This window comes from Adiantum capillus-veneris, chromosome 25 (assembly GCF_014529385.1).
Source record: "Adiantum capillus-veneris isolate H3 chromosome 25, ASM1452938v2, whole genome shotgun sequence".
NCBI classification, from domain to species: Eukaryota; Viridiplantae; Streptophyta; class Polypodiopsida; order Polypodiales; family Pteridaceae; genus Adiantum; species Adiantum capillus-veneris.
The window spans coordinates 55,678,637-55,750,725 of record NC_140955.1 but is presented as its reverse complement, the minus strand read 5'-3'; the positions used below and the strand labels follow the sequence as shown (position 1 = coordinate 55,750,725).

Genomic DNA, 72,089 nt, shown 5'->3' with positions numbered 1-72,089 from the left:
ATTAGAGTTCGATTTTAGATGTGTATTTAGTAACTAGTTCTGTTTGGGTTTGCAGATCTGAAGAAGATGGTGAAAGGATACGAGTGGAACTACGTAGATGAATTGGTCAGTGGGAAGAATACATCAAAGCTGAGGTGTAAAACCTGCGGCCATAATTTTAGTGGAAATGCTCACAGGATAAAAGAACATGTTTTCAAAATTCCTGGAAACGTGACAGCTTTCAAATACCCCCCAAGAGGTATTGTTGAAAAATTTCCTGAGTGGGCGCTCAAGGCAAAGAGAATTCTTGAGGGCAAAAAAAGGGAGGTCCCAAAATGATGGCTCCATCTATGTCTAGGGACATCGATATGACACTCGAAAAAGATCAAAACCCTCACTCGACCCCTACTACAAGTCAAGGAACAGGTCAAGGAGGGTGTCATTCATCCTTTGCTAGGAATTATAGCTCTAATCCTACCGGAAGCTCTACTGCTAACATAATCCGGAGTGAAGCATGGACTGGAGGAGAATTTGCACCAAGTGATCCTACTTTGCAACAACAGGCATTTGGGAAACAATGGCTACTTGAACTCCATCTTAAGTGGACTTAAGCATTTGTTGCATGTGGAATTCCTTTTAATGTCATTCGAAATCCTATCTTCAAAGATGCTTTAATGAGCACGACGAAGAAGGGTTTTGTGGTTCCTGATTATAATAAGATGCGTACAAAATATTTAGATAAAGTAAAAACAACATCAAAGAATATTTTACAATGCACAACTCTTGATTTTGTGCCGGCGTATGGATGCACAATTTCTCTAGATGGTTGGACAAATTGCCAGAAGAAACCATTGATTAATGTGATGTTGATTTGTCCAAGAGGTGCCATCTTTCTTGAAGCGATCGATACATCATTGTTAGAAAAAAACTAGTGGATATCTTGTTGGCATTTATGAGCGTTCGATTAGAAGAACAGGGGGACCTAAATATGTGATAGCCATTGTCACAGATAATGCATCTAACTACAAAGCAGCTGGAAAATCAATTGAAGCAAAGTTTCCAGAGATTACATGGGTTCCATGTGCTACTCACACTTTGAATTTTCTCTTAAAGGACTTTGGAAAATTTCCTTCTATTAAGAAATCTCTTTTAGATGCAAACCACTTGGTGAAGTTTATAAGAGAGCATTCATTTTCTTACGCTTTGTTTAGAACAAAGTCCCCAACAAAAAAATTACGGATTTTTTGTGTGACCCGCTTTGCGACAGCATATTACGTTCTCTCCACATTGCAGCAGGTAAAAGTAGCCCTTGTTGAAACAGTGGCAGATAGAAGATGGGACATTTGTCTTGATAAATATCCCAAGTATGAACCTGCTGCTTCCAAATGCTATCAACTTATAAACTCTCCTGTTTTTTGGAGAAATGTAGACAAAATAGTTACTGTCATAGAACCTTTCACTCATCTGATACCAAAAAGAGGTTTTAATTACTAATCTTGAGATTTAAGATACAAAAAGAGCTATGTATTGTTTGGGATATTTAATTTAAATCATGGGCTTGTTCTCCAAAGAGATCAGATACACAAAATTCTAAATTTCCAACTGAATCACTTGGGCCGGCATTGCCCATCTCTTCTTCGTTAAGGCCCATACCGTGCCTCGTACCATGCCAACTTTCTTTCTAGCTCTGCTATACGAGCGTGCAACATGGGTGGGGTCTCTCCTTGACTTGCCAAATCTACGCCTTGGGTTGCAAGCTGCTCAATAACTGCGCTTTCTTCGGGAAAATATGTGTAATCTCTCTTGCGAGGAGGGTCTTCTTGATTAGCTTCCCGTGCATGAATCTTCTCAGCTAGGCGCCCTTTCTAAACACCTCCTGTAGTGGGATGATCATTCCAATCAACGTTGAGTTGCAATACATAGTAGCAATAACATTGTTGCACAAAGTAAATTGCCACTTGATTATTATTTGGTGGCGATCTGTACACTTGGATAAATCTTGCAAGGATATTTTGTGTGAGGACAATGTGTTGCAGATTTGAAACCTTCAAGGGAGCAGAAGCCTTAGCATTTCCACTGACTCAAAATAATGTGTTGCGTACGAAGTGATTCGGGCATAACTGTCTGCATTGCCTGTAATTCAGTGGCTCCCCTTGAAGTTCTGATTCGTCTTGTTGGGTTGTAGCCAAGCCAAAGCACTCACATCTCCTTGAGCCACCCGAATCTCTTCCTCTTTGTAAATTTGTTGAGCCAATGCATGATTAAGAAAAGGACCATTAGACTGTTGTGCGTTCTGGTCGGGAGCAATATCTTCCATAACTGAAATGCAAAATAATAAACTTTAGTGAGACAAGTCTTAGCACTTGAAAAAGAGAGATGGTTTAGAGAATTGAGTAATCTAACTTGATATACTTTGAAACTTCAACTTGAAGAACTTTAAAAACATTGCACACGTGACACCACACATTGCACACATGACACCATTAATGCCACAAAAGTTGATTATTACTGGTTTAATCGTCGATAGGTCTCAAGCCAGATTCGGTTACAATCTGATAGCCAACATTATGGCTTCCATTCAAACAAAGGCCTAAATCCCATATCTTAGGTCTATCTAAGGGTTTGGGAGATTTTCCACTAGCAAGATGTTTGTTTACTTTGCGCAAAAAATTGCGCTTGAGAATCTCGGTGGGCTCTGGAATACATGCAAGCAAGCACCTAAGAATATACGCGAGACTATATATATCAGATGCCTTGGTGAATGGAGGAGGATTGATGCTGATATTTTTAGGGACAGTTCAAACACAGATTCTTTTATACAGCCCTTCAAACAATACCAAAACAATTCAAACAAGGACTAATGACGATAGCGCTATAAATCAATAACTTTTTCAATTTCTCATGAGTTGTCACTACCCACGGACTTCCTCTGTCTAACCAACAGAGCCTTTGCAAAGGATTTATTTGCTAACCGTGAATTGCGCAACCTTCCCATCTCGCAAATCGCGAGGCATCTTGCTATCCGTGAGACATCTTGCTAACCGCCAGGCATCCCGCTACCCGCGAGGCATCCTCCTAACCGCGAGGCATCTTGCTAATATCCGGGCATCTCGCTACCCACAAGGCATCCCGCTAATCGCAAGGAACAAAAGAGAGCCAATAACCTCAACTTAATCCCTGCTAACCGCGAAATCATCTCACCACTCGCAAGGAACAAAAGATATTTTTTCAACAATTCTTCTCTTTAAATGATTCTTTAAACATGATCAACCAATTCTTCATATCAATGAGTGACAACTTATCAAACAAAAAAGCAATAACCATTCAACAAACAGTGAAAATTTATCAAATAGTTCTTTCACTAATCTGTGAAAACATATGCTTGTCTCTTGTGATAGAATCTTAGTTCTTGGACAGTTTAAGGGGCTCCCTATGCTTAGCTTCCCAATTCAACATGAATAACAATGCAGAATTATAAATTTGTCTTATCGGGTTAGTGATATGTTTGATTACCTCCCGTGTTTGAGGTTGGACGACTTCGACTTCTTCAGCCAACCAATACCTTCGCTTGAGAAATGTTTGGAGTACTTGATGCCTTCCTCTGCACCTTCCTTGGAGATGGAGCGGCATGAGCGTCCTTTGAGCTTCGAGTCACTCACTTCGAGACCATCGTATCGATGTAGAGAAGAGGGAAAGAGAGAAAGAGACCTCAAGAATTCCAAGGGCAACACGACGATGGTAGAGAAAGACTTGGAGATGGAGATGGTTTGAAGGTAAGAGTTCGAGGGAGAGAGGTTGAGGGAGAGAAGGTAACTCCGACGTCAAGGCAAGAGAGCTTCCGCTTCTGAGAGTGTGTGTTTTTCCCCTTAAAGTGAAGGGAGAGGAGTCTTTATATAGGCTCTCAAGGCCAACTAAGAATAGAGGGAAGCAAGGAGAGATAAGTTCGCGCACGTTCGCGGCGTCTAAATTTTTATTATTATTATTATTTATTTTATTTTTTTGGGACAAGGATTCCAATGTGCGAATTCGATTCTCTAATCTTAGAAGAAGCTTGGCTTCCAAGGCAAGAACTTAGAAGAAACTTAACTCCCTCCTCTTTCTTTCCTAAAAATACTCCTCCTTTCCTAAAATTGCTCCCTCTTTCTTAAAGGGTCAACTCTTATCATTAGATACAATCTTGAGGCTTAAGTTTTCCATCAACCTATAGTTTTCAAGTGAATAAGGGTCATAATTCATAGTTTAAGAGTTCAATTTTCAATCCGATCGTTCTGTCGGAACGCTTTAAGACTTAACAAAATGCGAACCTTAAATATTTGCAAAGTAAATGAAATACTTTTATTGAAAAATGTTGGGTGCATTACACTTTTGTACACAAATAGCGAAAGACTGTGGTTAGACAGGTGAAGTGTCACCACTTTTTCTCTAAAACATCCTTCTTTGTTACATGTTTCATGTAGGTGCTTCAAATCCATGCTTATTAGAGGTGGGTAATCTTATCCTAATGTATATTTTAGTATTATTGGATGGAAATACTTGCAAATTTGTACAGCATATACTTAACAAATGTCTTTATTATACAGCTTGCAAATGTTGAATTCATTTATGTTTTTGTTTGAAGAATATGTCTCTAACGCGTCATGCTACAAAGTGACCTCTTACTATGCTAGTTGAGTGGCGTTGTTTGCAAGAATGGCTTAAGGAACTGGCATAACATAAAGCTTTTGCGATGGCACAAAGCTCTCCTCAAGCAATGTGGCTCCCACTACACCAAAAATCATTATGCTAACATGGAGAGATCCCTAGTAGGACAATACAACAAATTTTCATCAGCAACACACCCTTTCCTAACATGAGGGCACCCCCTCCCACCAAAGATATTTTTATGTGATAGGTCACCCCATGAGCATACCATGTCATGGAATGGATGTAAAAACTATGATCACACTAGCCCTTGGAAGTTGTTCACAAATGTATGTTTATCAAAGTTAATGAGAAGAAACTTTCGACTTGTTTTTTGTTGATGTGTAAGAGCACTCTAGGTCTACCATATTTTAGATTGTTTGATAAGCTAAATAAGATTTCTAGTCATCTAAAGTGTAAATTTGTTTTTGTTTGGTAAGATTGTACATGAGAAGACATGATAAAGTTCAAGAGATCTTGACGGAATAAACCTCGATGAGATTCTTACCATGCACTTGTGACACCATACCTCTCCTTGAACCCTTTGATTTCTATCGTTGTGGGAAGTCCAAGGGAAGCCTATTTTCAAATTTTTAGTAAACTTTTTTTTGAAGGAAATTCTGGTTATTTTAAATTTTGTACACAGTCTACGAGTTCATTTTGATTGTCTTCCTTCAGTTTTAAATTTTGACCGAGGGCACTCCTTGGAAGCCACTTTTGAAGGTGTTAGGGTGAGATTTTGGGAAAGTTTTGTATGTGGGAAATACAGTTCTTAACACAATAAAAAACATTAGTTCTTTGAGTATTTTTAGATTCCATGGTTTTAATGCTCGTTGGAGCCATAGATTAAGGAAAAAGTAAGAAATGACCGTTTTACATCATTTTTTTAGAAATTGTCAACTTGCACATTGATTTTTGGAGAATCCGAGCAAGATATGATTTTTTTGCATCACACAATAGTCAAAGACCACGACGAGATGAACAAATTCATTCGAGACAAGTCCGAACATTTTCGAAGCCGATTGGAAGCTAGAAGCTGTTGAAAACAGCCTAAAAGTTCAACACAATAATTTTACAGTTTTTTTCCATGTAAAGGCTCCCAGGACCCTCAGCAAGACAGGCCACAAAGATGCGCAAAATGTCCATCCAAAGTCTCGGATGGGTATTTTGCGCGTCCTTGTGGCCAGTCTTGCTGAGGGTCGTGGGGGCCTTTACATGGGAAAAACTGCAAAATTATTGTGTATAAAAATGATATAAAGATGTAATGTTAGATGTACAGAGAGCAAGAGCTCCCCCCCCTCCCCCCCCCTTCCAATGGCAAATACCTAAACCTTGTATCATGCTCATCAACCATTTTTTGCTTCCTTGTGTCCATTGCCCCTGTTCTTGGTCTGTGTTTGTCATTATAAGGCCCCAGGGACCCTGAAAAAGAGGAGCCACAAGGGCGCGTAGAATGCCCATCCAGGGTCCCTAGATGGCCGTTCTGCGTGCCCTTGTGGCCCCTCTTTTTTAGGGTCCCTGGGGCCTTATAATGACAAATAGGGGCTTTTTTTAGTACATGGCCATGAGATAGAGGTGTAGTGTTTGATGTAATCAGAGCAACCCCCCCCCCCCTTTAGTCTGTGCTCAAAGGTCCGGAACATTCACTATGTAAAATTTTCCTATATCATGTACATTCACCAGAATGGATTAAAAGTACCGCTTATAGGCCTTATCTACACATGTTTCTGTAACTTTACAAGAATATAAAATCCCTCTTCTGTTGAGCACATGTGCTATGTTACATATACTTTAGTGAACTCTCCAGGTCAAAGGCCTCACAAATCCTGTGCACTAAACATTCAGCACTAGAAATCGACCAAACAAGGAGCCAATTTCTACTTCCTTGTGTCCACCTCGTGTTCTTGGGAATGTTTTGGTTAAGACATTTCTTTGGTATTTGAAACCACATGTGACTCCTATTGTTATAGTATCCAACCAAAGGTTTCTTGATCAGAAATTTACATAGGCTCGAGTCGTACATATCTTCTATGTTAACAATGCATGTATCTATAGTTTATGTTTACGTTTTCTCTGTCCAAATGAGCTACATAGTAAAATCAAATCTGAAATTTAACAGTTAAGTTCACAAGGTAATGGCTATCGGTATCATCTTTATACCAAAGAAATAACTACCAATAGCTCACAAATAGGGATATTTAAGAAGATTTGATACCAAAAACTTGTCAACGCTACTCAAAAAGGTGGAAACTCAAAGGCTTTACAATATATGTATGATGAAACATGAATCAATTATAAGTCACCCCTATACATCGACACCTCCATCTCAAGTTGTCAGTTCTCTAAGTCAAACTTGGCATAGGCATAGTATGGAAACAACTACATGTTGAAAAGCAAGAATTTAGCTTTCTCAATTTGTGAAACATTGCTAATGATATATATTCAACATCCCCAAATGAGGACATCTTGACAAAGGTTATGATCCACTTTAACAAGAATAACCATTAATGATTATACTGAAATCAAAATATTGCTTGAATTTCTTCATGGTGGAGTGATTAAGACTTGAGACTTGAAACATCTTACAGGAAAACCAATACATCCATAAATGTCAACAATATTTCTCAAATCTGTATGAAACTCCAGTAATCTAAATTAAATACTCTCACTCAATGCGACACCATTTAACAAAAAAACATACTTACATTGCATTTATAGAGGAATCCAGCCTCATGAAAATAATTACAAACGGACACAATGTTGTTGTTGTTAGGCTTCTCCTACAAGTATTTGTCTTCCTCATCTAGAGATTCATATATACTTGAGTATTTGTCTGTCTATGATACTAGGAAAGATAGTAGTACTATATGGATGGCTTTTCTAAGAGATCCTAGAGAGTACCTATTGGTTCAAGATTCTACAAAAATTCTACTATTCTTATCAAAATCCTTTAACATGGTAGTGAAAGGCTCCTCAATGAACAAAAATATAGTGATCACTATACAAAGAATAAATTATTAAAAAAATCTATCATGATTCTCCATAGATAACACAATGTACTTGCATTGTAAGACTCAATCACATGCTACACAACTATACATGGCACACCAAATCCATCAAAAAAATAGCACCACCTAGTGTTATGAGGTGTGAACCCTAAACATTGAAAGTCATAAAGAGGTTTGTTCTCTCCAGCATGATAAACTTAAAGATGGAGATGATGTTAAGCTTTGAATGTAAGCTACAAGGGTAGTTTTCTTATCATTGTATCTTTATGTTGGAGATGAACCCTTGCAATGCCCACACACTATTCACACCTCCTGTTGTTGTGGTATGCAAGTCATGTGAGCTTATACTTTTGCCATCTTCGGGAGTAGAGTTTTCCATGTAGTGTGAGTGAATGAAAGTAGAAGGAGTAGAATCTTGCTTCATGTTGTAATGGAGGTGAGAGAAGGGAGAGGAGCTAGCTTGGTGTGAAACTATGTGGTGTGGGCAAGAGGAGGAGATGGGGGAGGAGTTTACTTGGTGGTACAATGGAGGTGGAGAAAAGCTAGCATAGAGATAATGTTGGACTATAGAGGGTGCATGTGATTCTTATAGCAATGGAGAGCTTGGAAAAGGGTATGTAAAGAGAGAAAATCACTTTTTAGCTATAGAATAGGTTTGGAAAGACTTTGGAGGGTGTAAAATGATGTTTTGAATTTTTTTGGATTTTTTAGTGCAAGTTTTGACTTTTGGAGGTCAAAAATACTTTTTTGACCATGAAATAGGTTTGGAGACCTTTTAAGGAGGGAAAACTTGAAATTTGAATTTTTAAGTGTATTTTTAAATCTGGACCAAAAAGTGGGGGAAAAGAGGTCAAAGTGGTCCCCCCCCCCCCCCTTCTCTTTCTCCTAGCCGCCTCCCTTACCTTCTCACTAGGTAAGAGGCCATTAAGAGGTGTAAGGCTACCTTGTCCCCCTAATTTTTTGAGGGTATAGAGTGTGTCCACCACCCACTTCCTATTGGATGGCCTCTAATTAACCATAATCCCAAAGGGCCCCTAGAGGTCCATATTTTTCCTAATGAATCTTCCGCATTGCGAAGCTCCACACATCCACATCTCTTTAGGCTTATCCAAAGTTTTTGTTACAGTAGAGAAATCAAACTCCTCCATAGGTGTTCTTGTCACATCCCTGTAACTATGATCCTTCAAATTTATCCTTGTCGTGGTTTTCATATGTCTCAGGTAGATATAGTCATAACCCCAATCTTGGACCATTTTCAGTTGTCTCATGAATTGTCTTCTTGGAATGATGTCATAGTTGTTCTTCTTGCCAAAGTCAACAATAGCAAAGGTTTGCTCCTATTCAATTCCACAAGAAGTAACAACTGCTTTTTCTAACAGGCATATGGGCCTTTCCATATATCCGTCTGCAACATGTAGCTTCATCCTAGTAGCCCTTTCTTTCCATTTTTTCTAGACCTCTTTCGTTGTGATGGCAACACCAACTCCACTGTCAAGGATTGCTATGGTTTTTACACCTTGGAATTCCACAGGAAAAGTGGTGCTCCCATCTTCTCCCTCATAATACTCTCCAACCTTGCTTAATGGCACTGGTCTAGTGTTGAGCTGAGGCATTTCCAGCTCTTTGATCCCTTCCTTGATTTGAGTCATTGTTTTTGTTGGTTTTTTGACACCAAATTTCTCTAGGAATTTTTCCATAGTAGCCCACATGTGTGGTCTTATTCTGAGCAATTCGGCTAAAGTTATTGTATAGCTGACTGGTGTTCCTTTTGAATCGACTATTGGTGGAAGAGACACTCTAGGAATTTTTCCATAGTAGCCCACATGTGTGGTCTTATTCTGAGCAATTCGGCTAAAGTTATTGTATAGCTGACTGGTGTTCCTTTTGAATCGACTATTGGTGGAAGAGACACTCCCCTTCCATCACCCGTTTGGTTTACTCGTCTTCTTATCTCACTTCTTCATTGGCCTCTCTTACTTCTTTCCACAATTCATCAAGACCGTTTATTTCTTTAGAACTCTCAGATAATGCTATCTGAAATCCCTCAGAAGAGTTATCCATGGTATTCAGCACTATCCTTGGATCTAAGCCGGGTCCTTGAGCTAGACGAAGAGACTGGAATCTAGCTTTTTTGTCTCTTGGTTTGGTGGGATTATTGGTGTAGGTGGGACAAGGATCACACCCTCAGGTTTTCCAACTTGTGATTCTTATAAAGCCTTGGTTATTTGAATCATTTTCTCACACATTTCAAGCCTGTCCTTTTCTAGTTCTACATATGGATATGTGATCCAGATATGTTCTTGGGTTTGGTTGTTTTCTAGCCTTGTTTCATAGGCTTTTTGGAGGGTGTTTAATGACTCATTAACCTTTTTGACCAACACTAATCCTCCTGAACTAGCACTTCTCGGTTTCTCATCTATGGATGGTTCTTTTGGAGGTTGAGACATCTGTGTAAGAGAAAATACAACCATTTTATCATGTTATCTTATCTTCTCTTCAACTTGGGTAAGCTTCTCAGTTAGATATTTCTTCTCTCGTTCCCTACGTGATTTCATCCTAGCCTTTCTAGCTTTCCAACTATTCTGTTTGCTCTTGGTTTTTTTACTAGGTGTGTCAGTCTTTGGCTCACCCGTTTCTACACTTGCGTCAGTTTCTGTTTTGTCTATCCTAGGTTCTCAGCAGCTTCCTTTTGAGCTTGCACTCTCGTAACTACCTGGACTAGTATGATGTTTTCATTTTTTGAGCTACTGAGGAGCTACTGGGTAGCTGAACAATTCTTGAGACATTTGTTGTGATCTTAATGAGTCGGTTTGGGTTTTTTGGACAACCGGGGATCAAGTGAATGACACCACAATCAAGATAATAGGCATTTTCTTTTGTGATATTTGTTTAAGGACATTGTTTGACCAAGTGGTTGTTATGGATCTTGTGACAATCTATCTTTGGTTGAGCAGCTTCTTCTTGAAATTCCTCTTGGCTGTAAATAGGCTTTGACCTTGCTAAGCCTCTATTAGCACAATGAACCGCAATGTCCTTTCGTCCATCTCATACCTTCTTTCTTCAGGTCAAAACTTAGGAGGTGGAGGTTGTACCGTCCTCACCATTCCATGTGTTTCTCTCATCTTTTGTCAGTTCAAAGGGCAGTACTCGCTTTGGTTATTATACTACATTAGAGCTGGTACTAGTGCTTGTTTGTTAGTTGGCTCCATCATCCGCATGTATCTCATGTCTACATGCATTCTCACACCTGGCAGTGTAGGTTGTTGTCCTATGATAGGTGGTGGCCTTGCAACTCGTACTAGACTTGGTGCATTACTCGTAACATATCTAGGTGGGGTAGGTTGCTTGTTTGTTAGTTGGCTCCATCATCCGCATGTATCTCATGTCTACATGCATTCTCACACCTGGCAGTGTAGGTTGTTGTCCTATGATAGGTGGTGTCCTTGCAACTCGTACTAGACCTGGTGCATTACTCGTAACATATCTAGGTGGGGTAGGTGCTACTGAAATAGGTTGTACACACCTCTCCCTAGAATATTACATTCCATATTAACACTCTTTCCTCGTATGGTTTGTCCATTTTCTCTCAATTTTGCACCATAGAGGTTCTTGGAGGTTAAATTTAACTAGAGGAGCAAGTCTCTGAGCTAATCCTTCTATAAGCTTCATTTTCTCACCAGATACTTCTGGCTTTATTGTGGGTTGGGTTCTTGGGGAATCACTCCTCTCAGAAGATGTGTCACTCTCACTCTTAGTATCATGTCTTCTCAAGGTTCTGCTCTAAATTGGGTAGGAGTAAGTTACAAGGGGTGGTGATGGTGCATATGGTCTTGTTCTGACCCTATTTCACCTCTATAAAATTCATATTCTATGGTTGCATCTGGGTACAGCCATGGTGGCAATGTAGCACTTGTGTCTGTGCGCTCCTTGCCGCACTGTCGAAGCAAGGGACTTGCCGATACACCGCGTGCGAGCCACAAACGGCTCCAAGCACACAACAAGCCTAAACTAGCAAGCTCAAGAAAACAAAGGGTGTGTCACTCACCGCTCTACGCTCGCCTTCGTGGTGGATTCCTCGCCGCGATGAAGAAGAATCTGTAGTTGTGCCGCGCTCAACCGCTTCGCCGCCGTCGTGCCTTCGTAATGCTCGATCGCACACACACTCTCCCTCTCTCTCTCTCTCTCTCTCTCACACACACACACACACACACACACAAGGAGGTGAAGAAGAAGAAGATGGAGATGGAGCAAGAGCACTCTTCAATTGCACAAATGAGAGAATGAGTAAAAATTAGGTTTAGTTGGCTATTATAGGAGCTCACCCCATTCACACTTGGGCGCCCATGCTTAACCAACTAATCCCTTGAATGTCCAAGTTAAAGTGCGCCTCTCATCGGCGAATCACTCTTACCCTTTTCCTATTGGTCCAACAAGCCCGGTACCTGACTCTAAATAATACAACGTTTATAGATCATAGGGTGTCCGTGTGCCGTGAGGGTTAACATGCCCCCCTTCCTGATGTAGATTCCGTCCTCGGAAGCTATTGAGTTGAAGCTGGTTCGTCGAGGTGGAAGAGCATTTGAGATGAATGTCCTTAGCCTTCTTCAGTCACTGCAAAATCAAACAACATTGGCACAGTAATTGCATTCTCTTAAAAAGCATATGCAGTTTTAGGTAGACAAATTGATTGGTCAAAGAATTTCAAACCATTTGGTAGCAATGAACATTAAATTGCAATGTAATCAAATGCATAAACAGATGTAAAGGTAGAAAATTAAACAAGTCTGGGGTCGCTAATTTGACGGTCGAAAGGCACTAGAGATCGAATATTAATACCATGGGTAAGCTTCTTAATTATCTGTGGTCAATTAAGTTGTTTAATCGCGAGAGCCAAGTATTCATGTTCGAGGGCTGACTAGAGGCTATATCTAGAAAACCTTGTAGTTAAGCTACCATAAAAGGAATTTCTCATGAAATCATCGCCTGACTGATTACTTTTTCTTTGACCCCCCAAAGTCTTTTCACATTGATTCAATTTGATGTATGTGCTTATTTTGTATGCCTTGGGTTTTTTCCTTTTCAAGGAAAAGCGCCCACACCGGGAACCTCTAGGGCTCTAGTACCATAGGCGATACATGTGAGTGAAGTACCAATTTAAGCTGAGATTTCTCTTCCAGCTTAAAATTTTACATTGTGGCACTTTGATTTTTTGTTTGTTCATTTTCAACATTTAAATTTTGTAACTTTGGGGGGTCATATAACACTGTTACCCTCCCCAGGCTCATCACATTAGTAAACTCCCTTTATAATACTTAAGCTAAAGGTCACTAGTGTTAAGCCCACTAGAAATCCCTAGTACATTTCATACAATGCTGCCTAAATCGGATTAAGAACCTAAGTAACCATTGCTTATTAGGAAGGCATTCCCCATGGTATTAAGAGAAGATCTCTAACACCTAACTTGGTCAAACTAGCTTAGTCGGAATGCTTGATTTTTAAACCTAGACAAGTGATTATGACAAAACATTACATTGAATTAAATGTTTGATACTAAGCAAATGCACTGAATATTATGCTACCAATCACAATCAAAGCAGACAATCATAGATGCAAAAAGATAAAGGCAATGCTAATGGACAAGAAACACCTGTTTGTGTCGATGGTCGCGCTTGATTTGAAGTGTGAACGAGAGAAAGGTTCCATGAAGGTCCAAATCCTATCAATAGCAACACGCTCCTGTACACACTAGGAAACAAAAGGAATACCTCCAGGAGGCACATTAGTGGGAAAAGAGAACTTCGCTAATCTCTCAACTCTAAAACAGAAACACTCCTATCGTACCAATCTTACCTACCCTCCATCACTCAAGTGATGAGGATCGAAGGTGTTTCATGGCATAGGTTTCTGTTTCACTGTACCAGATGTGACATGTGTAGGTCTGAGTCAATGTTTTGACTTTTATTGTGCATACTCGTTTGCTAATTGCTCTTGCTCTTTTTTTTTTTTGTCAGTATAAAGCTTTATATGTACATTCCCTAAGATTAGAATTGAGAGGTCAGGGAAAAAGGTTGAGAGGGAAACAAGTGAATGATGGATGTCCACAAACACTCCCCCCTTCCTTGGGTAGATCATACCGTTTGAAATGAGCTTGTCACCCTTTGAAACCAATTGTTCCAGTTGGTAATAGGTGAGGATTTAAGCCAGTAGTTTTCTATTACCCTAGGTGCCTCATCAAGTTGCAACGGTGGTAAGGTACTCTCCCAGGATCGAGCTTGAAGTGGTTCATTAGGTGATTCTTGAACACTGGGAGATGTGGATTCTTTTGTAGCTTCATTGAGGTCCACTACTATAGATGGAGGCGGTGTAGAAGCTTTTACCTCTATGGATGTATTACATGAGGAGCTAGAATCTTCATGGGACTCCCCCCTTCCTGAGCTAGGTGGAACAAATCGTTCTTTCTTTGGTACCCAAACTAGCTCGGGAGCGGGTGTGTAGCATTCTGTGATTTTTTCCTTTCCACGATCATTGATTCGTTTTGGAGCTACGGGATTGGGCTCACTTGGGTCAGGTGATAGGTAAGAGCACAATCTACGTTTTGGCACCCAGATTTGATCATTTCCTTGATAGTAGCCTTGGGCTTCCAATAGTCGTTTAGGGATCCATCGCAACATTTTCTTACTTTTCTTGGAGCGAGTGGTACGTTTTTTACAAGGCTTCTGTTTTTTAGCACTAGCTATGGTCACTAAAGAAGCTTTAGGGACCCACTTGTATGTTTTCTTCGTTACATTAGGATGAGTCTTGTCGGAAGCGATATGCATTGCTTGTAGCATATTTAAGGGTATAGGCATTTCATCCCCCTCAGGTGTTACCTAGGTCGTCCCCCTATTTCCCCAAGTGTCTATGGTTGATGCTAGGTGGACCCAATCCACATTGTCTGATTCCGTCATACCCGGTAACACATCCATGTAAGGAGAATCTTGGCCAATGTCTGTATCCTTCTTACAAGTGTAACAATATTGTAGTGGGGCCGAGTGAACTGTGGTGTCAGAGCGATGATCAATAATGGTTTTACTCCCTAAGGGGTGTACCTTACCAGTCACCAAATCCACTCTAAGGACAGAGTCTTGGAATTGCAAATAGACATGATTTTTAGACCAATCGTGAACCATTTGTTCTTCCCTCATGAATGGTCGTCCTAAAATCATTTCATATGACATAAGGTGTTTAGAGAAATCCATTACAATGAACGTATGTCGTACCTTGTGTCCTAGAACTTTGATCTTAAGATTCTTGAGCATCCCCATAGGTTTGGCTATGGTACCATTTGCCATCTTTACCACAATGTTAGTAACACTGAGGCGGGGTTTTCCCATGGATTCCCAACAATCTTTTGTAACGATGCTAACTCCCGCACCACCATCAAGAATTCCCTTTATAGTTAATCCCTTGGTAGTGATGGGTAAGGTCGCATTAGACTCGTCGCCTTCAAAATACTGCCCTAATTCATTAATGGGTACCTCAATCACAGACTCGTGTCCATCTAAGTCAAGTGATTGCACATGATTTTCCTCATCAATCATAATCGAGTCAGGCCTATTTGGTTGCGCAAACTGCGGTAATCCCGTTCGTAGCTCTCCGTTAGGGAATGCTCGAAGTGCAAGGAATAACTCAGGATCTCCATACAGCTTTGCTATGATCGTGGTTCGGACCTCAGAAGACATGAAGTCCACTAGTTTGGCAACATTCATTGGCGTTTTGCAGGGTGTAGGTCCTTGACTAGGAACTGGTGAGGATGGAATCTCATATTCCTCAATGGGATCAGGTATTCCTTCGTTAAACATCCTTTCCAACAAGAAGGGTGTATGCTCACTTTCTGATGTCCCGTCCTCACTCCCTTCTTGGATGATACTAGATATGGCTAACGGTCTATGGTTCATGTGGAGTGGATGAACTTGCGTGGGAAACACTGTGTCATGAATTTTGACCTGCATGGGTTCTGGTTCTAGTTTCCTTTGAGTCTCCTCCACTAAACCTCTTAGATGTTTCACCTGCTCAATCTCGTCTACTGGGTTTGGGTACGTCCCAATCTTCTTTTTACGATTCTTCCCTTTTTGCCCCTGCGGTTTATCTTGGGGGTCTTGGATTGGATTTGGAAACACTTGTGGTGTTTTCAGAGGCTCTTTATGGTTTTCTCTTATTCGGTTTTCATTTGGTTCCATGTTACGGTTTTCTTTGTCGGTCTTTCCCTTTGTGGTATTGGTTCTAGTCTCCATTGTCTCGACTGAATCTGAATCATCCTCGAGGTCATTCATATACACGGGGTCATCTCCTGTTCCTATGTTTGTTTTGGAACTTGGCTTTGAATTTTCCGTATTCTGCGACTTCTTCCTTCGTGTCTTCTTTTTCTTTTCTTGGATAACTGACGCGGTATCTCTCTCTTCGAGGATATGGCCTGGCCCTTGAAGCATGGACCGTGTAATCGCATAAGCGGGTGCGACGGGTGGTATTGGCGACATCACACTAGCAATTTCGACCAAATTCAGGGGTGTGATTTTAGGCGCATTTGGGTTATAGGGGCATTGGGCAATCAAGTGATCTATGCCACAACGATTACATGTGAGTATTGGCATTGCAGACGTGCTCCCTTGATTCATTTGCATCTGTGCAGCATTCTTTTGCAGCCTAATAGGGCACTCCGCTGCTCGATGTGGTCCACCACACTCGTAGCATTGAAGAGGTGGCCTCCTAGCCTGGGTGTTGATATTTTGACCTCTGGATGCGAGAGCAGCAGCTTGATAAACCGGCTTGACTTGCCCCCAACAATCTTCCATGTAGTATATAGGACACTCTTCCAATGTATCAAGTCCGTAGGCAATACTAGTGTCTATTTCCTCCTCACAACCATCTGCATAAGCATTAGATGGCTAGCAACCCACTTGGTTCATAGGGGCGACTCTTGGATGCGGGGGCTGCGGTCCTAGCACAGGAGGTGGTAGCGGTGTAGCTTGTACAACATTTTGAGGTCTAGGGACCATGTGTTGCGGTAGTTGCTCAACAGGTGGAGCAGGCATCAATACAGGAGCTCGAGGAGCATCCGTCCAGGCTACAGGTGGTCTATTTTCCATAATGCGTTTGATCATTAAACAATCCTTAGCTTGGTGACCATACCTACCACATGCGTTGCAAGTTCCATTAAATTTTACTCTAAACGTAGGGCACTCACTAGTGCTATGTGGACCTAAGCAAATGGAACACCATTGTTGCTCCCTTCTTGGATACATGTGACTATTTTGAGGGGGTCGATTATCCTTAAGAGACTCTTGGATTGCCTTGGTGAGGTCTGTCAAGAATGTCTCAAATACCTTTGGCTCATTGGCAATGGGCTTTGCAGTCATGGGTTCATACTCAATGGCTTGTGAGCTAGTGGATCTCGTGTCAGTAGACACCCTCATGCCTGCTATCATCAAGTTGTCCTCTAATTGGATTGCATTGGCAGTGACATCTTCCCAGGTTGTGATACCTCTAATCACTAGTCCATTATAGATTCCTTCATTCCTCAACCCTCGAATGAATCGATCGAGCAGTTGGTTATTGTTGAAGCGCTCATTTACAGGGCAGCGAGAGTTTAAGTGCTTTAGACGACTAATGAAGTCCCTTACTGACTCTCCTTCCTTACGTTCGGCCTTCTGTAGCTGAGATGCTACACCCCAAAGCACACCTTCTCGTATGTACTCCTTTAGAAACAACCTTCGAAGGGTAGGGTAGATTGTTTTCTCGTCCACCCTTAGGGTCCTATACCAATCTCCAGCCTTCCCACTTAATGTCAAGCTTAAGGAATTGCACTTATGTAGTTCGTTGCGTTCCCCTAAGGAATCACATACTTGTTCAAACACTTCAATGTGTTTCCTAGCATCTTCGTCCCCATTGAATTTTTGCGTGAGTTTGGCAATTTGTACTGCCTTACTTCTAGGCTCTCTATCAGATGCGTGACGCATATTTTCCGCGATAGATCGACCTATGGTTTGAGCAAACGCTGCCAAGTCACCTATGTGACGAGGTAGGGCCGGTGGAGGTACTCTTGGAATCATATGTGGGAGAGGGACGGGTGCCGGTCTTGGCATATGTGTGGATGATGCAGGATATGGAACATAACCGGGCATAGGTCCACTCGGATAAGAGCTAGGGAGCGGCACTCGAGGAGCATAAGCAAGTGGTACAATTGGAGGTGTGGGGTCCATGTGTGCATAAGGGGCTAGAGGCACATACGGTCGAGGCCCCATATTAGGTACTACAACACTAGGTAGTGGCACTGCGCTAACCGTAGATGTCATCGGTACATTCTCTGTTAGGCTTATCCCTGGAGTGAGCACTGTGTTTTCCTTGATAGAGGGTTGAGCCAAGTTAGGGAAGCTAAAGTTTTCGCTCGGAGGCTCAGATTGCATAGAGACCCCAGGTGAAATGACGTAAGATGGGTCCATGGGGCTCATTAGAGGAGTCTCCATTTGTGATAGAGTAGGCTGTTGAGCCTTGCTCGTATCCAGAAATCTCATGGGGCCAGTTGAGAGTATATTTACCCCTCGGTTTTGCCTTTCTGATTGAATAATGCCATGGATAACATTACAGATCATTTTCTGTTGATCTTCGATGCTCGTGGCACTAGAGGTGGATTGTACAATCTCTATCCATCCTACATGGTAGGCGTGGCCAGAGTGTAGATCCGTCAACACCTCAGTGTGGAGGTCGTATGTCCAATGATCATTAATGAACAATCCTTCTAGAGTCGACGTGTTAACGGTTTCTTGTGAGGTAGAAGCAATGTTGCTCCCCGTGGTTTTACTTGTCACCAACGGTACTCTAGAGGGAACTTCTGAAGGAGGCAGCTCAACAGGGCCTTCTTGGTAAGAAGTTGGTAGGATATCCACATGGACACTCTTTGGGGGTGTGGGGTCCACGTGCGATGTGAAAGGAGATTCCACTTCCCCACCCCCTTCGTGTGCTTCATTTGCATCAGGTTCCGAGCGAGTAGCTCTACCTAATGTTTCCATGAAACGGCTAAACATACTAGTACTAGGCTGTGGAGCTTCGGGAGGTGCATGGCCTTCTCTCTCAGTGTTTTGGGTAGGGTATGCTTCCATGATTTCTGAGTCGGAGGAGGAATCACTAGCGGCTATTTTAGGGTCTTGGGTGGTGCTACCTTGTGTCCCCGCTGAGGGTCTAGAGCTTATCGTGGATGGGTAATGGGTGTCCGTATGAACAGAGGCACCCTCAATATGCTCGTGTTCTAGCACCCGCCCAGAGCGTAAGTGCATGTGCTTTTGATACCCTAAGGTGTCAAAAAGCTGCTCTAGGAGGCCTTGTGACTAGTTTTTAGCGTGTTTTTTGTTTGTTTTTTTGCTAGATTTTTTAGAGCGTGTCGTGGAATGGGCCGTGTGATAGCTCGAAACGAGCATATCGGTCAGAGGGTCGTGCCGTGCTTTACAGCCCTCCGTTTGGTCACTCTATGCCCTCGGAATCCCTAAAACTGTCAATTTCCAGTAGGGAACTAGGCCCAAACTAGAAAGTCTAAGGGTGCAAGTGGGAAGAGAAAGGAGGAGCTTGGGCTTGGGCTTGGGAAAATGATCCCGATCCCGATCTATCTTTTATACAAACCAACCCGTCCGTTTTAAGAGTCACGTTTTTTATTTTCGAAAAATTTCGCCGCCCGCTCACTCGCGTTTATAATTTCCGATTTATTTTTTTTTTCGAAAATATTTTTTTCCCCAGAATTTTTTTTTTTTTTTTTGGAGAAAAAAAAAATTTAAATTTTTTTCTTTTTGGTGCAGAAAATACAGAATTTGAAAACGCAGATATGCAAAAATTGCAGAAAACGCAGATATGCAGAAAATTGAAAAACGCAGAAATGCAGAAATTGCAGAAATTGCAGAAAAAACGCAGAAATTGCAAAAAATGCAGAAATTGCAGAAAATTAAAAAAACGCAGAAATGCAGAAAATTGCAGAAATTGAAAACGCCGAACTTGAAAATGCAAAAATTGCAGAATTTGAAAAAACGCAGACAATAACAGAAATTGAAACTTGATAGCAAATGCAGAAAACGCAATAAACAGAAATCTCCACACACTCCTTCCCTGCCTTTCCTATGATAGAAATTGCACCACAAGGAAGCGTAAAGTGCTAACCGAGCTTAGTGTAGGGCATATCCCCGGCAACGGCGCCAAAAATGTGCGCTCCTTGCCGCACTGTCAAAGCAAGGGACTTGCCGATACACCGCGTGCGAGCCACAAACGGCTCCAAGCACACAACAAGCCTAAACTAGCAAGCTCAAGAAAACAAAGGGTGTGTCACTCACCGCTCTACGCTCGCCTTCGTGGTGGATTCCTCACCGCGATGAAGAAGAAGCTGCAGTTGTGCCGCGCTCAACCGCTTCGCCGCCGTCGTGCCTTCGTAATGCTCGATCGCACACACACTCTCCCTCTCTCTCTCTCTCTCTCTCTCACACACACACACACAAGGAGGTGAAGAAGAAGAAGATGGAGATGGAGCAAGAGCACTCTTCAATTGCACAAATGAGAGAATGAGTAAAAATTAGGTTTAGTTGGCTTTTATAGGAGCTCACCCCATTCACACTTGGGCGCCCATGCTTAACCAACTAATCCCTTGAATGTCCAAGTTAAAGTGCGCCTCTCATCGGCGATCACTCTTACCCTTTTCCTATTGGTCCGACAAGCCCGGTACCTGACTCTAAATAATACAACGTTTATAGATCATAGGGTGTCCGTGTGCCGTGAGGGTTAACAGTGTCAAAATGTGGATCGATTGGCATTTTAACACTTCTAGCTTGGCTTGCCATATCTCTGGTCATATCTACAAAAGGATTGGTAGATTGGCTTTCCATCCTCATGATCTTAGCTTTCTTAATGTAAGGCCCACTCAATACTCTCAAGATAGTCCTTAACAAGCCCACCTTGGCTTAGTGCAACGTATCCCTTTTTGCCCTTGATCAGGTCTCTCAAAATTCAAGAATTTGTGACTCTTTTGGTCTATGGAAACTAGTTCTGGGTACCCTCAAGTTTGGATCTAGGTGTGTCCTACTGCCCTCAAGCTTTCTCCTGGCTATATCTGACTCAATTTGGATTTGTCTATCAAAAGTTAGAGCAGTTTTGGTGAACTGCACTTGAAACATCACTGAAAACAGTTACAGGGTCAAGGATTTCTATTTGTATCTTGACCAAATGTGACCCGAATTTGTTGAAACTAGATCATGAGGCTTACTTTACAGTGATCAACACTTCTAGAAGCTCAGTGTGAGCTTTCACCTCCAAATTAGGGATAGAGACATCATACGCATATGATGTCTATTATGGACAAATCAAGTGATTTTTACTCCAGAGGATCTCTATTGCTTGGGCAACTCTTAGCAACTTTTAGAATTCAATTTGGACATTTTTTGGGTAAGTTATGATCATTACAAGCATGAATCTGTCCAGGTATATTGTCTGGCCTTTACAAGCACAAATGAGCTCCAAATGCAATGAAATTTTGGCTAGGGACTTCTTTTATGCTCTAGGACACTAGGGCATACTCAAATGTCTTATTTGACCCAAATCTGGCCTATGAGACATTATATGTGTATGATGTCTTTTGGCTCAGAATTCACTTATATTTCTACCCAAGGTACTCCTTGATGCATGCAACAAGAATATGTGATCACAGCAAATTTTGGATGTCAAAATTGCTCAAAATCAGTACTTTTTCACCTTTACCTTCTTGTATCTGCAAAATTCTCTTTAAATGCAAAAGTATGTGTCCAAATGAGTTGAAATTTTGCAAGCAAGCCTCATTTCCCAATCCTCTTCGACTTTAGATTTGGCCTTGAGACATTATACGTGTATAAAGTCTATGTGCTCAAATTTTGGTAAAATTTGGTATGTGAGCTTCTCTTGTGGTTCTTAACACCCTGGTATGCTCAAATCTCAATTTTGAGCATACCTAATTGGTCAGAATGAAGTGAATTTCACTCCAAAGGCTATATTGGCAATTCATAGCAAGTTTCAAAATTGAATTTTGACACTTTTTGAGCAAGTTATGGCCAATACAAGCATTCACTTGCCTAGATATGTTTTATGGTATTTGCAAGCCCGAGGCAAGCCCAAAAATGCTTCAAATTTGATGAATTTTGGCCCATATGCTTCCTAAATTATGTAAATCACAAGGGTGCACACAGTTGTAACTTTTGACCTCAGATCTAACCTCTAAGACATCGTACGTGTATGATGTCCAAGTGGTCAGAATTTAGTTATGTTACTACCAGAGTGTCCCTTGATGTGAAGAACAAGAATATGTTCTCACATCAGATATTCGATGTCAAAAATGGACAAAATCACCACTTTTTGACAAGGAAATCCCCTGAAAGAGTAAAATCCCCTTAGCTTTTAATCTATATGTCCAAATGCGTGTGCTCAACACAACATGTAGAAGATGGGTGTAATGTCAAAAGTTCAAAATTGCTACCAGAATCACCCCTCAGACATCATACATGTATGATGTCTGCTAATGGATTTTTGAATAGAATCCATTCACAAGCATCCCCAAGTCTCAAGCACTGGTTTTCAAGCACTTCTACCCATTTTCATGCAAAAATGTGCTCAAAATATCAAGTTTCTCTTTTTTTCGTTTTTGACACTCTGTCTTAAATTGTCTTTTGGGTGTCCATAGTTGGTCAAAAAGCTCTAGTTTCAATGTCTACGTCTAAGAGTAAAACCCCCCTTCTAAACACACTGGTCCAATCAAAATTTTCAAATTTGGTCTCCATATGCCTCTTGAGACATCATACGTGTATGATGTCCAAGTTTTCAAAATTTCAATTTTTGTACACATAACTCTTGCACATGCCCTCCTATATGCTTAGCACCAATCAATCATGGAAAAATATCAACAGAAATCTTTTTATTGCATTTTTTTCTCAAAAGAAAACTTTTCAAAGATTCTAAATGCAAATAAGCACTTTAGCAAATAAATCAATGATAAATAGCTCTAGATCAAAATTAGATTACTTACCTAAAGCTACTCCTACAAATCATATGGGGTTTTGCATCTATGAGTAGAAAAACGCTTCAATGCCACACACAAACTAGCAAACACTTTTATCACCTCACAAATCACTCAACCACCACAACAACTACTCAGATCTACAAGTCCTAACTAAATGTACCTAGTCGCAGACCCTTGATAAGACACACGCTTCCTTGCTATCCACTTGATCTCCGAATAACCTCTTCCAGATCCACTTAAGAAAAATAATTTCTTTAGCCAAAACTAAAGCAAGCAACCATCACATGAGTGTTAGTAGGAATACCAACATAAGTCCTTGTATCTTGAACAGCGACGCCAATGTTGCGAGAGTGAATCACACCACCCATAAAGTGCATGCAACACAACCTAGATCAACATAATGTCAATCGAGGACACAGATGACAAGATAGGCACACTGAGAAAATCTCTTTAGCATCTCAGCCTGAGACCATCCTACACATACAACACTCTGGAAGGCCAACTAAACCACAACCTAGAGTCTCACTGCTCTCAACTACACCACCTAGCCCACACGCACACACAAACAGAAGGAAACCCATCAAATCATACCAGAATTTTATGAAACTTAAGGAACACCATCCCCTCACTACACCTGTCCCAAAGTCTCTACACTCAAAATCCTAGCTCTAAACCCATCTGTGGAAAACACGTTGTCGAGAAATTTGTGGTCTTTCCAGGAAAGCACCGAGCTTTTAGCTGTGAGAGTTTGTGAGAGAACTTCAAAAACTATAGATGCATGAAGTCTAGGGTTTGTAAAAAAATGCAATCAAAGAAGCCCCACTCTTTCTCTCTTGTACTCACACACACAAAGAAAGAACACAAAAGAGCATATCAAAACAACACAAAGATAAAGACATCAAGGCTATGGCCGTATGGTATCATGGGTAATATGAAAGCCTTAGAGTTAATAAATGACTTAATGGCGTTCAATATTTGTCGACCAAACAGGCTACAAATTGTTGTTTGGAATTGTAATTTTGTGCTTACCATAATATATATATTTTGTCTAGTGATTGGGATTAATTGTGTATACAAATCCTCTTGTTTCATAGCAAGATAACTACACTTATGTCAGAAGAAAAGTTATAGTCTATAAGGGGTAGTAAGATGGGATCCAGTAAAAGAAGTATATCATTGAGCCTTTTTGGTCCAAAGAGAAACCCTATACATTGTTGAAAGTGTATTTTATGACTAATCCATACGTTAATTGCAATAGATCGCACAGAGTGGAAGAGATACAAATTCACATCATGTGGATTATTCATCTAGGATAACTGTAGTATGTGCAAAATGTAGATATGAGAGAAGTGAAGAGAAGAGAAGTTTCCCTCCAAAGCCCTATTCTTGACCGTAGGCAATAAGGATACTCTGGAGAGAGATGTACATGTAGCAGGAAGAGATGTACCTTGTACACTAGTATTTCTTCACAAGAAGGTTGTGGATAGAGTGTTGTTTCTTGAATGCCTTCAAGGAGAAACACTTAGGACACAAGAGAGATAAATATAGGAGTAGAGGAAGAAATGGTAGAAGACGTGGAGGTATAGATTGGGCTTGGAGATGAAAAAAAAACACCTTACTTATCAACCCCTTCAAGAAAGGTTGCTAATTTGATGAAGATGGAAAGAGATAGAAGAATTTGGACTTGATTGATTGGAGTTGATGTTTACAAAGATGCGTTTAAGTTTAGCTAGCCTTAAGGCCTCAAAGACAAGTGTAGGGCTAAAGGCTAATTTGGCATGAATCCTCACACTCCCTCTTGAATGGTTTTCAAGGAAAAAGAGGCCCCTTTTATAGGTGAAGGTAACCCCCAAGGGTTACACAAGAAAGAGAAGAGCCAGTGTGAACAAGAACTGGGAAAAGTTTGAAATGAGTTGTCCCTGCATGATGTGGGCAGACTGGGGTCAACCATTTTGATCATATCTCCTCAACCGTGGCTCCAAATAAAGAAATAAATTTAGGGGCAAAAAATTCAGCTCATTAGCTACTACGACTCCCATTTTATATACTTTTTCCAATTCGGATTGGAACCTTGTGTAAAAAATTCACCAAAATAGAGTATCTTTCTAGCAAAAAAAGTCTTATTGTGGTCCCCTTAGCTTAGACTTCCACTTAATTCCAATGGACACCTCATGAAATATGAAAGAATGCCATTTCTCCTTGACAAAGGTTTGTAAGCATCCTCTTAACAATGCATTAAAATGAGTGCATCTTTGAAAATCATGCAAGCTAGTGTCCCACTAGGATTTGGTTCCTTTCTAGTAGCTATTAAAAAGAATTATATGAAAAATACATAGAATATATATATATATTGGACGTTACCCTAGATATAGGATCTAGCTAGGGTCTAAGATGATAATGAGATAGTAAAAACAAAGAACCAATGCTTTTTCCCCCAAGTTAAAGAGGCGCAGCTATTGATGCTTTTCCCATAGTACTTTTTGACGATAAAGTAAGAATATGTTACCCTTGAGATAAATAATAGGATGAGAGAGAAATATTATTATTATACTTAGATATGTATATGTATATTATAGAAAATATACTTATGTATCTAAAAAGTTGTAAGATAGGTCTTGTAGCATATTCATTCCCACCATGTACGTGTCACAGCACGACATCCACCCCCTTTAAACTTGCACATCCTCTGGTATGTGCCACATTTAATCTTTTCAAGATCACTCCTCTTGTAGGTCTTCCATGATTTCATCTTCATTGATAGCTTCCAATGCTTCTTTTTCACTTTGATCTTCACCTGTGTTTTGCTCTTCCTCCTCCTCAATATCTTCTGGATCACTGTCTTCTCTTCTCTTAAACACTTTGATCCTTTTTCCTGCAATGGGAATCTTTACTTCTATACCATCTAGTTCAGAAAAGCTTTAAGTAGCATTTTCATGCACATGCTTTACAACATACAGTCCAAACCATCTTTTTGACCTTATTTTTGAGAACTTACGCATGACTTTGTGCTAGTTATCAAGGCTACTATCATACACAAAAACCTAGTCACCTTTGTCAATTGCTTTACTCATGAGCCAATGTCACATATGGAAATAGTTTTGGCCACTCACCAAATCTTCCTTTGCAATCCTTGGCCAAAGCTTTGATGATATGAGGATGCCCTGTTTCACTCTTTCCATTGAGGGGATCAGAGAGCACCACAGACGGAGAGTGAGAGAGAGAAGGAGACACACGACACACAGATATGGGTGGGGAGATTCAAAAGAGTGAGCAGCCCCCTATACACTTATGATATGTATAAGGTATACAAGTCAGTGGGCGCCCAGACTCTGGGCGGCCGGGCAAGCACAGGCGCCTATACCCCAACAACCTCCCACTTAAAGGCGACTGTGCCTTTAAGCAAGGGAACCTAGTCTAAAGACTACAAAAGGCGAGAGAAAATCGCTCTCAATCGATGCCCACTAGCTGGTTGTGATCGTGTGCATCCAACTGTCCTGCTCTCGTGTAAGTCCATACACCACCAGACGTACCGCACGCGTGCTGCAAGTATGTACGCAATACCTGCATATCCCCCTCGTGCACTATGCCATCATCAGTCAACAAACGACTGACAACCCCAATTGCAAATGCTTCCACTGCAGCTGCGATATCCGGTCTCAAGATCAGCATTTCATACATGAGACCACCGAATGCCGATGCAATGCTAGCGGGCCCTACTAGCTCTACAGAGCATGCATCAACATATATATCCCTGGCAATAGGCATCTCTGACTGACAAGGCGTGTCAGCCACATGCATCTCCTGACTGTCCGCAAAAGACGCATCAACCTGTCGTGCAACCTCAGAGCAAACCAGCTACTCTAGGTGTCTACTGGAAGACATATCCTGCACAACTATATCCCCATGCTCACTGTCGAGCATACAAAGGAATGACTGCATTATCGCTCACATCTGAGCCTCCTCTGCAATCATCCACTGCAAACATGATCACTCAATCTACTGTGACTCACTAGAGCTCTCATGCTCTAACTCCTTATGCATAGACTCTTGCACAACGTCCTCCTGTCGTGACTCACTAGAGCAAGACCGCTCTACCTGTCTATCCTGCATAGGAGTATCTTGCACAACTGATTCTTTGCTTTGATCAGTCACTAGCAAAGCATTCTGTCACCTCTCTGTGTGACTGCTCAAGTCGTGCCCCAATTGTGTGCACAATGAGCTCACTACTCTGCACTCCATGCAAAGCACCCTGCAACCCATGAGCAAAAGAGACTGTCCGGGTCTCTCGCTCTGTGCATGGCTGTAATAAGATTGAGACTCGACCATCTCGCACCAGTACTACGTGCAATGGGTACCATGTGCCAACTCTAGCACCTCTCGCAATCACTAGCGAACCCAAATGCAACGCAAAAGATCGCTCAAGTAGCGATACCCGACATCCACTATCCCTGAGCTGACCAATGGAGATCAGACTCATCGTCAAATCTGGCACATGACTCACATCTCTGAGCACGTACGATGCACCGCTCGGTAATGATAGTCTCACATCTCCTGAACCAGCAATCTCATGCAGTGACCCATCTGCTAATCGCACACTACCATGCACTCTGCTAGAATAGCTACTGAACCAGTCACGATACGGAGTGACATGAAAAGTAGTGTCCCTGTCTAGCACCCACTGCAAAAGAAGTGCACTATCCTCAGACGTCAAAAAATCAGGAGTAATACAGGAATCAAATGTGACCTCATCGTCACTAGGGTACTCAGACACTGTATTTGATCCTGCAACTGTCAAGTCAACGGAGCCTATAGCATCTACTGCATCCTTGAGACTAGCCTGTCTCTTGTGTTGTCTCATACGACGAAAGGATCACCATCTAATGTGCCCTATGTGACCACAATGCCAACATCTCAAGTGTCGTCACGAACGAGAACGTCATCTCTCATGAGTCATTGTCCTAGACTCGAAAGTCTCACACATATTGACTACTATAAGTGAATGTCAAAAATAACCAAGAGACCGTAACTCTCCTCTAGGTACGGTAGCAATGAAATGCACTCAACTAATCCAAAAGAAGCAACCTGCAACGAGAAAATGCTCTCCGAAAAAGAGCTCACCAGCACCTACAATGCTCATGCGAATCCAAGCATAAAATCTCTCGCAGTAGTGTAACCACACTGTGCTCCACAAATGGCACATCCCAAATGCCAAGTGTACGAGGCTCCTATAGAGTAAACCAAGCTCCTGTATGGTTGTAAAATATGGCTGCAAATCAGTCCCAAAACAACCCCAAAATTCAGCTCTTAAACAGCTGCATAAACAAGTCACAAATGTGTCCCAGATCAGCCTACAACTGAGCCATACATGGACACCTGCAAAGAGGAAACAATGGCTGAAAATTCAGCTCCCAAATAAGCCCTCAAACCTGCCTGTAAACTTGTAAACCTGTAGCTGAAACCTACTGAAAAAACTCAAGCCATTAGTGCTCGAATCCAGCTACCTAGCTCATAGCCACACAAGCATACATCACAATATTCACTCCTATGTGTGCCAAGATAATTGTACGCCTATCAAATGCAGAAAGGGACATTCTTAAGTTGGAGAAGCATTTGCTACAACAATTCACGAATTCTCTTAATCATCAACTTCAAGGAAGCAGGGGGAAGGTAAAGAACTTGTAATCATTTTTGTATACATCCAGAAGAAAGAGGACAGAACTTGGGTTTTAGACAAAGACAAAGGAAGTTGAGGATATTGAGAGTCTCAAGCGAGGAGGTGGAGACTGTAGCAAAAAATTCAAAGAAGTGAGATAAATTTGATTTATATTTCAATATGGTGTTTTTGTTTTACAAGTTAGTATCTTTGGGTGCTATAGTCTTTGTTTGTGTTTACGTCAGATCTTTAGTTTAGCTAGATTGTTCACAAAGAAACATGAGAGGTGCATCACAATCAGTTTGTGAAGTAATTTGACCTTGTTGGGGGTTGTCATAGCATAGGCATAATTGCAACCCAAGGCCAACAGAATCATCAATCCATGGCACAATAACCCGGCTAGAGTTTGGAGGCACCAGTGTCATTGGATGCATCGAATGAGAGGATTTAAGGGATCCCTCTACTCTCATAGAGAGAAGCCATGGAACGGGCTTCCTCTAATCAAGCTCACAAACCTTACTCATTAACCTACATGGCACACATTATTCCATTGAAATTAACTTCTATATTAATCCCCCTATCACTAATCTTAACCCTACACACACAAGCATTGTGATTAACATGCCTATGTTCCATTAGCGTTGATGCATTGGTCCAACCACTCATTGCACATGCATGCACAAACACTAACACACATACTTTGTGTGTGTGTGTGTGTGTGTGTGTGTGTGTGAGAGAGAGAGAGAGAGAGAGAGAGAGAGAGAGAGAGAGAGAGAGAGATTAGGAAAGCAATGCCCTTACACACCATGGCCAATGATATGTCTAGGTAAGATTAAATTAAAAGAGATTAGAGATTTACAATCAACTATTATAAATTCACTTACACATAATTAAGCACAAAATAGATTGACAAGAAAGAAGAAGATTTTGATTAGAAGAAGCAACCATTCATGGGCATAGAAAGCCCAAGAACCTCATGACCATCAACCCTACAAAGAGCACATCTCACCCAAGAATGTCTTATCTATTATCATAGGCTACTTTTATAGGTGCATGGACTCCAAGCCTTTTTACAAGAGAATTGAATTGAGCCCATAGCTTAATACAAATTGGAACTCAAATGTGCCCAAGAACCTATACAAAATAATTAGGAATATTATGGTGCACATCCCTTGCACATCCTTTTCTTGTGCACAATCAATGATGTGTTAGTCGTTGCAAACATTCCCCCCTCCTAATTTGGTGTACATCCTCGTGTGCCGCTACAGCACAACACGGTAACAAGATGGAAGGTACATCCTTGAAAGGAATGTTAAGCTATCAAAACATGAAAAAAGTTGTAAGCACCAAAGGCCAACAATTATACAAAGTACATGAAGTGCAATGAAAGATAATGCAAACTGAATTTTGCTTCCAATCATAACCAAAATTTAAAAAACACAAAGAAAAAACAACCTAGAATATTACGAAGATTAAAGCACAAAAAATTCATATCTATGAATGTATCATAGATATAATCAATCAAATATGACCATAAGCTAATGCAAGTTCATAAACCATCTAGCCTAAAAACCATATAATCATTCTTAATACAACATCCAACTCTATGCATGTCTATGGGTTACAAAGAAGCTCAAAAATCCATTGGTACAATGTCACTTAGCTTTTGCATGAAGCTCATGGAAGATTGTTTTAGCATTTCATAGGAAAAGTTAAAGCACATCTCAAGGAAACCACCCCAAGGCAAGTCAAGCTATGACTCTTGGCTCCTTGAACCCTCAAGGAGGTGCTTCCAAAGTTTACTAACAAGAAATGAATCTATATTAATATAAGGTCAAAATCAATTACCTATGCCTAACACAAATAAAGCCAAATTTCTAATGAGTTAATTTTCATAAATCCATGAGTTAAAGATTTAGTATGTGCCTAGCTTTGGATTACTAGAACTATAGCTAGAAGCAAATTCACTTAATCCAAGCATTCATGGAGATATAGAGATAAGAAGTAGCAAAGCATGGAAGGATTACACATATTCATGCTCCTTTGAGCATCCTTGAGCAAAGCATCTATCTTCTATAGAGGCTCTTGATTCATTTTATTTGCAAGCCAAGTCTCTTGAAGCAAAGTGTTACTAAACTCAAACCTCAGGAAACCCTTTATTTGAAAACCAAAACTCACAGAAAAGCTTCATTGAAATCCTAATGCTAGAGTCTTGCATACCCAAATTTGCCAAAGGAAAAAAAGAGCCTTTGGCTACACACATGATGCTCTATGGTAGCAAATGTATGCATACACATAAAAAAATGAGAGAGATAATGCTTCTCATAAGCACAACTTGCAATTTTTTCAATCTCTCATGCATGATCAAAAGTTGAATAGCTACTAGCTCAAAATGAAAATTTGGATCTAGATCAAGTCATAAGCTAGAAATCAATCAACTTTGGATGGAATGATATGGCTCTTGTAAGCCAAATTTTGCAATATGTGCAATGTTCACCCCTCCATAGATCAAGGAAAGCTCATGTTTGCCCACAAACCTTCAAAATAAAGCTCAATTTTTAGTGCTATGTAATCATCTGTCATTCAATACAAGCATTAAAGGAAATCGACAAAAAACCCAAAAGTTGAATGCTTTCCCACGATAATGCAAAAAAACCCAATGTTTTAGTGCTATGATGCAAGGATTTTTGCATGCAAATCAAGCACTGAAATGCAACAAACAATTTCAAGGTCATGCACAAAGTCTTGACCAAGAATCAATGCAATATCAAGGGCATCTTTCAAAGTGAAGCTCTCATGCATGCCAAAAAAATATTTTACCTTCAATGCAATGAGGACTTGCACAACCAAACACTTTGGTTTAGTTAAAGTTTATTTATGCATAGAAATGCTCACACAATCATATCATACAATCGCTCGATTCCCACTTTTGTGCTCTTTAACTAGCATATATGGCATATATAACAATAAGAGAGAGAAGGCTTATGATAAAGTGGTCTCCAACTCCTTCAATTGCTCAATAAAACCCTATTTTGTGTCATAGTCTAATACCCCTTCAAATAAAGCTCAACCATTAGTGATGAAAGTATTTTGTATATACATCAAGCATCAAAAAGTCACGACATTCTCACCATTTCAGTGCAATCCCTTCAAAATTTTCGATTTCAATGGACAACGGATGCATAATTTCTACTACAACGCGGCCAAGTTTGCATGATGATAAGGACTCCACCCGATCTCCCACCTTCCGCGGTTGCATGTGCTCACACTGGTAGCTGACCTTGCCCCACCTTTAGCTGCTGACGATTGATTGTCGAAAATTTGCACCCCACGACCTCCGTCTTCATGGCGTGCTACGTGGAAACCCCACAGACGCTACCACTTATGTATTGTAGTCTATCAGACCCTTCTACTATTCAAGCCCACCACCCAAACACACACAGTTACAATCTTACTTAAGCTGCCTGTCGAATTAGGTGCTACCATGCATTTTTAAGCCCTGCCTAGTCCACCACTTTCGGCTCAAATCACGCACACACATGCATAATTTTGTGGCCCCATTCTTGTCCATTCCTCTTGTGCCTATCACACATAAACTCACACACATCTCTCTGGCTTGATCTCTGCAAGCTGCCATCGACTCACAAATTAAAAAAGAAAAGAAAAAGGAAAAAGCAGAGGAAGTGGGTGCCATGGGATCACCGGCCCCCCACTCAAAAAACAAAAAGAGCTTTGCAAAATCAATATTGAAACACTCATTTGTTTTTTTTTTTAAAATCTTGAATAAAACCAAATCACAAAAGTTTTGGTCAAGGGAAAGATGTTTGCTTTTAGTGCTTGATTTTTACTTACTCAATGGGATCAAAGGAAAATGAGAATCGATTAACTTGCCATGGAGATTCGCTTACTTAAATGAAACAAAAAGAAAATTTTACAAATTTGACTACGTAACAATCATGCATTGAGGGGATCATTTGATTGCACATGATGGAGATTATTGTTTACTGCTAGCCTTTGTAAGAGTCAATTAGGCATGTGAACTTTGATTGGCCACTCATGAGGGATAGGTTCTTGGGCTCATTTGAGTTTCGATTTGTATTAAGCTATAGGCTAAGGGCTCAATTCAATTCTATTGTAAAAAGGCTTGAAATCCATGCCTTTTTACAATAGAATTGAATTGAGACCTTAGCCTATAGATTAATATAAGTTGGAACTCAAATGGGCTCAAGAACCTATACAAAATAAGTAGGAAATATTATGGTGCATATCCCTTGAACATCTTTTGCTTGTGCACAATCGATGACGTGTTAGCCATCGCTGCTAAAAGACCCGTTCTTGTTGGCAACCTATTGGATAAAAGAAGATTCAAGAAGGCTAGGAAGATGTACATTAATGATCTTTTGGAGAGTTCTACCTTCAACAAGGATGAAGTTCAAGGGACTATGGACAAAGTTGGAATCAATAGGACAGGTACCAAAAGTTGTTCAAAAAAATGAATAAAAACCTGAAGTGGTTAAGAGTGAAGGGCGCCTTGCTACCAAAGCATTAGTTGTTCAACAGGCAAGGCTTAGAATTGGAGATACTTGGAGATCATTTCTATATGCGTAATAAAAAATGAAAATTATTTATTTATTGCAACTGATAGGTGGCAAAAGCATAAGTATTCTTTGGATTATGCACAAGGATATCACACTTATGGATATTTCATTATTTGAGTACTCTTTATGAACTACGGTCATTTTATGTCCGGTGGACCATTTGTAATCATTTTGAGCATTTAAGAAATCTAAAAATAAATACATGCAAGAGGAAATTGCTCACTCTTGCACCGGGGGAGATTGCACACCCAGTGCTTGTGTCTATTCTTCTCTCTTCTCCTCTCTTCTCTCTTGTCGTGCCGATGTAGCACTCCGCTCTAGGAGGAGCATCTGCATATGCTCTTTTATACTCTCTCGCTCTCTGTCTCTCTTGATTAATGTATAGCTCATTTACACGCTTAGGGATTCACCAGGTATGCATATTTGTCAGTTTATTACTTGCAGTATGTTATTTTTTTAATTTTGCAGTGCCTTCCTCGTAAATCGGTGAATCTGTATTTAGTTTTCTATTGCCTAAATTGGTCGACCAGTACTTAATATTGTTTAAAATGGTGAATCTGCAATTTGTTGTCATGCTGCCTAAATCGACGTATGGACTTATCCTAAATCGACGAATCTACACTAGTATGAGTATTTACACACTGCCTAAATCAGTGAATCTCTCTTCACGTGACTAATGGACCAAAAAAATTAAGTATAAAAAGCATTAATTTATCAAACCAATATTAAACTAGGGGATCGTCGTGTAGAGAGTGGGAAAAGTTGGAGATCTTATGATAAAAAGGGGGGTGGAATATGCAAAGATCTTGAGATGATCTTACTAGATGTATATTATCAAAGGGCATTGAGAGACTTCATACCTAGAGGTTATTTTATATGACAACATTGTACGTAGCTTTATCTATATACTTTTTGACCAAATGTGGTTGTTCTTGATATTATGTGTGCATTAAGCTTGAAAAGGTACATTATGTTCTACATTACTTTTGTTTATAAATGAAGGTCAGTAGACCAGATTTTAATGGAGCCGGTCCCCCCTCCAAAAGGCTTTGTATTATAGGTTTCGTCCATCAAGGGAGACATTTTACAATACAATTCTTTGTGTTCCTTCAATAACTAGCTAGTGCAATGAAGATGGAAACTTCAAGCACTAAGCAAACACTTATAAAACACAACATCAATTCCCTCACGGTCTCAGACCCAAGACCTCACACACCTTCGAAGATGGTGAGAGCTAGCGAGGTATGAGAGTAGATTGAGAGGAAGAAGAAGTAGTCTTACGAGAAAGAAGTACATCTCCTCACATTATCACTCATATTAGCATAGCATACCTTAGTAATTAGCATGGTAGAGGAGATGAACATGCATTGAAGCTTGGCTCTTCGTTGGATTTGCATCACAAAGCCAAGAGTTGTTGGTGTAGGCCTCCTTTCTCACAAGCTTGGAGTAGGTGATAAGCTTTCCATTAAAACTTGAGAAGGAGAGAGAGAGAGAGAGAGAGAGAGAGAGAGAGAGAGAGAGAGTCTTCTTGCTTCACACATGAGCTAGTGTGAGTGTGTGTGGAATAATGCCTTTGAAAAATCAGTCCCCCTCTCTCCCTTGGTCGACCCCTCTTGCTAAATCCTCTTGTTGGCACCTCATTGGACCTCTCCAGGCTTAGCCAATAGGATTTAAGAAGCATAAGTGATAGCCTTCTAACATGTGTCCCCCTTTCCCCTTTTGTAAGAGCTTTAGGTAATTATCATTGGATCCCTTTGTCTCCTGGCTAATAGGAATCAGGCAAGCCATTGGGCTGTTGAATGCTCATTGGACCCCTTGGGAGACTGTCCAATAGTCTTCTAGAGAGCTTAATTCTTATTGGTTCTTTTATTAAGTGTTTTTAAATGAATCAAACTAGATTTACTCTAGCCTAATTCTCATTGGTCCACCTCCATGGCCATCCATAGGATTTGAGTGCAACTTATGGGCAATTGGCCTAGGGAGCTGACATGTGTCCCTCATTCCCTTTGTGTAAAGGGAGCTTGTGAGTGTGTGTGTGTGTGTGTGTGTGTGTGCGTGTGTGTTTGTGTTTCTCTTTCGTCCCCTACTTACAAGGCTCACCCCCTCCTATGTAGGAGCCTTCAAGACTTTTTTGGCACACTCACCAAGCATCCAATTTTACTAAGCTTGACCATTGGACACAACCTTTGAATTTTGGAACCTTAGCAATTTGGAAGTCTTAATGGGCTGAACCTTAGGGTCTTTAAAGCCCATTGTTGCGCATTGCTCTTTTGCAGATGGCCCCCCACTTTGGATCCCTATTGTGGCAAGTCTGCAAGCTTAACCAATATTCTAGCTTTTTCTCCCCTGGCACTTCCCCATATTAAATGATCAGTTTAACATGAGAAAATCATTTAGGAGAACTAGATATTAGTTATTATGACAAGGAGACCTAATGTTTTTCTTTGTTAGGTCATGTAATGGTGCTGCTATTAGTGAGAACTTTTCTATGAGGTGTCTATAGTATGCGCACATACCTATAAAGCTTCTTAGTTCATGAAGATTCCTTGGATTAGGCCATCCTTTTATTACCTTTATTTTAGATGGATCCATTTGGATGCCATCTTGAGAGATAATGTGACCTAAATACTGAATCTCTTGCAAGAAAAATTCACTTTTCTTTCGATTAACATAAAGTTTATTCTCTCTTCAGAATTGAAATATTACTTGGAGGTGATGATATAATCAAAGAACACTCCAATAAAGGTTCGTTGAGGCCTGAATAGCTTCTCCATCAACTGGTTGAATGTCGTTGGTGCAGTGGTCAAGCCAAAAGGCATGACAATGTATTCATAAGACCAAACGTAGTGCGAAATGTGGTCTTTACAATGTCTTGATCAACTATCCTTATTTGATGGTAGCCACTTTTTAGGTCAATCCTACTTAAGTAGGTCAACCCTTGTAACTTATCAAATAGGTCTTCTATCCGTGGAACGGGAAACCTATTTTTGATAGTGATCCTATTTAGTGCTCTGTAGTCGACACACATGCCATATGTGCCGTCTTTCTTTTGCACTAATAGAACGGGTGAACACAATGGAGATGAGCTAGGCCTAACCATGCCCTTCTCAACTAACTCGTGCACTTGGCGCATAATCTCCTCTTGTTGAGCTTGAGAAACTCTATAAGGAGGTTTGTTAGGCCGTGAACTTCCTGGAAGAAGTTCAATTGCATGGTCATCATTGCCTTGTTTAGGAGGTAGTTCACAAGGGATGTCGTCAATAAAAACATCTTGAATTCCTTGAGAAAATTGGATAACTCTAATTCCTTGTGATTGTTTATATTTCTTTCGCTAAAGCATTAGGTTCATTTTGAGAATCTTTAACAAAAATCATGTACACGGAAATAGAGCTCTTTTACTGACTTATTAAAAGCTTGCATATGTACAATGGGTATGATGTTACCCAACTCCTTGGCATTTATATACATATCTTTTTCCCTGAACCTAAAGTAGATTTTCCTTTCAGGGAATTTAACATTGGTAGCCATGCGATCAAACCATGGTGCCCCTAGGATTACATCCTCATGCTTGATAGGAGAGATAAAGAAGTCCTCTTTGTCCACATACCTTTGGACATGGAGCCTCAATTTCCCAATTAAGGGAGTGACTGAAGCTTCTTGCCCCTTGAAAGCACCATATACGGGTAGGACATCTCCCATCTCATAGGCTTGGATGCTTAGCTTGGTGGCCAACTCTGTGGATATAAAATTGTGAGTAGAACCAGGGTCAAAGAGAATAAAAGAATCATGTTCTCTTACCTTTCCCCAAGCATGGCATAGAGGAGATCCTTTGTGGTGAGCTACGTCTTCTTGGATTCCGACCAAGGTAGCTCTAGGAGGCTCATGACGGGTTCTTTTGGGGACAAGCGCGGTACGCATGCTCTTGCTCGCCACGCTTGAAACTCCCTTCTCCTTAGCTTTGTTGTCATTGGAATTTCCCTTAGGAGACTTTTGGACATTGTCCTTCCCCTTAGGATCATTGGAACCCTTGTTTTCCGTGGGCTTAAGATTTCTCTTAGCCCCTGTTTGGAAATTGATTTGAGAAGCCACCATAGTATGGTGTATGGCTGCAGATATAGTGCGTGGCCTTTGGGAGTTAACATACTCCACCATTTCTTCAGTTAAGCCCGCACAAAATTGTTGTTTTTGCTCTCCAAAATCCATCTTTTTGAAGACAATGGCTTTGAGATGTGAGTCTCAAAAATTGTCTACATATTTTGTGAATGGATTCGTAGGGAGAGAGCTTCAAGCTTCACCATTCGGTGAGTACTTTGTCTTTGGCATCGGTAGCCAAAAACTGCTTCATAATGGAAGCTCTTAAAGCTTTCCATGTTTGTGGAGCTTCACCGTTTTTCCGTAGGCTAGACCACCATTGCCTAGCAGACTTTTGAAAAGTGGTTAAGTTGTTTGGTTTTCTTGATAGACATTATTGTTTAATTTTGAACCCTCGATTTAGGCAGCGCATCTCATTAGTGTAGATTCGTCGGTTGAGGAAGCACCAATCACAAAATCATGTTGCAGTGGCTGGCCACCACTGTCCTAAGTATGATTTTGCTACCCAAGTATATAAAATCAAAGATATTTGGATTTGAACTTATATTTGGAATTGGAATTGGATTTGGTATATGATGATTTTCTATCGCGATAGTGTTTTATGGAATTGGAATTTATAAAAAGTTTGATTATTCAATGATAAGTGTGACCAATAATATCCTAATTTATCAGGGTATGACATATACTACTTATTCTAGTGGTATGGGACACTAGAATATGTTGTATGTGGATGACGACAAGCACAAGAAAATTCACTTGTTTAAATTTAAGAGTTTTATTTTTGACATATGATTTTAACCCATTAATTTTTTGACAAGTATGGTTTGCAGGTAACTTAGCAACTAAGTATAGTTGTTTTCTAATGGAGAGATATGTAATAAAGATTCATAATTATTTATCGATTGTAGCTGATAGGTGGCAAAAGGATAAGTTCTCTTTGGATTATGTGCAAGGATATCATATCTATGGATAAAGCTTTCGTGTGAGGACATATGTTTTTTTTAAAATAAAAAAACCTTAAGCTTATGCTCCAAGAAGTGTCCTCCCTACGCGATTTTAGTAGGCTTGGACACGCATTTGAGTACGATTTGCGTAGGGAGGACACAAGCTCAATGAAGAAAATGAATTTTGTTCATATTAATGAAATAATTGAGGAGAAAAACGCACCTTTATGCCCTCTAAGCATCATTTTGAATTGAAGGTCATGCTTGAAAATTTGAAAATTGAGAAGATTAAGAAAAGATGAGGTTTGGAAAAAATTTGGGATATATGTAGCATGTAAATCATGAGCCTTGAAATTTGTGTACAACACAAGGTAATTAAAAAACCCCTTTTTAAACACGTTTGAATGAATAAAATGATCCCTTATTTTTGGATTTTTTTCCCTAATGAAATATTAAAACCCCTTTTGTTAATTTATCTCTATTAATTTTCTAAAAATGTTTGCATTTAAAAAACCCTCCTATTGAACTCAGTGATACATTAACATGATTGCATAGTGCACTCCTCGAGTGTACAATGGTCAAATCCATGCAAAATGGTTATTTTTTGCATCGTAATTTGTGCAAAATCAAGTCTTGCTTAGGTATTTGTGCACTAATATATAAAGAAGACAGCGCACCTAAACAACATTTTTTACTCAATTTGCTTGAAATTTCCTTTGAGCACCTATTTCTTCCGCTCTTATTCGTTTCTTTTCTACGAGTTTGGATAGTTCATATCCCAAATGCTAAATATAAATCTAATTACTCTATCATAAGCTCTAATTGTAGTGGGTTTTCAATATTGGTACCTAACTACTTCAATTGCTATTATTTAGCTCAATATGATTTTGTATTAGTTTCATTATCAAATTCTTTTTATCAATTTCTAAGACATGTGTCCCCCTTGCGTGAAAAATGAGTACTAGGACTAGCCTTCAACTACTCAATTTTCACACAAGGAGGACACTCACTATTTCTGAGAACTTGTACTACATGTGTCTCCCTGACAAGAATATTGAGTAGTTGGACTAGCCTCCGACTACTAAATTTTTACGTAAGGAACACACACAAGACAAAGTTGATAATATAACTCAAAATATGGTGATTTTGACCCTTCCAGTGCATCTAGAGGGCCCCAAAACCCTAGGATCGACTCCGCACTCGCCTCTTTTGGACACCCGGAGAGGGAAAAACATCAAAAAAAGGCGCAGAAAAAGATATGTTCCTCTTGCCTTGTAATCTAAATTCGTGCATGAGGGACACCCTTTGCTAAAAAAAATCTTTATCCAATAATAAACGTGGATGGTGTCCACCTTTTTCTACATCTGGATATGAAAGACAAATATTCTTCTAAATTAGACATTTCTTTTCACTTATACCATGGTTGATTATCAGGGAGTGAAAGTCATTAATGGCAAGGACCAAGCAACTACTAAGAAGGTTCTAAGAGGAGGTTAAGAAGGAGGAACTACACGATTAATCAAAAGCAAACCAAGGAGACAGCTCAAAGCAAGAAGAAAATTTTGCACCTAAAAAACTATCACTAAGAAAGGAATCGATACCAAGATCCCATTCAGTCTCTTTCAAAGAAGAGACTGAAGAGAAGATCTTTTTCAAAGAGTGATATGTTTCGGGGAGATTAGGAGAGCTAATAGTGAGGAGGGATGGGATGGAGTGTCCATAGTCGAGGAAGATTGACTAAACCACCTGTGGGAACGAGTTAGGGAAGCAAAACATGGGAATTTGACTCTAAAATCAGCTCCAATTGAAGAAGTATGGTTGGATAGATCACCCATGAAATTAGATGAATAGTCTTTGTATGCAGACTGGGGACCAGAGCAGTCAGGCTTATAAAAAACAGGAACACTGCAGACACTACCTTCGTACCTAGGTGAAACTGAAGAGAAACAATTGGTTTGCAAAACAATGAAACTAAATAGACCAAAGAAAACCGTGGATGTGGCGAATTTGCAATCCGTTATGTCATCTCCAATCCAATGCACAATCACAAATTGTGGCAATTCTTAGGCTTCCTTTCCAGAAACTTGCAAGCAGGTTGCAGAGCAAGTCAAAATAGATATGAGGTAAAACATTTTGTAAAGAGCACATAACCTTCCTGTAAAGAATCTACGATATCCCTTTTTTCAACCAATTTTTTGTATAGCTACATACCCCTTGTAAAATCAAAATTTTTATTATTATAAATTGAAGAAATACAAGTAAATTTTGTTACCATATACATGTGGTAGTGATGTGTGTGAACTCACTAGGACCGCTGGGGCATTTTTTCCCTCTTTAGGAGGTTTTTTCCCCCGTGCATTGTATATACGCCCATCACTCTAGGGCTATCTATCTTTCCATTGCACACTAAGTAATACACTCTCTATTGTGTGTCTTGAACTTCCTTCGTCTTCTCCAAGTTGTGTGCGTTTCTCTGCAACCCTAATTCCAACAATTGGTATCAGAGCAGGTTGCGTCCTCCCGGGCTTAGTCGCCAGCTGGTCCAGCACACGCCTGCTCACTTTCTCTGATTTCAGTGAGGTTTGGCGAGCGTTCGTAGGTCGACAAATATTTCGGCCTCCGTTTCCACTACAGGCATGTCTACACATGCAATTTCGTCATTTTGTGCAGAATTTTTGTCAGTGCTGTTTTTTGCATAATAGGTGCCTTACAGTCTTCTACGGTTTGTGCTATATAGCACGTGTTGTTCCCGCTCCGTTTCTCCTCTTTTTGGGCAGTTTTCACATTAGGTGCAACAATTACCATGATTGACAACAACACAGATGTGTTCAAGATGTTTGCTGTTGAGGACAGGTTGGATGGGGACAATTACCCTATGTGGGCTTATATGATGCAACACGTTCTTGTGTCAAAGGGCGTATGGAATATTGTGCAGGGCATTGATGTACGTCCTGGTTCTGAGGATGTAGGCGATTCTAAGGATGTTGCAGGTCTTGCTGCAAGGGTTGCTGCTATTAGAGTTGTTTTGCCTACGACAGAACAAGCTTGTTGGGATGTAAAGGATGCACAGGCTCATGCATTGATTGTGTTGTCTGTGAAGCGCACCATTGTTCCTCACATTCGTTCAGCAAAATTTGCAAAAAAAGCTTGGGATATTCTAGCAGGTCTTTATGCAAGCCGTAATGAGGCTAAAATTGCTTTGCTGCGTAAAGAGCTGGAGTCAAAGATTATGCATGAGGAAGATGATATGGACACTTTTCTTGTTGGTGTCAAGGATATCAATGAGCAACTTATTTTTGCAGGTGAAGTCATTTCGAACAGTTCCCTTGTGAAGACTATTCTTGGTGCCTTACCAGATTCTTACTAGACTTTTGCTAGTACTTGGAGACTTATGACCCAAGGAAATCCATGTTGTCAAGTTTGATGCATTATGCACATTGCTGTTGCAAGAGTCACTTTCTAGAAAAAACAGGACCAGACAGCGTGCATTTGAAGAGGCTTTTATTGCTTCTCAAAGAAAGAGTGGTAACAGTAATGCAACCACTTCTTATGGTTCTGCTGCGAGTGACAAAACTTTTGTTCCCAATGCTTCTACTGGCATCACTTCGTTTGGAAATTCTGGTGATAAGGGCAAAAAGAAAGATGCATTGCCATTATTGTAACGCTAATGATCACTTGATCAAGCAGTGTCCTAAGCTGAAGGCAAAAGAGGCTAAGAAGAAAGAGGGTGGTTCTACTGCAAATGTTGGTTCCACTACAAATGCAGCCATTGTTGAGTCTTCTGTAAAAGGAGACTGTAATGCTGATGTTGATGCAGAATAGGCTTTTAGTGCAGAGTGCACTTACAATCCTGTTGTCCATGATGCATGCATGTTAGTTGCTGCAGATTCACATGTGTGGTATTTCGAAAGTGGTGCTACAAAGAACATTACCTCACATTGTGAATTGTTCACCTCTCTCGAGTGTGTCCCTCATGGGAATTCAGTCACTTGTGCCAACAATGCCTCTTATCTAGTTCAAGGAGTTGGAAAGATTGTGCTTACTGCTACAAATGGCAGTTCCTTCACACTTGTTGATGCACTTTATGTGCTTGGGATCAAGAAGAATGTCTTGTCTGGATCCGCACTTGCTAGACTTGGACTTGTAGTCAAATTTGTGGATGACAGATGTACAGTTCATGATCTCAGTTTTGGTGATGAAATTGTTGCATCTGGCCTTTTGTGCCGTGGGCTGTATAAGCTCACTTTGTATGACAAGTGTGGACAAAATTTTGCAAATGCAGTTGCAGATTCAAGGGCTATTTTAGATGCAAAACTTTGGCATGCACGTTTTTGTCATCTGAATTTTGCCAGTTTGCTGCGTTTGCAGAAATCTGATATGGTTGCTTCTTTGCCGCCTCTTGAAGCACCTGTTTTTTTGGACTCAGATGGGCTGGTTTTTTTGACACGCGAGTGTCCACAAATGGTTTTTGTTTCATGCTTGGTAGTTCATGTATATCATGGTTGAGCAAGAAGCAACCTAATGTGGCCACTTCGAGTTGTGAGGTTGAGTACAGGGTAGCCTTCACAGCTACGGTTGAGTGTGTATGGTTCATACGCCTTATGGCTAATTTGGGTGTTAGACATGACACTGCTAACACTATCTACAATGACAATCAGAGCGCATTGGCAGTTGCGAGGAACCAAGTTTTTCATGCTCGCACAAAGCACATTGAGGTGCATTACCACTATGTCAAGGAGAGGCTCTCAGCAAGAGAGATCAACTTGGCTTATGTGCAGATCTTTTCACAAAGGCATTGTCTCGTGAGAAGCTTGAAGCTTTCCGCAAAGCTTTGGGCTTACTCCCCTTTGTGGACCTCAGGGCATGGCAATTCCCTTTACTCATGTGCCAGCTCTCGTTCACCGCATCACTCCAGGGGGACTTTGTTACCATATACATGTGGTAGTGATGTGTGTGAACACACTAGGACCACCGGGGCATTTTTCCCCTCTTTAGGAGGTTTTCCCCCCGTGCATTGTATATATGCCCATCACTCTAGGACTATTTATCTTTCCATTGCACACTAAGTAATACACTCTTTATTGTGTGCCTTGAGCTTCCTTCATCTTCTCCAAGCTGTGTGCGTTTCTCTGCAACCCTAATTCAAACAAATTTACCCAAAGGCTTCCACTGTTCTAATTTCATTGTCTCCACGTCAAGCGTAACTCCCGTTATAGTCTTTCAATTTCTCGTGCAATTGTGGCAACCCTTGGATATGTCTCTACATGTTTAGTCTCATCTATTTATGTTAGAATTAGCAGCTCCTCCCCATTGGAGCCATGCTAGACATCCGAAATGTCAATTGCACACTCTATTGAATGCCATTCCTAAATGTTTTAGGGATAGAGATGTGTAAGAAGAATACTAGCACAAAACAAGCAAAAAAAATATAATAAACATAAGAGCAGAGTACCACAAACAAACCAAAGCAAAATGGAAATAATAGTCAACGTATGAATCTCTTACAATTAGCTTTGTGTAGAGGAAGATTGTAGCTCCCTGGGTGGAGGTGAAGCTCCTTGTGCATGTACCTGCTGCACTAAAACTTCCTTCACTATCTTCTTGGCTCCCAAAAGCCTAAAATCTTTCACTCTTTCTTTCCAATATGACAAGAGTCAATTTTTTAAGGAGTCTTTTCTTCTCCTGCTCTGTTGTATTATAATCCAGCTACCCTTGGCTATGGATATTTGCATCCATCAGTTGTGCTCGTTTAAGGTGGCATAGGTCGTAATGGTTTCAATACATGTGCTAGGGCATTTAGTTCGGGTGGATTCCATTGCCTGAGGAAGATGACACACAGAAGATGAAGGTGAAGAGAGGACAACATGAAGGGGAGGGAGAAGGGGGTGGAATGAGGAGAGAGGTGGGAATAGGAGGGAAAAGAAGGCCGTGAGAAGATTCAAAAGTGAGGTGGGAATATGAGGGAAAAGAAGGCCGTGAGAAGATTCAAAAACACTTTTGGTCGGTGAAGGATACATTTTTGAGATAAAAGGACCACGTAATGGAAAGTTACCTTAGATTTTCTTTCCAAAAAAATTCACTATAGAAATTCAAAAGTAACTTTTAAAATGAAGGTTTCATAATGGAAGCCCTCCTCTCATTGGCTTTGAAGCACTCACTCTCTAAACTTTAAAGGCAACAAAAATGACCTCAAAATTCCCCTAATGGAGCATTGCTCGTGTGGGAGAGAAAAAACTACAATAGGCTTGCAATGCACATACGACAATAGTAACCTGTGAAGTGTGTGAATGTGTGTGTGTGTGTGTGTGTGTGTGTGTGTGTGTGTGTGAGAGAGAGAGAGAGAGAGAGAGAGAGAGAGAGAGCTCTATTGAGCTTGGACTGTGGAGCCATCTAGATCTTGCATTTGTGGACACGTGTAAAGGTCATCCCCTTTGCCATTATCTTATACTATAGACAATATAAGATCTTATGATATATATGAGAGAACAATAAGGCACCACCTGCCTAAACTTGGGTGTGGGTACGTGGAAGCCAATCGACAGATGCTCATTGGTAACACACAAGCGTCAGTGTACAAGAGTTCGGACTGTTGCAATCCCTTGCCTAAGATCGATTGAGGGTTGAGCACATGCCAAAACGCCTTCTTCATGGCAGCAAACCAGCAAGCTACGAGTTGGAAGAGCCTGATGTACGCTTTTTAAGAGTTTGTCATGTTTGGTGTGTAATGCATGCCCGCCGATACTCAAAAGTGATAGGCAGGCTTTGTTTCCGTGTGTATCCAACCTAAAGAACATAAGGTAGCATCAGAAAAGAATGTCCATTTAAGAGTCAAGATTCGAGAAGTTTAAACTCATCGGGTATACTAAAGACAAGACAAGTTAGACAACGTAAGGCCCAGAGACAAATTTCTGCTTGGGCGGCACGCTCCGACTCCCTGCAAAACTCTGGAGAAAACGTGCAAAAGAAGGTTCTCCCGCGACCCCAAATACGCACACCCTAGGGCTTGAACAACGCATATTTTCGAATCTAACACACACACACACACACACACACACACACACACACACACAGAAGCCGCTATATGCTAGTCTACACTCTGCTGGAAGTCATCTTTCTGCTTTCAGTCAGCTCCTCTACTTTTGCACAATTCTCCAGCGTGTGCAAGAATGGAGGGGCAATCAACTGCAGATGCTTATGCATACACTCCTTTGCAGCACGATGAAGAGAATGGTCTCGACAATGGAATAGGCGAAGGCCCGCAGCTCATAAACTTCAGGTCGAAAGAGGTGGTCGATGATCGTAGTTCGCTTTCATGGTTGAGCTGGAAAGAGATGCGATTGCAGTGTACTTTGGCCGGTCCTCTGGTCATAGGCAACCTTTTGAGCTTCTGTCTGCAATTAATCTCCTTAACATTTGTCGGCCATTTTGGTGAGCTTGAGCTTTCTGGCGCCTCCGTAGCGAACTCATTTGCCGTAGTCACGGGCTTCAGCATTGTGGTATGTCAATAAACCTCTTGTGTGCTGTTTTCAAAAATGTGGGATTGTTTTCTGTGACTGTGAAGGAAAGTATTTGTTGTAGCCTTGTATCTTGTGGAGATGATTAATGCTTTGTGGGTCCCTAGTGATCAAGAAGGCGAGATTTGTGGGGCTCATTTGCCTTACATTTCATTTTTTATGTGTGTATACACACAATGAGCAAATATATAATGTACTGCAATTTCCAGAAAGCAAATAAATGCGTTTGGGCTATTTAAATTGGACACAACGGCTTTTTATCTAATCACACATTGAATTACATTTATATATTGAACTTTTTAATTAAGTCCTTGTGCTTACCATTAACTGAAGTTATTGTAATTAAGTCTTTGTGCGTACCATTATCTGAAGTTATTTTAATTAAGTCTGTGCTTATCATTATCTGAAGTTACTTATGGTAATTAAGTCTTTGTGCTTACCATTATCTGAAGTTAATTATGGAAATTAAGTCTTTGTGCTTACCATTAACTGAAGTTAATCATGGTAATCAAGTCCCCTTACCACTATCTGAAGTTGGCCTCTGATGCTTATGTGAGGAAGCTGGGAATGGGTTGTGCTATGGAGACGCTGTGCGGTCAAGCATACGGAGCAAAGCAGTATAAAAAGATGGGGATTTATTTGCAAAGAGCAATAGTGGTGCTCAATGTCACTTCCGTACCGTTAGCGTTCATATGGGCAAACATGGAGAAAATTTTGGTTGCACTCAAGCAAGATGCAAACATTGCAAGGACGGCAGGTGAATACATGGTATGGCTGATACCCACATTGTTCGGTAATGCAACATCGCAACCTTTTGCAAAATTTCTTCAAGCACAGAGCCTAGTGGCCCCATTGCTATGGATATCTCTGTGCGTGTTGGCTTGTCACGTGCCTATTTGCTGGTTTTTGGTATTCAAATCGGGGATGGGCTTCATTGGAGCAGCTCTTGCAAACAGCATTTCCTACTGGATTGACGTCATCCTGCTGGCACTCTATGTAAGGTTTTCTCCCAAATGTGCAGAGAGTAGAGCACCCCTCTCACTAGAGGCATTGCATGACTTGAAAGGCTTCTTGACGCTTGCTATCCCTTCGGCTGCAATGATATGGTATGATGCATCACTTCATCATACATTTTTAGTGAATTGGCTCAGTTTCCTGAACCTTACCTCTAGGCTTCTTCTTCTTGCTTGTGGCTTAGTCTGGAATGGTGGTCTTATGAGGTTTTGGTTATTCTTTCCGGGTTTTTGTTGAATCCAGAGCTTCAAACTGCGGCGATCTCGATATGGTGAGTTTTGCTGAGAGTTTCCACACGAGAGCTTCAACTGACACAGGCTATTTCCTATCAATTTTACTGGAATTTTTGTGTCTTTGTTTTGATTGAAGTGTGAGCACGGAGTCATTGGTCTTTATGCTGCCTCTGGGCCTCAGTGCTGCGGCTAGGTTCGTGATTATTCCATTTTTCAGTTCCTTTTTTTTAACTAGGCTTATATGCAAGGGGTTCAATTTTGTAAATCGAACTAATTTGGGTGCTATGGATGTTTTCTTGGTCTAATAGAAGTTATTTCTTTTGTCACCAGCATAAGAGTATCCAATGAGCTCGGAGCGGGCCACCCGCAAACAGCTCGGAAAGCTGTATATGTTGCAGTAGTCCTTGCCTTGTCGGAAGCTTTGCTAGTTGCAGTGGTGATATTACTGGTTCGGAATGTGTGGGGTGGAGTTTACAGTAGTGAGAGGGAGGTGGTTGTAGCTGTAGCAAGCCTTATGCCTTTACTTGCTCTTTCCACAACTTTTGATGGTCTACAAGCAGTATTTTCTGGTATGCAATTAATTACATATCAATGTTCTTTTGTTCAATTTCATTATCAAAAGTTTTATCCTTTTTAGCCTACACAAGCCTTAGTGAAGCATGGGGTTCTTGGGAGCAATTGTGGGCCGTTGGATAAAGCTTGTCGATTAGAGTTACCACGGCAAGTTATTGGTGGCAAAAATTGTCTTGTAAGACCACATGAATAAAGGGTTCCCTTATGTATATGTAGGCCATTGTGAGAAATAGTTGAAATTTGTTTAATTTTAAGTAGTTGATTTTTGGTCTTCTAAAAGAGGCCTTAGAGGAGAAGGGAGAGAGGCATATGTTATATTTAGATGTTTTTTAAGTACATATCTTTAATGGTTTATGTGAAGCTATTCAAAGTTTCATACGTTAAGAGGGTCCTCGCGAGTTTAGACTCAAATTGTTTGTTTGGTTTTCGTTCCTTTATCTTAAGCTGTTCAAAAGTTTTTCCTCCTTGCCTTCTCTTTTGCTTTTGAACAGAGTAAATCTAATGTCTGTGTGGACTGTTAAATTCAGTTTATACTTTTGTTTAGGAAAGTGTTAGAAGAGAGACTTGTTCTGAGTATGTCTTTTTAAATCTAAACAAGCCTTGGTGAGGAAGGGAGCTAGGCATTCATCTGACTTCTGCAAGTGAGGCATTGAAGGATGAAATCTTCTCGAGTATTTTAGTTTGTAAATGCCCTTTCGTTCAAGAGCCTCATTTTTCTGGTTTTAGAATGCCAACTTGACCCTTCACCTTGTTATGACATCAATGTCTTGTGGTGGTGTTTTTGTGCAGGAGTGGCAAGGGGTGCAGGGTGGCAAAAAGCGGGGGCCATCATCAATCTAGGTTCCTTTTATGTAGTTGGATTACCTGTTGGTTGTGTCCTTGCTTTTGTGCTCCATCTTGAAGGGAAGGTAATTTGCCTACATTATGGACGTGGTCTTTTATCGTGGTCGGTTGCAGTGAGCCTTGCTATCAAGCTTTAACAGTTTACATAGTAGCTTACAATAATCCAACGCATTTTGGTTTATTGGATATATGCAGGGGCTATGGTTGGGGTTAACTCTCGGCGCTTTTGTTCAATTTTTTATCTTTGTCATAATTACTCACTTCACAGACTGGCAAAAAGAGGTATTAAGAGAAGAAACTCTGCGGTGTTTAGTTCTTGTTTATGTCAATCTTGTTGTACTGAAATTGGGTTGTTTAATGAGTTGGGTTTCTTTTGGTATTCGATTGCAATGCAGGCAATGAAAGCAGCAATGCGTGTGGAGGCTTACCCTTCACTGGAAGAGCCGATCTTGGATTCTGGAAAATGAAGAAAAAAGTGATGCAAGGGGTTACAATTTCGTGGCAATGTGGCTCTTCTACTGCTCACAGAGCAATGGAGCAAGCAAGGCTGCACTTCTTGATTCACATCCTAGGCATGATTAGCGAGGAATGGGAGAGGAAGAACCCATTTTCTTCCGTTTTTCATTGGAGCAAAAGCGGTTCCAAAGGTTGGCGGTTCCAAATTTTGCGCTCTCAACCCACTTTTTCTGTTGCTTTTGGAGCAAAAGGCTGGCAAGGACATCGAGCCCTGCCAATTTTTTCTTTGGAGGAGCCAAAGAACTGCATAAGAGCGCTCTAGCACTTCAATTCACCAGAGTTGAGAGGTTGGCATGTGCTCATTGAGAGAAGGATGCAAGGATTGCGACAACCAGCTAGTGGCCTTACTTACTTTCTATGAAGGACAAGTTTTCCTTCTTCTTTCTTTCTTGAATAACAGGTCTTGACTCTAATCGAGTTCAAGACTCGTCGGATAGATCTTTGGATTGTTCCTACGACATTAAAAACTTAACTCATGGGTGTGAGTTTGTGTGTGTGTGTGTGTGTGTGTGTGTGAGAGAAGGAGAGGAAATGTGAGTCACCTTTCTATCACTGAAGTGTGGTGATTATCCCAGTTACCTCTTGAATAGCAAGTCTTGATTTCAAGACTTGTCCGAGAGACATTTGAAGTCTCTTGGGATTGTTCCTACGACATTAAAAATAAAAATAAAAAATGTATATCTCTCTCTCTCTCTCTCTCTCTCTCTCTCTCTCTCTCTCTCTGCGCGCGCGCATGCACAATCTGTGCATTTTCAAGAGGCTAAGATGTTGAGCTGGCTTCATTAATAAGAGTAAGAGTCTTCCAGTTCCCTTCTAACACTTTTGTGCTTCATATGGGAAATGTTTTACATCATTCTACATTGAACTAGTCTTGAGGAATGTCTAACGATGAACAAGACATTTTCCATCAGAGTCTTCATTAGGGTAAAGGGGCCAAATTAATCAGTGTTAGGGAAAATTCATTTTCACAAACATACAAAATTCCCTCCAAGACAAATTTGAACTGTAAATTTTATAATAGTAGTCAGTATTTTGTAAAATTACACTATTTTTCATGTATTTTAAGCGGAATTTTCTTATTCTTGCCCTTCTCTCAACCGGCTACTAAATCAACCGGCTCAAGGCTAAGTTGAGGCACATGTGCGTGTATGTCGCACGTGCCAATGCAAGGACCTTGCCAATATACACCGTGTGCGAGCTATAAATGGCTTCAAGCACACAACAAGCCTAAACTAGTAAGCTCAAATATAGTTGATGTGTCACTCATCGCTCTACGCTTGTTGTTGTGGAGGATTTTTCGTTGCGAAGAAGAGGGAGACGTCGTTACGTTGCGCTCAATCGCTTCGTCGTCGTCGTGCCGCTGTCGCAATGCTCGATCGTGCGCACACACAAACACACACACACTCTCTCTCTCTCTCTCTCTCTCTCTCTCTCTCACACACACACACACACACACACACACACACACACACACACACACAAGGAAATGAAGAAGAAGAAGATGAAGATGGAACAAGAACACTCTGCAATTGCACAAATGAGAGAATGAGTGAATTTTAAGTTTAGTTGATTTTTATATGAGTTTGTTCCATTTACACTTGGACGTCCATGCTTAGCTAACTAATCCCTTGAATGTTTCAGTTAGAGTGCGTCTCTCATCGAAGATCACTCTTATCCTTTTTCTATTGGATCGACAAGCCCCAGTACTTGACTCTATCAAATAAATAATACGGCTCCGTCGTACATGATAGGAATGTGTGTGAGGGTTAACATGTCCCCCTTCCTGATGTAGATTCCGTCTTCGGAAGCTATTGAGTTGAAGCTCGTCCGTCGAGATGGAAGAGCATTTGAAATGAATGTCCTTTGCTTTCTTCAGTCACTGCAAAATCAAACAACATTGGCACAATAATTGAATTCTCATATACAATTAAAAAGCATATGCATTTTAAGCCGATAAATTGATTGGTAGCATAATTTTAAACTATTTGTCAGCAATAAACATTAAATTGCAATATAATCAAACGCATAGACAGTTGTAAATGTAAAAAATTAAACAAATATGGGGTCGTTAATTTAACGGTTGAAAGTCACTAAAGATCTACTATTATTATGGATAAACTTTTTAATTTTCTCTGGTCAATTAAGTTATTTAATCGCGAGAGCCAAGTATTTCATGTTCGAGGGGATTTATTTCCTTTTCTTTGACTCCCTAAAGTCTTTTCACAGTGATTCAATTTTGATGTGTATGCTTATTTTATATGCCTTGGATTTTTTGCTTTTCAAGGAAAAGCGCTTATACTGGGAGCCTCTAGGGCTCTAGTACCATAGGCGATACATGTGGGTGGAGTATCAAATTAAGCTGAGATTTCTCTTCCAACTTAAGATTTTACATCGTGGTACTTTGAATTTTTTGTTTGTTCGTCTTCAACATTTTAATTATGTAACTTTGGGGGGTCATATAAAACTGTTACCCTCTCTAAGCTCATCACACTAGTAAACTCCCTTTATAATACTTAAGCTAAAGGTCAATAGGGATTAAGCCCACTATAAAGCTCTAGTACATTTTACACAATGCTGCCTAAATCGGATTAAGAACCTAAGTAACCATTAATTATTAGGAAGGCATTCCCCATGGTATTAAGAGAAGATCTCTAACGCCTAGCTTGATCAAACTAGCTTAACCGGACTGCTTGATTTTTAAACTTAAACAAATGATTATGACAAATATTACATTGAAATTAATGTTTGATAGTAAACAAAGGCACTTAATATTATGCTACCAATCACAATTAAAGCATACAAACATGGATGCAAAAAAGATAAGGGGCAATGCTAAATGGACAAGAAACACTTGTTTGTGTTGATGGTCGCGCTTGATTTGAAGTGTGAATGAGAGAAAGATCCCATGAAGGTCTAAATCTTGAAAACAACAACAAGTTCCTGTACACACTAAGAAACACAAAGAATATCTATAGGAGGCACATCAGTGGGAAGAAAAAACTTTACTAGTCACTCAACTCTAAAACAAAAACACTCCTATCGTACCAATTCTATCTACCCTTCATCACTCGAGTGATGAGGATCAAAGGTGTTTGATGACATAGGTTTCTGTTTCAGTGTACCGGAAGTGAATGTGTAGGTTTTGGTCAATGTTTTGACTTTTATTGTACATACTTATTTGCTAATTGCTCTTGCTCTTTATTATTTTTGTTTTTTGTGAGTATAAGGCTTTATATATACATTCCCTAAGATTGGAGATTAATAGGTCAGGGAGGAAGGTTGAGAGGGAAGCAAGTGAATGATGAATTGTCAGCAAATACTCCCCCCTTCCTTGGGTAGATCATACCGTTTGAAATGTGCTCGTCACCCTTTGAAACCAATTGTTCCAGTTGGTAATAGGTGAGGATTTTTGCCAGTAGTTTTCTATTACCTTAGGGGTGCCTCGTCAAGTTGCAAGGGTGGTAAGGTACTCTCCCAGGATCGAACTTGAAGTGGTTCATCAGGTGATTCTTGAACACTGGGAGGTTTGGATCCCTTTGTAGCTTTATGGAGGTCCACTATTGTAGGTGGACACTGTGGAGAAGCTTTTACCTCTATGGATGCATTATATGAGGAGCTAGAAGCTTCATGGGACTCTCCCCTTCCTGAGCTAGGTGGAACAAATCGTTCTTTTTTCGGTACCCAAGCTAGCTCGGGAGCGGGTGTGTAGCATTCTATGATTTTTTTCTTTCCGTGATCTTCAATTTGTTTTGGAGCCACAGGATTAAGCTCACATGGGCCCGGTGACAAGTAAGAACACAATCTACGTTTTGGCACCCAAATTTGATTATTTCCTTTATAGTATCCTTGGGCTTCCAATAGTTGTTTAGTAATCCACTGCCACATTTTCTTACTTTTCTTAGAGCAAGTGGGACATTTCTTACGAGGCTTCTGTTTTTTAGCACTAGCTATGGTCGCTAAAGAAGCTTTAAGGACCCACTTGTATGTTTTCTTCGTTATATTAGAATGAGTTTTGTCAGAAGCTATATGCATTGCTTGTAGCATATTTAAGGGTACGTGCATTTCGTCCCCCTCAGGTGTTACCTAGGTCGTCTCCCTATTTCCCCAAGTGTCTATGGTTGCTGCTAGGTGGACCCAATCCACATTGTCCAACTCAGTCATCGCAGGTAGTATATCCATATAAGGAGAATCTTCCCTAACATTAGTGTCTGCTTTACACGTGTAACAATACTACAAAGGGGCCGAGTGAACTATGGTGTCAGATTTATGATCAATTATGAACCTGTTTCCTAGAGGATGTGCTCGACCAATCACAAGATCCACTCGAATGACAGAATCTTGGAACTGCAAGTAGACATGGTTTTTAGACCAGTCATGCACCATTTTTGCTTCCCTCATGAAAGGACGTCCTAAGATTATCTCCGATGCCATAGTGTATTTGGAGAAATCCATAACAATGAAGGTAATCCTTATTTTATGTCCAAAGACCTTGATCTTGAGATCTTCTAGCATCCCAATAGATTTAACAATAGACCCATTGGCCATCTTCACTACTATGGTTGTGGTCACAAGGTGAGGTCTTCTCATAGTTTCCCAAGCAATTTGTAGTCACAATGATAATCCGAGCGCCACCATCAAGGATTCCCTTCACAGTTAATCCCTTAGTAGTGATTGGTATGGTCGCATTAGATTTATCACCCTCAAAGTATTGTCCCAACTTTTTAACAGGTATTTCTATAACAAGATTCTCATTTAGGTTGGGTTGTGGATCTAAGTGTTCCTCCTCTATTGGTATCTCCCCAGTTCCATCCATCTGTGCAAATTGTCGTAGCCCAAACTTTAGTTCTCCATTGAGGAAGTCTCGAAGAGCTGAGACTAGCTCAGGGTTTATATAGTTTGGACATGATGGTGGTTCTAACTTCTGAAGACATGAAATCCATCAATTTGGCAATGTTTAACAACACCTTTTGGGCTTCAGTCCCTTGACGTGGGGAAGATGGGATCTCCATTTCTTCGATAGGATCAGGTAGTCGCTCTGTAAACATTCTTTTCATCAAGAAGTGAGTACGCCCACTTTCCCATGACTTTAAGTCAATTTCTTCTTGGATGACACTAGGTATGGCTAAGAGTCTATGGACTTGGTGAGGTTGTTGTTACGTAGGGAACACAGTGTCTGTAATCTGGATCTGCCTAGGTGCTGGTTCTAGATCCCTTTGGGAATCTTCTACCAAACTCCTTAATTGCTTGACTCGCTCGATCTTCTCTATAGGGTTTGGATAAGTTCCTATCTTCTTCTTGGATCCTGGCCATTGTGGCTCATGAAGATCTTCCTTGTTGGTTTCTATCTTAGTGGTTGTTTTGGTCTCCATGGTTTCACCTGAATCAGAATCTTCTTCAGCGTCGTTCATATATACGGGGTCGTCACCAATCCCTATGCTGGTCTTTGAACTGGGGTCTGACTTCGTTGCTTTTTGCGATCTCTTCCTTCGTGTTTTCTTCTTTTTCTGAGATTGGGCAATTGATGCCGTGTCTCTTTCCTCAAGAATATAATTTTGTTTTTGGAGCATCGATCGTGTGAGTACGTTTATTGGTACCACATGTGTACTTTGTGATGGCTCCTCGGTAACTTCAATCAAGTTTAATGGCGTGATCTTCGGTGCATTTGGATTATTTGGACATTGGGCAATCAAATGATCTATGTCACATCGATTACACATGAGTATCGGCATTGTAGACATTCTCGCTTGACTGGTTTGCATTAGTGTGGCGTTATTTTGTAGCCTAATAGGACACTTGGCTACACAATGTGGACCTCCACACTCATAGCATTAAAGAGGTGGTCTCTTAGCAGTATAATTGATATTTTGGCCTCTTGCCGAAAGAGCAGTTACTTGATATACAAGTTTGACTTGTCCCCAATAGTCCTCCATGTAGTATTGTGGACTTTCTTCAAGCACATCCATCCCATAGGCAATATTAGGATCTATATCTTCCTCACAGTCTTCCAAACAAGCAATAGATGACTCACAACCGACTTGATTCACATAAGTGATTCTCGGATGTGGTGGTTGCAGTCCTAGCACTGGAGGTGGTAAAGGTGTTGTTTGAACAACATTTTGGGCCCTAGGGACCATGTGTTGTGATGTTTGTTCAAGAGGTGGGGCCGGCATCAATGCAGGCACTCGAGGTGTGTCTGTCCATGCTAAGGTTGGTCTATTGGCCATCGCATGCTTAAATACTATACAATCCTTAGCTTGATGACCATACCTTCCACAGGCATTGCAATTCCTATTGAATTTTACTCTAAAAGTAGGGCATTCACTGGTACTATGCGGTCCATAGCATACTGAACACCATTGTTGCTCCCTTCTTGGATACATATGATTGTTTTGCGGAGCACGATTGTCTTTAAGACTCTCTTGAATAGCCTTGGTGAGATCTGTTAAAGTCAACTCAGATATCTTTGGCTCCTTAGCAATAGGCTTTATACCCTGATGCTTGCAAGCTAATAGATTTAGACTCAACAGACACTCTTTCTCTTTGAATCATTAAATTATCCTCCAATTGGATCGCATTGGTGGTGACTGCTTCCCAAGTGGTGATACCTCTAATGACTAAGCCATTGTAGATATCCTCATGTCGTAATCCCCTAATGAATCTATCAAGCAATTGATTATTATTGAAGCGCTCATTTGGATTACAACGAGAATTCAAATGCTTCAAGCGACTAATAAAGTCTCTCACCGTCTCTCCTTCCTCTCGTTGGGCTTTCTGGAGCCGAGGGGCTACACCCCAAAGCACTCCCTCTCGTATGTATTCTTTTAAGAACAGTCTCCTAAGAGTAGGGTAAATCGTTTTTTCTTCCACCCTCAGGGTTCTAAACCAATCCCCAGCCTTTCCACTTAAGGTTAGGCTTAAAGCATTGCTCTTATGTAGGTCATTGTGTTCTCCTAGAGAATCGCATATTTGTTCAAACACTTCGATATGCTTTCTCACATCCCCGTCTCTACTAAATTTTTGTGTCAGCTTGGCTATTTGTACTGCCTTACTTCTAGGCTCTCTATTAGGCGTATTACGCATATTCTCAGCAATAGATCGACCAATAGCTTGAGAAAATGTTGCCAAGTCACCTAAGTGAGCAGGAACCGTGGGTGGAGGTGCTCCAGAGACTATATGTGGAGTAGGTATTGGCATTGGGCTTGGCGCATAGGAAGCCCTTGGGTTCCACGTTGGGTATGATATTGTGCCATGTGGTGGCCCAAAGTTCATATGTGTGGCCCTAGGCATAGCAGACGTCGGATGTGACATGCTAATGCTAGCCGGTATAGTCCCATGAAAATAAGAACTTGGGTGTTGTGGTTGTGGAGCATAGGTTGTTGAAACAATGGGAGGCGTAGGGACTACATGAGTGCGATGACCCACAGGTGTATACGATTGGTACACACTTGTAGTAACTGTTGCAGGCATTGAGCTACCATGTAGCGGTGCTTTACTAACAAATGAGGTCCATGGCGTGTTTCTCGGCATGCCCATCATTGGGGTAGGCATGGTAGCCATGGTGTTATCAAGAGAAAGATGAGCTAGACTTGGAAAGGTAAATCTATCACTTGTGGGCTCAGATTGCACTGAGACCCCTGGCGAAACAACATATGGAGGATCCATCAGACTTACCGAGGGAGTCTCCATTTGCGATAAGGTCGGTTGTTTAGCCTTTCTCGTATCCAAGAATCTCATGAGACCCGTTGAAGGCATGTTAATCCCCCTGTTTTGTCTCTCTAACTCAATGACCCTATGTATGACCTCACAAACTCTTTGTTGTCGATCCTCCACACTAGTAGCGCCCATTGTGGATTGTAGAACATCTAACCAACCCACGTGATAGGTGTGACCTGTGTATAGGTCGGTCAGAGTTTCCGTTTGTAGTTCGTACTCCCAGTTCTCATTTAAGAACACTCCATCTAGGATTGAGGTGCTAGGGGTGTCCTTTGAGCTAGATGCAATGTTGCTTTCTAAGGGTTGGCCCTTAGGGGTTGCTAAGTCAAGAGCATTTGATTGCTCTCTTAGCAAGGATATTGACATAGGGGCTTTCGCTTTTAACGCTCTTCATTGCTCCACCTTGCGTAAGCTCTCAACTTCCTTTTCCCTAGCCGCAGTGATATATCGATCAACCTCTTGCACTTCGGCAAGGATTCTACCATCAGGTAATATGACCTCGGAGGGGACTAGCTCTGAAGAGTCAGGAGGTGCAGTGAATGAAGTATTCACGTGCACATTCTCTAAGGGCATATGCTCTACGTTGGTCATGAATGGAGAATTTACTTCCTCACCCCCCTCATTTACATCATTAGCTCTATCTTCAGAGCGAGTGGCTCTACTAAAAGTTTCCTTCAGGCGGCTAAGCACGCTCGGCCCGGACCGTGGGCCCATGGCATCCATGTTTTGGCTTGAGCTATTGGGATTAGGCATTGGGAAACCCTCCATGACGTCGTAGTCAGAGGAAGAGTCACTACCCGCTATGTTCGGGTCTTGGTTTGTACTACCTTGGGTCCCCGCCGAGGGCCCGGAACCTAAGGTAGGTGGATATTGAGAACTCGCGTAAGTTGAAATTCTCTCTAGTTGCTTCATCTCTAGCACACGACCAGAGTGCAGATGCATGTGTCTTTGGCACCCTACAAACGTCGGCGAATAACCTCGAAGGTTAACCGCTTACTTTTTTAAGCGTCCGTTTTCACTCGTTTTTTTATGTTTTTAAAATATTTTTGAATGATCGGTTTTTTGATTAAAGTGTGTGATAGCTCAAAACGATTGTATCACTCAGAGGGTTGCGGTGTACTTTACAGCACAACGTTCGGTCACCTGAAGCTCCGTTGGTCCTAAAAAAAGTCAATTTTTAGCTACATGTGAAGCTAAAATACGTGATTTTAAAGGGGATTGAGGCCTGAGCCTGAGCGTGAGCTTGGGCTTGGGTCTGGGAGATATTCCCGATTTCGGTAGTACCTTTAAAGTTTTTTTTTTTTTTTTTTTTTTGGGATAAGGTCGCTGCGGCCTGCGTGCGAGCACACACATACTCTACCTACTTCCAACTAATACACCTACTGTTACACACTAACACACTCTATTAGCTCTCACATATCTACTTCCTACTTACTGTACTTTATATTACACAGAACTAACAACCTTAATACTAACACCTTACACAGAGAAAAAACACAGTACCTTTGAAAACTCCATTAACAAGAAAATACACAGTAGCAACACAAAATCCTTCTTCTCAACACACACGCCCTTCTTCCTTACCTTTCCTACAATTGAAATTGCACCACAAAAGAAGCACAGAGTGCCATTCAAGCTTAGTGTATGGTATTCCCTGGCAATGGCGCCAAAAATGTGCGCGTATGTCGCACGTGTCAATGCAAGGAACTTGCCGATACACATTAGGAGAAAGCTGGACTCACTTTTGGGCCTTTCAGTTCTAGAGAGAGAGAGTGGCGCTCGACCAATGAGGAAGAGACTAACGTTACGTTGAAAATCGACATTTTGGAGTCAAGCTCTTTTAAAAAAAAGGGAGGAAATATTATTTTGGTTCATCAAATTGCACAATTTCACGCTTTCAAGGCATAAATGCCGTAAGTCGTACTAACTATGTACCGAGGAATTTCAGAACTTTCATTGAAGACTCTATCTAGTATCTTTGTTCCCGCCCAAATATGACTTTGAGTAGCTCTACTTCCCTCTCAAAACTTCTTCCCTTTTTTATATTTGCGCTAACCTTTCTGTGTATTCATTCTACTGCACACCATGTCTACTTCTCGCAGGCCTAGCACTACTATTGAATCTGTTAGTATTTTTAACAGTTATACTACAGACGATCAAGCATGGATTCCATCTCGAATAACTATCGGAAGTTGGGTTCTACTGCAAACTAGGAGGAGGAAGAGGAGGCAACGCAATGATTTCGTGGAGGCTTTCAAGGGTCAAGTTAAAGAGTTTAAAGTGTGTGCACAAAGCAAGCAGGTGAAAGAGTTCCTCATACAACATGCTTTCCAGTATGCAGACTTAAGGTTACAAACATCTTTTCCAAGTTTTCCAAGGCATCGACCCAACTCTAAGTTATTAGGGCATCTCGCTGAGTGCATGATTATATTCAAATATTAAGTGGTGGATATCATCTTTGGTATGTTTCAGATATTTATCCATCGAATAGGACAGATTGGCAACCATTTGAGAGTATAGTTGGGATTTTTGATACTTTCCATGCATTTATTGGTGAGAAAATGTACCGAGGAAGACAACACAAGGAACTTGCAGATAATGGAATTTTCTTTTATGATATGTCATATGTGGAACCGAGAACTTCCATTGGTTGGGGTCGTGTAGCTCCTTTGTCACTTCCATCCTTTGATAGCAAGGATTGGTCCCTGCCTGCTTCGCAAACTAGTGAAAGCTTCGGGAATAAGTTGTTTCAGGATATACAAAAGTCCCTCAAGTATTCAATTGCCACAAACATAGTTCAGCTCGCACTATCTATGCCTCTTGAAGTGTTTGTAGATTTTTTCTTTGATGAGCAAATAAGAACTACCGCAACAATGTTCATTTGCAAGTCTGAGAGCTGTTTGGACTTTTTAGACGATAACTGGGATAGGAAACAATCACAGAACAAAATCTGTATTTTGCAAAAGAAGTCCATAATTTGCAAGTTCATTATAAGCTCTCATAATTTCTTAGTATCGTTTTACTATATTAGATATCATCTTCTTAGTGGGCAGCTTATTCCACTTGACCAAGATACAGAGAACAGCCTTGAGAACAAACCTTTATCAATGGAGCTCTACTTTCAAGACAGGCTACTTACTGTGATGGAGACAATGTCAAGCACAACTTTGGCACAACTCATGATAGATCTTACATGTGAAGAACTTTCACTTTTGCCGGAATTGTATGCATTCAGTCTCAACAATAGAAAGGTGCTTACTAAATCGATAAATTTTGATTGTCTTTAATACACTATAACTGAATCTAACTTTTTTTTCTTTTCAGATTCCAAGGCGCAAGGAGAAAACAACATTGTGCAAGGAGTCACTAACAAATACACTTCACTTAATTGCTTCCACCGGAAGCTAGGTCACATACCTTGTGCATGCAAAGAGCTTTGATGCCATGCAAACCATGATGTACTCTTCAAAATGACTAATGCAGAGATATTTTTTGGCGGTCAAACAATGTTTCAAAATGTACATTTTCAATGTTTCAAAACTTTACATATTGTGTTGTTTCTGTCAAGATTTATACAAGAAATTTGCTCCCTTTCCCTGCTACTGTCCTCTCCCCCGGTTTGTGCCACTTGTCCCTTGTCCTCTCCCCCGGTTTGTGCCACTCGTCCCCTGTCCTCTCCCGCGATTTGTGCCACTCATCCCTTGCCCTCTGCTCCGGTTGCTGCTACCTCTGCCTCTGGGGACACTGGTCTCGGGCATCCTTTCACGTCGCTCGAAATCATGGGCCTCTTTCATGGCTTCCCATGCTTCTTGCACCTGTGAAGCTTCGCGCTGTTCTTGCTCTTGCCGTCGATGTGTAGCCCATTCCTCTACGTCTGCGGCGTCCGCATAATATCGGTTTATTGCTTCTTGCATATTTCTAACTTCTTCTTGAGTCTGATTGTGGCGTTGCGTCATTTCGTTAATGTGAGCCTCTTCGAACTCATTAGCTCTCGCCGCTTCCTCTCTTGTGCGTCTGTTTACCGAGATTATAATATGCTGGATGGCCATTACAGAAAAATGTCGCACATCGTTGTTGGTGTAGTTATGTAATCGAAGTTCCTGTAGAAGCGTGATACAGACATTTGTTGCTTCATACATATGTTGCAACAAACAATAAAACAGTAGATTACTTACGTTCGGTATATCCATAATTTGACTGATGAGCAACACGGAATTCAAACAGGTTCGCCAGCCACAACTATAGTCATCAGTCTGCGTGGGCACGGTTACCCGTTCGTGCCGGACTACATTTCCTAGATCATGTTCTAACAAAAGATGCTCTACACAGCATACAAGTTTTTTCGCGGCACTATATACATAACCACTTGAGTCAGCAACACATTACAAAGACACACTACTTTCCATATGTACCCAAATGGATCTTACGTTTTTACACGGCCATGAAACGCCCTACTTTGCCCGGAGTTTGCATAGTAAACAATCTTAGCTTCCATGTCAAATAACATCAGACTCCAATGATCACTACAAAGACACCATCAAAGATGAGGAGAGATTCTCAATAAAAGATGTTTTTTACAAGGCAAGAAAATACTCACGATTGATTGTACGCAGTGACTAGAAAGTGCGCTAGATCAAAGTTGAATCTGCTAAACCAGTTCATCAGACTCAAAAAGGAAACTGAGTTGTTCTGCAGATAAGGCGATATCAGCGGATCTATTACGTATACTTTCTCTTGAACCTCAGGGGGCAGAAGCGAGACAGCGTGGCTAACATGAACAAATGGCAGAGATTAGACTTGAACACCAAGTGGGTCAATACCGAGCGAGTGGGGCAGCTATCGAATTCCATCGGCCGCTGATTTGCTTGGTATTGACCCATGTCTTGGCTGAAATGAGCCATTATAAAGAACTTGACGCGACTGCCGCAAAGACATTGGTCAATACCGAGCGAGTCAGCAGCGGATTCCAATTCCATAAGCAACAGACTCGCTTGGTATTGACCCATGTCATTAAGGTAGTGAACTATTATAAAGAAAAACTTGGCAACTGCCGCAAAGACATGGGTCAATACCGAGCGAGTAGTACCAAAATCCAATTTCATTAGCCACTGTTTCGCTTGGTATTGACCCATGTCTCGGTAGAGACCCATTTAATGAGCATAAGAAATAAAGAGCATGAGAATTACCACAAACCAACATTGACGACCTCATTCGTTGCGAGCGAGTCGGTGAAACTGCACATGCACATGAAGTCTACATTATCGAGGTTGGTAATGCAAGCCTCCTCTGACCTTGCAGGCAGCTGTATGTGCGCATGCAGAGGCGCTGAGCTCAACAAAATTCTCAACTCATCATCATTCTCTTCGTTGATTTGCTCTAAAATAATTGACTCATCCGATACGTTGGAGGACCCTTCTGATGTAGAGCCTTGCCCTTGCCTTTCTTGAGCTGGCTCCCGAGCTGCCTCAGGCTCCTCCCTAACAGCCTCCCTAACGGCCTCAGACTCCTCAGGCTCCAGATTATTTTCCTTCAATATTGGTTGCTCCATAGATGCCTCAGGCTCCACCCTGACCTGCTCTTGTCCTTCATCGTCCACGATGGGCTGCGAATCTTCTATGACTTGCTCATTTTGGTGTCTAGCTGGCTCCTCGATAATTGTCTCTGTTTCTTCCATGATAGCCTCGGGGTCCACTCTGGCTTGCTCTTGGCCCTCTACGGCTATCTCAGCCTGCCCGTCTGTGTCGTTTCTCTCGACCCGTGATCGGGTCCTTCTGCTGTTTGTTTCAGCCCTAGACGGCTCTGTCTGTCGTGCACGAGGATGGAGAGGGGGGATGTTGAGAATATCCATGGTTCTACTATCCCTGATAGGCACTGGCTAAAGCAGTCCATCGTAGCGGAAACGAAGCCTATGAAGAGTATCAAAATCCCGCGGCATTATAGTGACGCGGTGTGCATAGGCAGCCAGGATATATCCATCTCTGAAGAATTCCACGAGGTAGTATTTAGAAATTTCTTGAAGGCAGAGGAGTGCACTGCTGGCCCATCGCATGCCGACTCTCCACTACTCGCAAATCTCTCGCACTACTCGCTAGAAAGGGAGACGTGGAATAGCAGGTTGAACGTGTCGTTCTATCCTCCGCAGCTCTTGCAGTACACCTCTGTGCACCTCATATCGGCGTCTTCTTGCTTGAGCACTCAAAGATTCACCTGTTGCCCTCCTAGTGCAGGCCTTTACACAAGGCATCTCTACAAATACAATAACACCAAAAGACAATTCATTTGTTAGCACAAGGGACATTAGATCTCAAAAATGGTCAGTACCAAGCAAATAGGTGAATAGGAAAGAGTTGCCACCTCTTATTTGCTCGGAAGTGACCTAAGAAAATAGTAATAGCACGCATGACTTATATTTTCTGAAGTCACTACCGAGCGAATAGGTGCATAGGAAATAGTTTACCTTGCCATATTCGCTCGGTAGTGACCTCAGAAAATAGTAATGGCAGACATGACTTATATTTTCTGAGGTCACTAACGAGCGAATAGGTGCATAGGATAGAGTTGCCTTGCCTTATTCGCTCTGTAGTGACCTCAGAAAATAGTAGTGACAGACATGACTTATATTTTTTGAGGTCTCTACAGAGCGAATAGGCGCATAGAAAAGAGTTTGTTTTGCCTTATTCGCTCGGTAGTGGACTCAGAAAATAGTAATAGCAGACATCACTTACATTTTCTGAGGTCACTACAGAGCGACCAGGTTTGCATCCCTAGCAACAAAATACCTTATTTGCTGGGTAGTGACCTCAGAAAAGTGTACAAGCAAGCGAACATGTTTGCATCCTCTGCAACAAAATACCAATGACATGTCCTAACTATCATGTAGTTCCCTCCCATCACCTCCCCTAATATCGGGGGGATGATACCATTGATTCTGTCTCCCACGTCCACCTCTCATGAAACCGCATGGCGGTACCACCCCTCACAGACCACTCACTCATAAGCCAGAACCGTGGCTCTGCTTTTTAGGCATGTCTGAAAGTCTATTTAAGAAGCAGTTGTTTCAGAACCTCCCTCAGGCTTTCACAGAACAACTAAAGGAAGCTTAGGATAGTGGTGATGCCTTTCCAAGGTATACTCCCGCAGCGCCAGCAACACCGCATCCGGGCCCTCCTCATGAGGTCCCCCCTTGGCCCTCCCCCGATGTTACCTTTAATGTTCTCTATCGACACAGCTCGGGAGTGGCTTCTGTCAACACAGGAGTCAATTCTCGAGGTAAGCCGCTGGTAATTCTTTGCTTTCTAATCCCAATTTCCAAGCTCCTAGTTTGAAGAGCTTACTTGCTAAATGCTATGTGCAGGATGCTAGCCTGAAGCTGCAGCAAATGCTGATCGTTAGGCAGAGGGTCTTAATCCTTAAAGACTCTCTGGAAGCAAGAAGGCCTGAAGACATGCAGCGATTGCTCGCCGAGAATGGCTCTATGGAGGCTCTCATTAATTGGCTTCAGGAAATGAAGGATGAAGTGCTTGAGCTAACCAGTAAATATGAGGAAGCCATTAACTTTGCCAACAGTCTTTGTGAAGAGATAGCCTGGCTGTGAAGGAAAAGGACTACATGGTTATTGCAAACCCTAAACCCCCGGAAATTAATAGTTCACTCTTTGTAAAGTCTCCATAATTTTCTAACTCAAAACCCGGTGTTCAGTTGTAATTTTGTTTCTTTCTTATAAAATCAAAACGCGTATTTGGCAAAAGAAAACCCTAAATCCGCAACAAGTAGGGGTTACCTTCCCCTTATTTTCTTAGTATTGACCTCTGTACTAGTAGACATCACTTAACTTTTCTTTTGGTCAGTACCAAGCGAATAGGGCCCTTCGGACTAAGTGACCTTACCTTATTCGCTTGGTACTGACCAATGACAATGACCTGTACCAAGCGAACAGGTGCAACAAACAGGGTTTACCTTCCCTGATTCGCCTGGTACTAACTACACAAAATACAAGTGCACAGAAGGGTAGTAAGTAGCATACCTCTTCACTGTGTGTAGAGTTTCGCGTCGCTGAAGCACAACAGAACAAGAGTAAGAGAAGGAGGATGCGCGAGAGTAAGAGGTGATGGAGTTTGCTTACCGCGTAGCGTCGATGGGGGTAGAGTTAATTAGAATGATGCGCAGTAGAGGACGCGAAAATATGCAGAATAGTTGAAACTTGAGATGTTTGGCGGGGGTAATGCCTCAACTTAGAATGCTTACCTAGGGGAGGGTGACAACTTCACTTATGCGCGAGATTGGGGTTGGTAAATCGTACTGCATGGGAATCTGAGACCATTTAATATTGGTTGTCCTTGAGAGCGCAGCCCACGTGCCTTTTTGAGTGACCGTTTAGGGTCAGACAGATGCCAATCGCCCTTGCAGTCGCCATCTCCATCTCCATCTCTGAGTGGAACAAACAGATCGCCGCTGCCTTTGCCTTTTTTGTGCCCTTCCCCTTGGCCAGCTCTCGTGATCCTGCGTTTAGAGTCAGACGCCGATCGCCCTTGCATTCGCCATCTCCATCTCCATTGCCCTTGCATTCGCCATCTCCATCTCCATATCCATCTCCATCGCCATCGCCATCGCCTTTGCATTTTCTGCGCTCTTCCCCTTGGCCAGCTCTCGTGATCCTACGTTGAGTGACCTCCACTGGGTCGAGTCCTTTGCTGCCGCGTCGCCATCGCCATCGCCATCGCCCCCCTCTGGTTCTTGTTGTCGGTGGCCTGCAAAATCACCATCCAACTCGGCGCCATTGGATATTGCAGAGACAGGTTCTTTCTCCCTGCCTCTTCCCTTCTTGTGTGTTGTTAATTGTGTGCGCACCGAAGCCACTGCGTTATGGTAAAAACGCATGCATGGTTGGAATAATTACTCCTTATGTGACCGTGCCTGAGTTTGGGCATAGTGAGTGAGTAGGCCTATAAATCTATCACTGATATTATAATATGCTCTGTTCTTATCCACCTGTTCCGAATGCTTAGGTCACAAGACAGAACCAAGCGAATAGGGCCCTTCGGAGATTCTTGGGGCCCCTACTCGCTTGGTTCTGACTCAACTAACGTCAACTCTTATGACATTAGCACACGGGATAGAACCAAGCGAATAGGGTCCTTCGGAAATTCTTGGGGATCCTACTTTCTTGGTTTTGACTCAACTAGCGTCATCTCTTATGACCTTAGCGCACGGGACATAACCCGTCGATAGGGCCCTTTGGTGATTCTTGGGCCCCCTACTCGCTTGGTACTGACTCAACTAACGTCAACTCTTATGACATTAGCACACGGGTCAGAACCAAGCAAATATGGTCCTTGGGAAATTCCTGGGGGCCCTATTCGATTGGTTCTGACTCAACTAACGTCACCTCTCATTACATTAGTGCACGGGACAAAACCAAGCAAAAAAGGACATTGAGGGGAACTCGAGGCTCAACATTCGCTTGGTTATGACACCAAATAGTTTTGGATTTCTTTTTCTTTCAGTCATGGGGATCATAGTCCTGGAGACAGAGGTGAGCGAGGATACATGTGAAGAAAAACTATTCACATTCTTATATAACGCCCGTGCTCATCACCGTGCACCAGAACTATCAGGAATGTTCAATGAAGAGTTTTCTATACAGAGGATTATAGATTTCTCCTTTGAGTACCTACAAAACCGTTTGCAACAGTATGAGGCAGTCACTTGTGACAATTCCATGACAGTTGTTGATGGCATGAGATATGTGCACCCTACCGACCTTGACCCTGACAAGAGTGCTTCAAGGAGACTGAATCGCTGTCTAGAAAAGTGTCCCGCCAATGCACTGCTTGTACGAGACAGGTGTATAAAGCATTCAAAAAGTGTCGCTTATTGGAATTCTACCATGGGTTTGTCTGTTACTTATACTTGCAGACGGATGGTGAGTCAGAGACTTCGCAGTCAACAACTTTCGGTAGTTGTTCATTGGTGCCGGAGGAAGAGATAGAGGATGTGGAGGTGCAATTCAACCCAGAAGAAGAGCGGGTAGAGGTACTAAAGGAAACATTTGATGCGGGCTTAACTCTTGTTTCTCTTGCGGATGTAGCAATAGGGTGCAAGCAAGAAAGCCCAAGTAAGGAAGTGACTTTGCCTCTGAATTGTGCTCCCAGCTTTGCTATGGCGGGCGACACCCACTATGTTCTGCTCACAGATATCATGCATGAGCTCAATATATGGGAGGACTACTGCCTAGCGGCAATTGAGAATTTTGTGAGGCAGACATGGGGTTTGTGGACGATGATGGAGTGGACCAGCATCTTATTGCTGACACAGCTGTCCGTGACTCACAGTTCACTTCAGGGTCTCAACTGATCAAAGATACGTTCAATGAAGCGAAGTCCGGAGAGGCCAATTTGCCAACAGATGAGGAGTTTGAATCAACAACAAAACAACTCGGCTTGGAAAACATGGGTAGGCACGTGGCACCCAAAGATCAAGTAATGAATAGTCAGTCTATTCACTTGTGGCGGAGGTCGATGCTGGAAATGGACGAGAATCAGATGGTAACTTTTGTCGTGCATTCAGATGGTATTAGAGATGGCCCAGTGATAAAATATCATGATCATTTTTTTTTGCTGCCAGGTGCTAGTGTATGACGATAGTTTCCTTAGAAGAGCGGGAGGCTCACGGCAAGGGCTTGTCACTGGAGTCCAAGGCAAGGATGCGGCGTTGTCTCACTACATTGGGCGTTTCAACCACAAAAAGGTTTGTAGAAACAATTCAAGTACTTGGCAATTGCACTCATCTCACTTACGGCATATAAATTCTTTGCAATTTTTATGTAGATCATAATATACCACAAGGAATACTCCGATGACAATGCAAAGTTCCCACTGTTTGCAATGAAAGTTATTACAAGATTGTGTGGTGGGCACCCCCTCCCACTAAACGCAGAAAGACTAATTATGATTGAGAAACAGTTTGCTCTACGCGTATTTGGCATTGGGTATGGGTGCCAAGCACTCAGAGCCCCCTATTTCATGTCCTACACAGCTCAGGCTCTGGCTGCAGGGGTTGAAGACCCGAAAAGCTTAGATCCATACAACAAGCGGCTGTTTCTGAGGGAAAGAAGACGCCTGATGCCCGTGGGGATGCTGCCATCAACAGAGGAACGAGCTCGTCTACAGAGCTTGCACATCGAAGAGGTACAAAGTGAGGAAGAAGGAGGTGCATCGAAGAGGATAAAAATGACGGGCTCAGGTCCATCTTCTCCCACTCCTGACTCGTGACCGGCGCCACCTCGCATGGCGCTCCGCCGCATTTGAAGCTCCCCAAGCCATCTGTTTCTTCTCTTTGCGGATGTGTTGTAAAGACCGTGTAATTTCTGAACTCTTAAGAAGTTCCTTCTGCCTTGCTCTATGAATTAGTCGTCTATAAGTCCATTGGTATAAATCTAATAGGCTATTGGCCTTTTCTTTTCCTCCCCCATGTCGAGTGTGCTTAAAATAACCTGTTCTTGCCATATAGTGGGTTTTTTCCATGCCTTGTGTGGACCATATTGATAGTGAGCCGTATGTCTTGGCAAAATATGGACCATGGTTGAATAATATGTGTTGCATTGAAATAAAACAAAATGGTCAGCAGAGTACAATTTAAAATTTTGTTTTGTATACGTAGAATGCCAACCCACCATGTAATGTGTGATATGTTGCCCACCCCAACCTGTAAGGTAAGCCTTTTTCCAATCCAGCAAGGCTGCTTGAAATGATGTGAGCTTACTTTGGTCCCAAGAATGCTGCTCAACGTAATGGAAAATTTTGTATAGTGATTTCCACACATTCGCCTTTTGATTCTGGATTGCCCCACCACCAGCATTGTCTTTAACCACTTTATGTAACTATTTCCATTTGTTGAACAGGTTTCTCATTTCTTCTCTATTTGAATCTTTGAGGCTAAACCCAAGAAACCTTCTTGCCTTCACTCCGCCTATCGATGCTTTCCTCGGTACCTTGTATCGACTTTGAGACATCTTAGGGTCCTCTTCGATTTTGACATTGCCTCCATGCAAACCAATGTCTGAGAGCACTCACTCTAATGCTTTGATCACTCTTTTCGACTCACACTTTGGCTTTAATGTCCATGCAAAACATATGTACAAATGAACCACCTTTTCAATTATTCGATAGAGTGCATGAAGTGTACAGACGTGAACTCTACTCAGAGGAATATCAAGCACTGGTTTAAAAGTTTTATCTTGAAGATGCCTGTTGGGAGCTCTAATCCATTGCACACTCTCAAGTGATTGTGCATGAGCCATGCAATATAAGCATGGATTTGCCACAGCTGCTCCGTGTGTTATGTTGTACATACACTTAAGAGTCTTTAAATCACCTGCCATGTGCCATTCCACTGTGTAGTCACCAAATCCTTTCACTGAAAGAACGGCTCCGTTTCTTTGTTCACTGATGATAGAAGAAATTTGTGTTTGACTAAAAACCCAATCGAGGATTTCAAAATTTTCCTTATCAACCTGCAATGAAAAATGACAACACAAAGTCAACAACCAAATAATCAATATATTTGTTATCAGAGATTGAACGAAGCATACCTGAAATGATCCTAGAGTTAGAATGTTGTTTTCTGATTGCACGCTAAAGTATTGTGGATCCTCTTTCGTTATTGATGGATCCAGAGATCTGTTCATGAGGGTAATGGTGACTCTCTCCAACTTCTTGTTCTTCAGGACCTCGCACTCGTTGAGCTTCAAACAAACTTGAGAACCCCACCGCATTTGTCTCGACTGATGTCAAAGAAGTGAACTGCATACCTTTGCAATGCTTCAAGATCAACGAAGAGGTTGTTGTGCTCGTTAAACTGTACCTCTCTGCCGCCCTTGCCTAGGAACGTTGCTTCAATATGGAATGGTGACCCAAGTTTCTCAAACACCTCATCGTTTACGCGCCAGCGGCGAGCAGCCTTTACATGTGATGGCTTTCGCAGCAATGATCCTCTCTGTAGTTTATTTTGAGACTTTTTAGCTAATGCTTTGAAGAGTGCCCTGTATCCCATCTGCGAGATGCCACTCTCATCAAGTATTGCTTGCACTTCCATTGGTTCCAGCTGATTCTCGTTCATGAAGGAGGTAAGTAGCCTCCCTTTCAACTTACGAATTTTTTTTTGAGTTATCACCTCTTCAACTACTTCTTTTGGACTAGACGGCTGTAATGCACTCCGGCATTGAAGCCTGCACCGTTCGAGTTTGGATGCAGTAAAGACCTGCCAAAAAAGCACAATGCGTTATGATCATGTATAGGAAAGTAAGTGTATCCATTTCTTAATGAAGCACATTGAAGAAACAAACTTTGGGTTACCTTAAAGCTCGTATTCGTTTTTTCAGGCCACCACTACCAACCTTCATGTTCTCAATGTTGCACAGATCTCGTTTTCTTTTCCGACTACCAAGCACGGTGTCTTTCTCTCACAAACTTGTGATCTTCTTCTCAAGGCCTTGGATTGTCTCTTTGTTTGATGAAATCTTTTGAGAGCATGCTTCATTAAGTTTCTTCAGCTGCATGTTCTCCATTGCCAGGATGTTTCTTTGCCTTTTCGCATTCAATCCTCTCATTTCCAAATGTTCGGTGTATCCCAATAGCCCATCCTTGCCATTGCCTGTGAAATGTAAAAGGTTAGTGATATTAGCAAAGGGAGGTGGTGCATTTGTGGTAGGATCCTTTGGATAAATAGACCCATCAGTCCACAAATCCAAATGATGTTCCTTGTTTGTCCTTCTAGTAAGTTCTTTCTCCCGTTGAGATAAGAAAGACTCCCTCCTACGTTTTTGCAACGGTGCGTACTCTTGCAATACATCAACATGAAGATGATGTGTGTTCTTTCTTTGGGTAAGTGTTAAAGATGAAGGGGCTGATAATTGTAAGTTCAAATTAGTGTTTTCATCAGGAAAAGATGTGTTCTCCATTCCTAGAGTTGATAGAGAAGAAGACGGAGAAAAATCTCAGGTTTTGGGAGGGAAAGCCATATTCTCAAGTTTAGAGTTGATAGAGTTCGTGTGGCTTATGTTTCTGGAGGGAACGCTTGTAAGTTGGCATTTCAAATCATTAGTCATACGGTTAGTTGGATTCCTGACAAGAGAACGAAGGATAAGAATGATAAAGACGGCGGCTACCTACCAAAGAATGTCATTTTGGCCTTTTGTTGCGAAGAAAAGTATCACATAAAATGCACAATTGAACATTTTCATTTTCTCTCTCTAAGCTGACGTGGCACTTCTTACAGGGCCCAAAAGTGAGTCCAACTTTCTCCTAATGCCGTGTACAAGCCACAAATGGCTCCAAGCACACAACAAGCCTAAACTAGTAGCTCAAAGATGGCGATGGTGTGTCACTCACCGCTCTACACTTGTTGTCGTGGAGGATTTCTCGCCCCGAAGAAGAGGGAGATGCCGCTACGCCGCGCTCAACTGCTTTGCCGCCGCCGTGCCGCCGTCGCAATGCTCGATCGCACACACACACACACTCTCTCTCTCTCTCTCTCTCTATCTCACGCATACACACACACACACACACACACACACACACACACACACACACACACACAGACACAAGGAGATGAAGAAGGAGAAGATGGAGATGGAGCAAGAGCACTCTTAAATTGTACAAATGAGAGAATGAGTGAATTTTAGGTTTAGTTAACTTTTATATGAGTTTGTCCCATTCACACTTGGGCGCCCATGCTTAGCCAACTAATCCCTTGAATGTTTTAGTTAGAGTGCGCCTCTCATCGGCGATCACTCTTACCCTTTTCCTATTGAACCGACAAGCCCGGTACCTGACTCTACCAAATAAATAATACGGCATCCGTAGTAGGTGATAGGAATGTGCGTGAGGGTTAACAACACACTTTTCCCGAACACTAAGGCCAATACAAAGCTGAGTCCCTGTAAAGGGACCTGTGGCCCCCCAATGTTAAGTAAAATTTGGACTATTCATGCAACAGGAAAAGCCCGATGCTAAAGTGGGTCAGATCCATTGGATGTGAGCTCGTGGATGTGAGCTCGATCCTTGCTGGCGCTTTTTCTCATAATACCCCCAACTATTGGCCGCCTTTTCAAGGCCATTTTTGTTACACAAAAAATTGTACGGGTTGTCCTACGCCGTGTGCATTTTCGATCACGACATAAATTTTGTAGTAGCTACGCCTTGCAACGATCTTTTGATAGCGCCCCTCCAAAAAAAAAAATGTGGAGTACCTAGCTTGCAATTAGCTGCAAGCTTAGGTGGCACTATATTGACCTCTTTACCCTACCAATGAGTAGATGTGCAAACCCCATTCAATTCTTCTCTCTATCTTTCTCTCTCCCCCTCCCAAGTGTGGTTATCCAAGTTCTCTCTTGAGTAATAGGTCTTGAGCTCAATACTTGTTGGCCAGATCTTTTGGGGTAGAATTCTCCTTCTCTCTCTCTCTCTCTCTCTCTCTCTCTCACACACACACACACACACACACACACATTACTTGTCATTATCATTGTCAATTTAATTTCTTACAGAACTTCCAACTGTTACATATCGCTCTATCGGATTAGATCTCCATCTTTTCTGAGAAAAAGTGGAGCCTAATTATTTCCCTTTATCTTTCTGATCTAGGCTTTGAAACCTTGAATAGGCGAACTTTTCACCTCACTA

General features: G+C 41.4%; 1 protein-coding gene across 2 annotated transcripts; it reads left to right on the top strand.

Moving 5' to 3' along the window:
* Positions 1-44,910: 44,910 nt before the first annotated feature.
* LOC147424928 (protein DETOXIFICATION 16-like) lies at positions 44,911-49,383 on the top strand. 2 transcript variants are annotated; one of them, XR_015186426.1, is made up of 8 exons: positions 44,911-45,499; positions 46,079-46,623; positions 46,716-46,802; positions 46,901-46,957; positions 47,095-47,333; positions 48,127-48,283; positions 48,376-48,462; positions 48,576-49,383. XR_015186426.1 is itself a non-coding variant. In XM_086500138.1 (8 exons), the coding sequence occupies exons 1-8, from the start codon at positions 45,170-45,172 to the stop codon at positions 48,645-48,647; spliced, it is 1,536 nt and encodes a 511-aa protein (XP_086356264.1). In that variant the 5' UTR covers positions 44,914-45,169; the 3' UTR covers positions 48,648-49,383. The 2 variants fall into 2 exon arrangements, 1 of the variants encoding a protein (XP_086356264.1); XM_086500138.1 differs by having other exon boundaries at positions 44,914-45,499; positions 48,127-48,245.
* Positions 49,384-72,089: the final 22,706 nt, after the last annotated feature.

Coding starts and splice junctions, on each gene's coding strand:
- LOC147424928 (XM_086500138.1), top strand. CDS start 45,170: ATGGAGGGGCAATCAACTGCAGATGCTTATGCATACACTCCTTTGCAG. Junction 46,958..47,094: donor GGCCTCAGTGCTGCGGCTAG/GTTCGTGATTAT, acceptor TTTTGTCACCAG/CATAAGAGTATCCAATGAGC. Junction 48,246..48,375: donor TGCTCCATCTTGAAGGGAAG/GTAATTTGCCTA, acceptor GGATATATGCAG/GGGCTATGGTTGGGGTTAAC.